This window comes from Gossypium arboreum, chromosome 13 (assembly GCF_025698485.1).
Source record: "Gossypium arboreum isolate Shixiya-1 chromosome 13, ASM2569848v2, whole genome shotgun sequence".
Classification (NCBI taxonomy): Eukaryota; Viridiplantae; Streptophyta; class Magnoliopsida; order Malvales; family Malvaceae; genus Gossypium; species Gossypium arboreum.
Genome location: NC_069082.1, coordinates 92,161,009 through 92,233,097, shown reverse-complemented (window position 1 = coordinate 92,233,097; position 72,089 = coordinate 92,161,009). Strand labels below are relative to the sequence as shown.

At 32.5% G+C, this 72,089-nt stretch overlaps 3 protein-coding genes and 1 long non-coding RNA gene across 6 annotated transcripts; 1 reads left to right on the top strand and 3 right to left on the bottom strand.

The window, feature by feature from the left end:
- Positions 1-3,431: 3,431 nt before the first annotated feature.
- On the bottom strand, positions 3,432-3,809 carry LOC108462572 (uncharacterized). The gene has a single exon (XM_017762504.1). The coding sequence runs from the start codon at positions 3,807-3,809 to the stop codon at positions 3,432-3,434; it is 378 nt and encodes a 125-aa protein (XP_017617993.1).
- A 19,389-nt stretch (positions 3,810-23,198) lies between these two features.
- Positions 23,199-29,874, bottom strand: LOC128286555 (uncharacterized). The gene is made up of 4 exons (XR_008277162.1): positions 29,528-29,874; positions 29,313-29,428; positions 24,257-24,343; positions 23,199-23,450 (listed from the first exon to the last, which is right to left on the bottom strand). It is a non-coding gene; the product is annotated as an uncharacterized LOC128286555 (long non-coding RNA).
- Positions 29,875-31,857: 1,983 nt separating this feature from the next.
- LOC108462573 (zinc finger protein KNUCKLES-like) lies at positions 31,858-32,605 on the bottom strand. Its single transcript, XM_017762505.2, has one exon. It carries the CDS (start codon positions 32,602-32,604, stop codon positions 31,858-31,860), a length of 747 nt encoding a protein of 248 aa, XP_017617994.2. The 5' UTR covers position 32,605.
- Positions 32,606-56,971: 24,366 nt separating this feature from the next.
- LOC108474492 (bidirectional sugar transporter SWEET16-like) lies at positions 56,972-59,453 on the top strand. Of its 3 annotated transcripts, none has more exons than XM_053023803.1 (6): positions 56,972-57,194; positions 57,303-57,339; positions 57,425-57,653; positions 58,018-58,179; positions 58,475-58,594; positions 58,979-59,453. In XM_053023803.1, the coding sequence occupies exons 1-6, from the start codon at positions 57,161-57,163 to the stop codon at positions 59,162-59,164; spliced, it is 768 nt and encodes a 255-aa protein (XP_052879763.1). In that variant the 5' UTR covers positions 56,972-57,160; the 3' UTR covers positions 59,165-59,453. The 3 variants fall into 3 exon arrangements, with proteins under 3 accessions (XP_052879763.1, XP_052879764.1, XP_017631925.1); XM_017776436.2 differs by having other exon boundaries at positions 56,973-57,194; positions 57,443-57,653; XM_053023804.1 differs by lacking the exon at positions 58,475-58,594.
- The last annotated feature ends 12,636 nt before the right edge of the window (positions 59,454-72,089 follow it).

Sequence of the window (72,089 nt, the reverse complement as noted above, 5' to 3'; positions counted from 1 at the left end):
AATTTTCAGAAGCACTACGTTTTCGATAATTTAATCCGCTTTGTTTCCCTTAGAATTAAAAATGAGTTTTTACAAAAACTAAGTGACATTGTTTTTGTGTAACGATGTAACCTTCACAATCCAAACGTAATGTCTAGGCCGGGTTTGGGTTGTTAAATGAAAAAAAAAACAAATTAGACTGATGAAAGAAAGACACATTTGGTGCAAGGAACTGAAGAATGCCATGGAGGAAAACAAGAAAAAATCGAACTATATGGTGTTATAGTTATACCCAAGTACAAATACAATATATCATATGATGATTTTTAGTTGCATGTGTTTTTTATGGTTTGTGATATTGTGGTGTATACAAATGATGCTTTGAACTTGATTTTTTGGTATTACAAGTTATCATTTTGATATGGTATTGTTGAAGGTTAAATTAGGTGAGTTTTTAGGTGATCTTTAGATCCTAACATAGTTGTATAGTACATGGATCAGCTTGTATTGCATCAAATAAGTTAGGGAGCAAAAATGTATAGTAATAGGGATTTGTTTTGGTACAAGTGGGATTTGCACCCATGTGATGCGATCATTAAGACCACCAAAAATATCCCATCCCTATAAAATAATAAAAATAGTAGTATAAGGGAAGTAGGGTCAAATCCTCAGGGACCGGATTTGCACAATTGCTTGTTCCTCGGGATCCTGGTCAGAATCGTGCCCAAGAAAACCTGCGTACCTGGAAAAGAAATAAAAAAAACAAAATTAAAAGTTTTGATCTGGAAAAATAAAATAAAAAAAGAATTAAAAGTTTTGATTGGTATTTCAAAAATTAAAAATAATAAAAATAAATAAAGTTGAGGAAAATGTGTTCTTATAGAGAGATCCCAGCCTCCAGTTGTCTCGATCCGCCTTGGGTTCAATCCTCGACTTTTAGGTGATCCTTCTCAAACAAAATAAGCTAGTTATAGTGGAAGAGGACTCCTCCGACCACCAGGTCCAAGAATTTAAACTTAAAATTTTAGCGGAATCTGACTCTAGCCAACAATCGCTTCTATGAGATTATCTTATGCTAGATCATCAATTCTCAATGGCGAATCCCACGCTATTTTGTCTCTTGGGCTCCCCAACCTCTGATGCAGTAAGCTAATGAACCGACTGTGCAACCTTCCCAAAACATGCAAAGCGGTCACCTTTGCACACTTTGAAAAGATCACCTTTTAAGGGACATGGACGAAAGCATCATCCCCATAATATAGAGTAGCGATGAATATTTGTCAAAAAGGCTAAGTACGGATTCTAAGCCTCATGAACCCTTTTTTGGGGAATTTTGAAAACCTTCGGCTAGATAGATTTAGTGGCTCATGATTTTTGAGGAAAACAAATAAATATAATGGGAATGAAATTTTTATTGAAAGAAAATATAGAAAGAACAAAAAGGCTAAACTTTATGGGGAGAGAGTGTTTATAGAAAAAAATGATGTGAAATTTGTGTTACTCCATCCCCTATTTATAGTACTAGGAAAGATAGTCTAGTCCTACTTAAATTCCAAGTCTAGTCCTACTTAAATTCCAAAAAAATAAATACAAATAATTAAAGATAAATAAAGATAAATAAAAATAAATCCTAAAAATAAATCTAAATAATAATCCTAAATAATTATCCTAATATAATGGGAATTAAAATAGAGTCTTGTGATATAAAATCTCTTCTTTTGCACTTTAGCCCTTATGTTGTCCATACTTGCATTTTTGGCACCACCTTTTTCCCTATGTTGCATGTTGGCCCATTTTATCTTCAAATTCGCGATTTTTCCCTTAAATTTCCTTTTGCCTCCAATTTAGTCCCTGAAAGATAAAAGACTATAAATAGCTCAAATTAGTAAGATCATACTCAAAATAAACATATAATTAATACATAAAAATATGTCATTTTATAGTACTATCAAATTCCCCCTACTTATCCCATGCTTGCCCTCAAGTATGGTTCTTATCCACTGTGAAATTTAGAAATTGCCATGAAAGAAGTACCACTCCAAAGTTTTATAAAAATTAGTCAAAATGCATATGAAAAATAAAGAGAACCCTTAGCTCTCTTTAAGTAATATTGAAAAATTATTCCAATTATCACACAAAAATTAAGATCGACTTGGATTATTTCATCAAAATTAGGTAATTTACCAAACCTATCAAGACACCCTATTTGTTTCCACTTTTAGTCCCCAAATTCAGTTTTATTATTAATACTTTTTTTTCCTTTTTTTTTTTTTAGTTTTGCTTAAGAATATATTGAACCTTTTGACGCGAAGAGAGATAATAGTCAAGCACTCCACCTCGATTACTTAGCCCAACATACTCTTAATTTTTATTTTTCTTAAGAACATATTGAACCTTTTGACGCGAAGAGAGATGATAGCCAAACACCCCACCTCAGTTACTCAGTCCAACACACTCCTAATTTTTATTTTTCTTAAGAACATATCGAACCTTTTGACGTGAAGAGAGATGATAGCCAAGCACCTCACCCTGGTTACTCAGCCCAACACATTCTTAAAAATTAATTTCGGTTAGTGGAGTTTTACCTAACACATCATACAGCCTTTTGACATGAAATAGGATGACAAACCAATCACCTTACCCCGGTTACTCAGCTAGTCACTTCTTAAGCTGCACTCACAACCACAGAAACATTATTATTATTAAATGAAATTTTAATTTTGGAGGACTTAGGAGCAACAATCAAGTGTCAAAAATAAGTTTCAGCGACCACCTTAATAGTCATGAACATATTTTAAGCATGCAAATGTATTAAGTGTCCTCTTTTCATTTAGACTTAATCAATTATACTATAAGCAAGATAGGGTTGACTTTATCGATCATAATTATTCAGCCTAAAAGAAATAAAGCAATGGAGATGAAATCAAACAGACAAAATCATAACTAACTTAGTAGACAAGAAGCATGCATGTGGGTCAAATAGTAGGCAAGTCGAGGTCAAATTCTTGGGCATGAAAAGAGGCAGAATATTCTTTAAAAAAAAATTATATGGGTAGCAACGACCAAAGCAACAGCAGCAACAAAAACAACATCTAAAACGACAGAAATAATGAGGAATGCCTCCCCCTACTTAAAACACATAGTCTTCGATTTGGAATAAAGAAATAAATAGGCGGAAGAAAAGTTTAGAAGAACTCCCCGTGTAATTACTATCGTTCACGCATAAGGGAAACCTCTAACAAGCACTATTGTTGCTTCGGTTTACCTAGACAGAAGAAGAGAATTTTATCAACATTGAAAAATAAAATAGTAAATAATAAAATAAAGTAAAATAAAAATAAAAAGAAAAATAATAAATTAAAAGAAATTAAAGTTAAGAAAAATAAATAAAAATTGGGTTGCCTCCTAAAAGGTGCTTGTTTAACGTCGTTAGCTCGACGTCGTAAATGGTTCTATGGTGGTTCCAGATGAATCTTTTCAACCGCGTGGGCTTGAAAATTCTCGTTAAATGACTTCAACCATTGGCCATTAACCATGAACCGCTTTCTTGATTCTTCACTTTCTATTTCAAACTCATCATGTGTAAATACTTTGGTCACAATAAAAGGTCCTTGCCATCGAGATCGAAGCTTACCTGGGAATAGCTTTAGTACGGAGTTAGAAAGCAAAACTTTTTGTCCTATCGAAAAATGCTTCTGAGCTATTTTCTTATCATGAAACAACTTTGTCTTGTCTTTATAAATGCGAGCATTCTCATAGGCATCATTACGGATTTCCTCCAACTCTTGGATGTCTAATTTCCTTGCCTTCTCTGCGGGTTCTAACTCCATGTTACATTGTTGAATAGCCCAATAAGCTTTATATTCCAAATATACTGGAAGATGGCAAGCTTTTCCAAAAACAAGCCGATATGGGTCATGCCAATTGGTCCTTTATACACCGTTTAATAGGCCTAAAGTGCGTCATTAAGCCGAAGACTCCAATCCTTTCGGTTGGGCTGAACTATTTTTTCCAAAATAGACTTAATCTCCTTGTTTGAAACCTCTACTAGGCCATTCATTTAGGGATAGTAGGCTGTCACTATACAATGAGGAACTTTGTATTTTGATAATAACGCCTCCATGACTTTGTTGCAAAAATGGGTGCCATGATCACTGATCAGAGCTCGAGGTGTGCCAAACCTAGAAAAAATAGTTCATTTTAGAAATTTCACAGTAGTTTTAGCATTATCATTACGAGTAGGCTTTGCTTCTATCTACTTAGAAACATAGTCTACTGCAAGAATTATATATACATTTCTAAATGAGGAAATAAATGGGCCCATGAAATTAGTGCCCCATACATCAAAAATCTCACATACATGAATCAAGGATATGGGCATTTGATTTCGTTTAATGATGTTACCTGTATGTTGGCATTTATCGCACGACTTACAAAAATTATATACATCTCGAAAAATTGTGGGTTAATATAGCCCACACTCCAATACCTTGTGAGCAGTCCGTTTAGGGTCAAAGTGACCTCCACAAGCTTCTGTATGAAAAAAAGTGAGGATAGAGGTTACCTCAATTTCTAGAACACATCATCTTATTATCTGATCTGAACAGTGTTTCCACAAGTATGAGCCGTCCTAAATGGAATATTGAGCTTCCTGTCTAAGCTTTTCCTTCACGAAACGTGCTAACACAGTGGGCAACGAACTTGTGGTTAAGAGATTTACTATATTCGCATACCATAGGTAATGAGCCTTGGTTGAAAATAAGCTCTCGTCAAGGAACTTATCCTTTATAGGGGTGTCATCATCAGGTATTGTTAACCTACTCAAATGGTCAGCTACCAAGTTTTGAAAATCCCTTTTTGTCACGAATCTCTATGTCAAATTCTTGGAGTAGCAAAATCCATCTAATGAGCCTTGGTTTTACTTCCTTCTTCGTGATCAAGTGCCTGAGAGCTGCATAATTAGAAAAAATAATCACCTTAGATCCCAATAAATATGACCAAAATTTATCCAAAGCAAATACAACAACTAAGAGTTCTTTTTTTGTGGTGGTGTAGTTACTTTGTGCAGCATTTAGGGTTTTTGAGGCATAACAAATAACATGAGGCTCTTTGCCTATCTTTTTCCCTAACACAGCCCCCACACTGTGTTCTCTTGAATCGCACATAATTTCAAAGGGGTAGTTCCAATCTGGTGCTTGTACTATAGGAGCGGACACCATCTTCTATTTGAGTGTATCAAAAGCCTCTTTGCATTTTGGGTCGGACTCGAATTTCTTATCTTTAGGCAATAACTCACACAATAGTTCAGCTACTTTAGGAAAGTTCTTTATAAAACGCCTATAAAATCCTGCATGGCCAAGGAAAGAACGTATCTCCCTTACAGTAGAGGGATATGGAAAAGAATTTATAATGTCAGTTTTGGCCTTATCGACCTCAATTCCCTTACTTGAAACTATATGACCTAGAATCAAACCTTTGTCTACCATAAAATGACACTTTTCATAATTCAAGACAAGATTAAATTTTATCCATCTGTTATCGTAAGGTTTTTAAGGCATTCGTCAAAATAATTTCCATACACAGTAAAATCATCCATAAAAACTTTGATAATTTTTTCCATATATTCAGAAAATATACTCATTATGCATCTCTAGAAGGTGGCCGGTGCATTGCAAAGTCCAAATGGCATCATTCTATACACAAATGTGCCAAATGAGCACGTAAAAGTGGTCTTTTCCTGGTCCTCTGGTGCAACTGGGATTTGAAAGAAACCTGAGTATCCATCAAGACACCAAAAGTGAGTTGTACTAGCTAATCGCTCAAGCATTTGATCTATAAAAGGAATAGGGAAATGATCTTTTCTAGTGTAAGAATTCAACTTCCTGTAATCAATGTAGACATGCCACCCATTCTACACTCGAGTTGGTACTAAGTCACCTTTAGCATTTTTCTTTACTGTCACACCCATTTTCTTGGGCACGACTTGCATTGGACTTACCCATCTGCTGTCAGAAATGGGGTAGATTATGTCAGCATCTAGCAGCTTGATTATCTCCTTTTTTACCACCTCCATCATATTCGGGTTTAACCGTCTTTGTGCCTCTCACATTGGTTTTGTGTTTTCCTTCAAATAGATTCTGTGTGTGCATGTCAAAGGGCTTATCCCTTTTAAATCAACAATGGTCTAGCCAATTGCCTCCTTATGATTTTGTAATACTAAGATCAAACTTTCTTCTTCGAGCTTAGGGAGTTTATTTGAAACTATAATCGGTAGGGTATTACCTTTCCCCAAAAATGCATACTTAAGATGTTTAGGAAGCGGCTTTAATTCCAAAGCTGGAGCCTGCACAACAGAAGGTAAAAGTTTAGTGTTTGATGGAGACAATAATTCATTAACAGATTCATATTCATCAACTATAAATTCAGATTTATCTTCATAAATGGACTCAAAAGTCTCCTCTACTAAAGAGTCAATTATGTCAACACGGTTTACGCTCAATATCCCGCTTGGGTGACTAATAGCATTGTAAACGTTGAACTTCACAATCTCCCCATCAAATTCCATCGTAAGAGTTCCGCTTTGAACGTCAGTTTTGGTGCTAGCGGTACTAAGAAAAGGTCGACCCAAGAAGAGGTCTAAAGATCCAAGAGTACTATCCTCCTTCATTTTTATCACATAAAAACTTGCAAGGAAAATAAGTTTGTTAAATTTTACTAATACGTCCTCGAGGACTCATTCGGGATGCACAATAGACCTGTTTGCCAGCTGAATGATAACACCTATTTTCGTTAAATAACCTGCGTTAAGTGATTCATATATAGAATAAGGTACATTTATTGAGGCCTTTAAATCACACATAGCCTTCTTAATTCCCAGATGGCCTATCTTTCATGGTATTGCAAACATGCCCCTATCTTTACACTTTGCTGGCATTTTCCGCTGTAACACTGCAAATACATTCTCACCAACACTTACCTTTTCATTACCTGTTAATTTTCGTTTGTTGGTGCAGAGTTCTTTAAGGAACTTGGCATACCGTAAAATTTGTCTGATGGCATCCAACAGTGGTATGTTGATCTCGACATTTCTGAATGTTTCGAGGATCTCCTTGTCTTCTTTGCCCTTTCGACATTGATTTAATCATCCTGGAAATGGAGGTTGAATTTTCGGCAATTGGGGTTTCGCTCAGACCTGTTCGTCATTTTCAGAATTTTTCTGGGCGATTTCTTGGCCAAAATTCCTTCCAAGAATTGTTTCCAGTACCTTTCCACTTCGCAGCATCACTGCATTCGCGTTTTGTCGCGGGTTCAGTTCTGTTTGTGACGGTAGCTTCCCTTGAGAACTTATTTTCTCAATTGATGTGGTCAATTATCTTATAGACGCCTCGATTTTCTGTTGAAATTCAAGCATATTAGCTGCTAATTTATTGACCAAAGTTTCCAGAGAATTACTTGAATCTCGTGGCTGTTGTGGAACCCAATTTTGGTATGGCTAGTTATATCGTGGATTGGCCCCATAACTTAAGTTAGGGTGGTCCCTCCATCCTGAGTTATAGGTGTTAGCGTAAGAGCCGTATCGCCTTTGTGGTGGTCCAAAGAAATTTCCCATAGCATTTAAATGAGCTATAGTATCATCATACAAACTGGGAAATGCATTAGTTATATGTTCAGGTGTAGTACATATTCCGCATACTCGGGCTGGTTTGGCTTTTTCTGTAATAAGAGAGCTCACAATGTTAGTAAGTCTATCAACTTTATCTTCTAAGGTTGAGTTACTTAGCTGATGAACCCTTCTAGGGGGTTTAGGATTGGCTCAAAATTGCTGAGTATTTGCAGCCATCGTGGAGATCAAGTCTCTTACTTGTTGGGGAGTCATGTTAGCGCTCCTTCACTAGCGGCGTCTACCATATTCATCTCCATGGGTTTTAGGCTTTCATAAAAATATTGGAGAAGAGATTGTTCTGTTATACCGTGTTGTGGACAGCTTGCACATAACTTCTTAAATCACTACCAATTTCGTAGAGAGACTCTGCTTCTTTCTACCTTATTCCACGATCTTTCTTCTTAACTCAGCTGCACGTGATGCTGGAAAAAACCTGTTAAGAAACAATCGAAAAAGATTAGCACAAGTTGTAATAGATCTAAGAGGTAAATAAAATAGCTATTCCTTAGCTAAATCTATTAGGGAAAAAAGGGAAAGCACACGGTTTAATTTGATCCTCAGTTACCCTCGGAGGTTTCATACTAAGACAAACCATATGAAACTCTTTCAAATGTTTGTGGGGATTTTCGTTTTGCAACTCACAAAAAGTTGGCAGTCGCTAGATTAAACCTGACTTTAGTTCAAAATCAATATCCATAGTAAGATATACGATGCACAATGGTGGTTGTTCTGCTAGAGCCTCGGCCAGTTGCCAAATCATTTGAGCCATTGGTTGATGTGTTAGATTTGGGTTTTCGTTAACCCTAGTGTTAAGCACTTCGTCTGGGGAATCGACTTCTACTTTTCGCTTTCAATTGTTTAGGTAGAGTTTTCGTTAACCCTAGACTCTACTTCATTGTCGATTCCAACTTCTGGTGGTGGTTTACGCTGAGTCCCGACCACTCCTGACTACTTTTTGTGTAACTTTGTTTCCTTGGGATTGACTCTCGTAGTCTTTTCTATCTCTGAATCAAACGCAAAAGTACCTGGAGCAAGTCTAGTCATAAGAAACAAAGAACAAGATTAGAACAGCACCAAAATTTGATACGGTCGTTGAGAGCACCAAAAATATCCCATCCCTATAAAATAATAAAAATAATAGTATAAGGGAAGTAGGGTCAAATCCTTAGGGACCGGACTTGCACAATTGCTTGTTCCTCGGAATCCTGGTTAGAATCGTGCCCAAGAAAACCTGCGTACTTGGAAAAGAAATTATAAAAAACAGAATTAAATGTTTTGATCTGGAAAAATAAAATAAAAAAAGAATTAAAAATTTTGATTGGGATTTCGAAAATTAAAAATAATAGAAATAAATAAAGTTGAGGAAAATGTGTTCTTATAGAGAGACTCTAGCCTTCGGTTGTCTCGATCCGCCTTAGGTTCAATCCTCGGCTTTTAGGTGATCCTTCTCAAACAAAATAAGCCAGTTATAGTGGAAGAGGACGCCAACGACCACCAGCTCCAAGAATTTAGACTTACAATTTTAACGGAATTTGACTCTAACCAACAATCGCTTCTGTGAGATTATCTTATGCTAGAACATCACTTCTCAATGGCGAATCCCACGCCATTTTATCTCTTGGGCTCGCCAACCTCTGACGCAGTAAGCTAACGAACTGACTGTGCAACCTTCCCAAAATATACAAAGCGACCACCTTTGCACACATTGAAAAGATCACCTTTTAAGGGACATGGACGAAAGCGTCATCCCCGTAATGCAAAGTAGCGATGAATATTCGTCAAGAAGGCTAAGTACGGATTCTAAGCCTCATGAACCCTTTTTTGGGGAATTTTGAAAACCTTCGGCTAGATAGATTTAGTGGCTCATGATTTTTGGGGAAAAACAAGTAAATATAATGGAAATGAATTTTTATTGAAAGAAAATATGGAAAGAACAAAAAGGCCAAACTTTATGGGGAAAGAGTGTTTACAGAAAAAAATGATGAGAAACTTGTGTTACTCCATCCCCTATTTATAGCACTAGGAAAGATAGTCTAGTCCTACTTAAATTCCAAAAGATAAATACAAATAATTAAATATAAATAAAAATAAATCCTAAAATTAAATCTAAATAATAATCCTAATATAATTGGAATTAAAATAGAGTTTTATGATATAAAATCTCTTCTTTTGCACTTTAGCCCTTATGTCGTCCATGCTTGCATTTTTGGCACCACATTTTTTCCTATGTTGCATGTTGGCCCATTTTATCTTCAAATTCGAGATTTTTTCCCTTAAATTTCCTTTTGCCTCCAATTTAGTCCCTGAAAGATAAAAGACCATAAATAACTCAAATTAGTATGATCATACTAAAAATAAACATATAATTAATACATAAAAATATGTCATTTTAGAGTATTATCACCATGGAACTATGGTAGATAGGGTCCTGTCCCCTATTTTGAGTTGTTTTGACCATCAAAGACTCAAACTTGGTCCTGGCACCTAGGAATCGCTTTAAAATATTTCTATATTGATTTAAAAGTATTAAGAATAGTTTTATTATGAATTTTTAAAGTGTAAAAGGTTTTTAATTTGATTACTTAGTCATTTCCTTGAATGATCATAGTTGAATTGCTTCGAAAACAAATATAATGTCTTACATTCAAACCCGCCATCCGGGTCAGGTCTAGGTTGCCACATTGTCATAAATTTAGTGTCAAAAGTATAACTTGAAAAGTTTTATACAAATAAAATATTTTATTTTCAAACTTGAAAGTTAAAATCTCAATGCAAAGAAATCCTTTGATTCTTTTTTTCAAAAAAATTATTTGATCCCAAGGTCATTGGGACTTTATCTTAAATAGATGTGATTCGCTTCAAGGGTCTTCGAGATTTGATCTTGAAAGATGAGATTGGTCTTCTTTGTGTCATAGGAACAAAAAGGAAGAGACTTTTGATCCACCAGTTTTCAAGTGTCATTGCTCTTAGAAGGCATGGTTGATCTTGGTGTCATAGGAACAAAAAAGAAAAGACTTTTGATCCACCAGTTTTCAAGTGTCATTGCTCTTGGAAGGCATGGTTGATTCGTTTTGTATCGGTTGAATAAGATTAGAGAATAACTTTTAAGAATTTTAAAGAATTATCATATAATTCTTCAAAATTTCTTTGAAAAGTATCTTAGAGTTCTTTTATTGAAGCTCACACCTAAATCTTATCTTTAAACTCCAATTCTTGAACTTTTAAACTTATATTGAATGGCTTAGAGGTGACTCCTTTTATAGTATAAATAAAAATGTTCTTGTAAAATATGATTTCTTCAAATGAGAGTTCTAGAAGAATTTATCTATTTCATTTATTACTTATTTCTAAATTACTTTAATTTAATTCAAGATAAAATAATCTTTAATTAAGATATGATTTTAACAAAAGAAATGAAATTTATTTTATATATTTAGTGTTGGACAAAACACGTTAGCGAACAACAATTTAAATATAATAAAAATATTTATATATAAAATAAAATATAAATAGAACGATTTATATTTAAATTGTCAAATTCGTAAACCAATAAAAACAATAACAAAAAAGTTGAAATCAAGAAGAAGAATAGAGATTTACTAAATGTTGAGGCCTGCTTAACACAGTTTCCTTAAGACAAATTCGAACACTCCTACGGTAGCTGGAGAAATGTTGGTCGAATGTCTCCCAGGATAACAACATAATGGTCAAAGCAAAAACACCTTTGTAGTGATCAACGAACAAACGTTGCCTTTTTCTATTACCAGAACGTTGAAAAATATAGAAAGGAAAGAATAATTTTGAGAGCAAAATAAATTCGGTGTGAGAGAGTATGAGTGTAGAAAAATTCTTCAGAATTCATAGCCTTTTATAGACATTTAGTATGGTGAAATTTTGGAAATTTTCAAAAAATTTGCCTTTAAAGGAGCTAATAAATCAATTCAATTAAAATTAAATCAAATTGATTGAAATCAAATAAAATAAGATAAATGTCCTTTTATAAATAGATTCAGTATGTCTGCTGAGGAAAAATAATTTTGTGTTGGGCTAAATGTAACAGCCAAATTTTCAGTGGTGTCGGAAACAGTGATTCGAGATCACTAAATCCGACGAGTAAGTTTAGAAATTTTAATAAATAATAATTATGGGCCAAGCGCGAACTTAAAATAATTTTTTTTAATTAGTGAATTTTGCGATTTTAAAAGAATTAATCAGGTAAATTGGGTTGAAAACAAGGTATCGAGACCTCGGATTCATAAACCGAGCCATAAATATTTTTATAAATATTTATGGAGTGTTATTAAGTTAGTATTAAAGTTTTGTTAGAAAATTTTAACGTTTGGTTAGTCAATTAAATAAAAAGGACTAAATTGAAAATAGTTTAAGTGATTAAAAAGGAGGGATTTAAAAGGCAATTGGACCCAAATTGTATGGGCTGGACGGTTGGGCAAGAAAATCAGCAAAAAGACAAGGAGAAACAAGGGCAAAATGGGAAATTTTACAAATTAAACATATAAAACAAGACAAAATTAAAAAATCTAGAGATATCATCATTTTTCTTTAGCAAAAATGGCATGGGAGGTCTGAAAGTTGCTGGTTTTTCATACTTTGACATATGTGAGTTCAATTCTTTCCCTTTTCTTTGATATTTTTATGTTTTTGTGACTTTTACAATTACGTCCAAGTGTTTAATTCATTAGTTTTCGATTTTATGGACAAAATTGAAAGCTACCATTGATAAGTGTTGGCTTTTTATGATGAAATAAAATGAATTTGAAGCTTTGATTTTGTTTTTTGATGATTTTATCAAGTAATTTCAATAGAAATTGATTTTAGGACCTAATTGTGAAAAAGTTGTGAATTAAGGTTTAGTGTTAAAATTCTGATTTTCAAAGGTTGTGTAATAGTTTAGAATGATGGAATCAAATGTTAATTGAGAAAAATTAGCTTAATAGATGGGCTAATTAAGCAAGGATTGAATTGTATGACCTGTGAAATTTAGAGGAAAAATGGTAATGAACATCTTGAACTAAAACAGTTTTGGACAGCAGCAATAGGTTAACTTTGAAAAATCACCATAAATTTTAAAAATCTAATTAGAGGATGAAAAAAATATTGAATTAAAGCTTATTGAGTCTAGTTTCTCATAGAAGAAACGGTGTAAGCAATTGAATTGTAAATTATGAGATATAATGAATTTTGTGAGACAAGGTCAAAATGAATTCGGGTTCCCCTGTTTTTACTTTGGAGAATCACCAAAAATTGGAGAAAATTTATTTGAGGCTAAAATTTATATGATTAGAATCCTTAATGAGCCTATTTTTAATAAAAATCAACGGGAACATTATCTGAGTTCTGTAATGTGATATAATTTATTTTTGGTGAAGAGAGGTCAGAACTATCGGATAGTGAAACAGGGGAAACTTAAATGAATAAACTGTACTAATTGGACAAATCAAAAATTCTGAAAATTTTATGGTGGAATGATATGTGAGTCTAGTTTCAAGAAAAATTTACGGATCTTAATTTGGAGCTCCGTAGCTTTAATTATAAATAATTGAGTGACTATGACCATGTGAACAGCTTGATGTAAGCATTAATAAGTAAATTGTGAAATAGTACTTACAAGAATGTTATATACATTAAGGATGTGGAATGGAGAGGAGGAGGAAGAAAATAAATGGTATATGTTTATAAGAAAACAGTATGAGAATGATACATATCATGATATGTATATATATAACTAGTTTTGAATATGATGCTTGTTGGGTATGAAGTTGGATTGAAATGTCTCAGGCAAGTATTTTATTCTGCGCATCTGAAATGTGGTATTTTATGAAGATATGATCTAGCTTTAAATATGAATGCTTGATGATTAAGCTGAAAATATTTGGTAAGATGATAATCATGGTATAAAAGTATAAGTGGTACCATAATAGACAAGGTAAAATGAGTATGGGAGATACATGTATGATGACATACAAATACTATGTTTGTAGTTTAATTGAGAATGTTTAATCATTAAATGAATATCATGTTATATGCTTTTGATTTTGTATGAGTGCGTAAGAGATTAAGGTTGACCAAGGCTTGGAAAATAGCTTAGGTATTGACCACACAGGCAGAGACACGGCCGTGTGTCTCAGCTGTGTATGGAACACGACTTTAGGACACGGGCGTGCGATGTGACCATGTGCCCCTAAATTGATGATGATGTCATAAACAGAAACCTCCAAGGACAAGGGACACGGGCGTGTCCCAAGCCACACGGGTGTATGGAATCCACACGGCCTAATCAAACGGGCATGTGGGTACTGTTCACAAGTAAAATTTTTTAAAAAAATTAAGCGAAAAATTTTATGAGAAATCGGTTAAGTTCCAACTTGATTTTAATGTTCATGTTGGGCTTCGAGGGCCCAAATGAAGGTCGTTATATATATATGATCTCAGAAAGTGAATAGTAATGTTTCAATTAATCTGTAAATGTTCTGTATGTACTGGTAACACTCTATAACCCTATTTCGGCGATGGATACAGGTTAGGGGTGTTACACTAAAATTATTCATAAGGCCATTTTGGGCCCAACCAGTCTAGACATTTCGTGTCGCCCACGTTATGTGCGTCCAACCTTGATGGGTTTAGACCTGCACCTCTTACGCGGAGGTAAGGTTCCAAGCTTAGTCATTCAATTACCTTTCAAGAGGGTTCCCATATATATACACATCTCACACTTGGTATTTAACCAATGTGAGATTTTAGCTTTTATTTTTCCTCAATAAATATTTCTAAGTAGCTTACTTTGAGTATTCTCATTCATCACTTAACCATTTTAAGCATATGATATACCGTTGTAAAGGTCTCATGGAGTAGAATCTGAAACCAAAATTTTATATTTTAAATATCCACCTTTACCTATTGAGAATATGCCTCAAAGTTCTCATAAATTACAATTTTTTTCAACATTTAATTGATTTAAATTTAAATAAATTAATAAAATTTACATAGAAAAAGTTTAATTAATCTTAAATTTAAATAATTTGATAACAACTATATATTTAAAAATTATTTAAATTTTAGATTAGATTAATATATTATGATCTCTATTAGTAAACATTTACTAATTTAAGTTTAAATAAAATAGTAAATTTAAATATTTAATAGGATAACTTTGTTAATTTAAAATTTTGAAATGTTATTTGCATTATTAACTTTTAATAGTTTTTATGTTTAAACATATAGGTAAAGATAATTATTTGATTTACGGTTTATGGATAATTATTTGATTTATAGTTTATGAATTTTTTAGACTCCATAAATAAATTAAGACATAATAAATAAATTATTAATATAAAAGTAATTACTAATTGCAATATTCTTGATCAAAATAATAAAGTTATCGAATTTATTCAAAATCTTGGAAGCACGATCAATACAATTATATTGATAAATTCAACCTTTGAATAATTAAATTATTAATTAATATTTAAAAAAGGTTTAAATACTCATTTAGCCATTGAATTTCACTTTCTCCTAAGTTGATATTTATGATTTTTTATCTCAAGTTGGTACTTGAATTTTTTATCGGTCCAAGTTCTTAGTTCTTTTTTATAACAGCGTTAAATTTGAGATACGTGTTATTTTTAGACGGTGACACATGACAATGACAACATAATAATGATTTCATAATTCAATTTTTTTAATAAAATATTTAAAAATCTAAAAAATATAAATTAAAAAAAAATTTCAAGATTTTCTCAATTAGAAGCAGGATTTAAGATAAGCCATCTCCATCAAATTTGCTCCATTTCCCTCTGCTTGCTTTGCCTTTCTACTCTCATTCCATTTATTATTTGTATTCTATTTGAGTTGGATTTATTGAAACAACTTGAGTTTTTATCGATCTTATTTCCACACTTTTCCTTTTTTGTGTTTCAAATTTCAATCTTAAGTAGCAGAAGAAAGAAGAAGATTAAAGCAAATCTAAGATCTTCCCAAAGAAAGAATGTCCCCAACAGAGTTAAGGAAAAAATTATCAAATCGGGTTGAGGATTGTCCACGGGTTGGTGTTCCTCTCCTCTCGTGCCTACGTCAACCTTCTTCACCCTATTTTCCTCTTCACTTCATTTTTTCATTGTTCTGTCTTCTTTTTTTCCTTGAGGATTGGAAATTGAAATTTGGGTTATTTTTATTTTTTACATATATTTTAAATGTTGAAAAGCTGAAAGATGGTGTTGTGGATGCAAATAGAGGGAATAAAATAGAAACAGAGAAGAAGATAGTAGATTGAGAATTGAGAATTTTTCAAGGATTTTCGATAGATTTTCCTTTACAAACCAGTCTTATTTATATGTTAAGTCTATCAAAAACAGACAAAATCTGTTAAGGCCTTAGATGCCTTCCTCTCTCTCATGCTCCTGTGTAATTCATGGGTAGTCTTGCTAACCGTTCCTGGGTTGTTACTCCCCTCTCCAGGTGTATCATCAACGTCCCTTGCCACTGCTTCAGTCCCTTCTGTAACAGGTCCCCCACCTGCAAGAATGGCCTTGTCCTCAGGGTTGACAGATTCAGAAACTGGTAAGACATCCGTACACAACAATGGCAGTGGAGTGATTTGTTGCATCTGTTGACCTTTGCAGGACCTGAGTTGAGACACATGAAAAACAACATGTATACGAGTCGAATTCGATAAATCCAGTTTGTATGCCACTGACCCAATGTGTTTTAAAATGCGGTAGGGACCAAAGAATCTTGGGCCAACTTTGTCATGTGTCCTTAGGCGCAAAGACAGTTGCTAATAAGGTTGGAGCCGCACATAGACCCATGCACCTTCTTCGAATTCTAACTCACGACGATGTTTATCAGCTTGATTCTTCATGCGGCCTTGTGCTTGAACCAAATTGTGCTTCAACACACGGAGTAATTCATCTCTATCCTTCAAAGCTTGATCGACTTGAGTATTCGAAGCGCTACCTTCCAAATACGATAGAAGCGTGGGGGGATCTCATCCATAAAGTGCACAAAATGAAGTCATTCCCGCAGATGTGTGATAAGCAGTGTTGTACCAATACTCTACTCAGGCCAAATATGAGTCGCACCTAGTCGGATTGTCACCAGCCATACAACGGAGATACATTTCTAGGCAACAGCTCAGCGCTCAGTTTGACCATCTGTTTGTGGGTGGTAAGCAGAGCTTAAACATAATTCCGTTCCCTGAAGCTTGGCCATTTCAGTCCATATATCACTGAGAAAAATTCGATCGCGATTGCTGACTATCGTACATGGGAAACCATGCAGCTTCACAACCCCCTGAACTAAAATTTGTGCCACATATTTGCTGTCATAGTGCTGAGGAAGAGCAAAGAAATGATCGTATTTGGTCAGGCGATCAACCACAACCAAAATAGTTTCTTTCCTATTCGAATTCGGCAGTCCCACAATAAAGTCTAAAGAAATGTCTTCGAATACCTGTTCGGGAATAGAAAGAGGCTGCAAAAGCCTTGCTGGTACCAAGCTATCGTTATTCATGCGTTGACAAGTTTAGCATTCGGTAACAAACCGTCGAATTGCCTTGCGCATACCCGACCAGTAGAAATTAGCAGCCAAACGTTGAAAAGTCCAAGTGATTTCGGAATGTCCCCCAACCATAGAACTATGAAACTCACGCAGGAGCAAGGATCGAAGGGCAACTTCGTTGGGCACAAGGATTTTACCTTGAATAACAAAATCCATCATGTTCCGTGTAATCAGTATAAGCTGAATGTCCCTAGCAGATAGCTGTTCGAATAGTTACCAAGGAAGGATCGTGGGTGGTGGCTGTGCGAATATCATCTAAGACTCCAAATATTGGGCGAGAAAAAGCCATGTGAAAAACTTCATGTTCACGGGAAAGAGTATCTGCCACATTATTAAGCTTGCTGGGTCGATAACGAATTTTAAAGTCGTATCCTATTAACTTCGATAACCAGCGTTGTTGCTCCGGAGTTTGAATAGTCTGCTGATTTAATTACCGTAAAGATCGCTTATCCTTAAGAATAATGAATTGACAACCCACTAGATATTGACGCCATTTACCAACAGCCTGAGTGATAGCAAACATTTCTCTACTGTATGTCGACGAACTCTGCATTCTTGGGCTAAGTTTTTGGCTGAAATAGGCGAGAGGCTTACCATCTTGTGTCAAGACAGCCCCTATTCCCGAGCCAGAAGCATCCGTTTCAATTTGAAATTCTTTATTAAACTGTAGAAGTCTAAGAATTGAGTGAGAACAAAGATGATGTTTGAGCTGCTCCATCGCTTGCTAAGGTGTTGGAGTCCATTTAAAAGTTTGTCGTTGCGCAACAAATCTAAAATTGGTGACGCCAAGGAAGCAAAGCCCTTGATAAATCTGTGGTAATAACCCACAATGCCCAAAAATCCTTGAACATCCTTGAGGTTAGTGGGAACTGGCCAATTATGGATAGCGTTGACCTTGGTAGGATCCACGGTGAGACTTTTTGGAGAAACAATATGACCCAAGTATTCAACTGATTACTAGCCAAAGGTGCATTTACTACATTTAGCGACAAACCCATTTTCTCACAACCTCTGCAAAACCAACCGAACATGAACAAAATGTTCATGCCAATGCTTATTGTAAAAAAGAATATCATCCAGAAAAATGAAAACAAATTTGCGAAGAAAAGGCCGAAAAAGATCATTCATTGTTGCCTGAAATGTGGAGGGTGCGTTGGTTAAACAAAACGGCATGACAAGGAATTCTTAATGTCCTTCGTGAGTCTAAAATGCAGTTTTGTAAACATCATCGGCTTTAACCCAAATCTGATGGTACCCGGCCAACAAGTCCAACTTAGAGAAATATTGGGATGTGCCTAATTCATCAACAACTCATTCCCCGTGGGAATCAGAAATTTATCTTTGATTGTAACTGCGTTCAAGGCCTTGTAATTGACACAAAAGCTTTATGTGACGTTTTTCTTTTTGAAAAAGAGTACCGGAGAAGAAAATGGACTGGTGCTCTTGCGAATCAGATTATTGTCTAACATTTGTTGAATCTGGCATTCCACTTCTGCCTTTTGAAAATAAGGATACTGATAAGACCGAACGTTGACTGGTGTACTAATGGGCTCCAGATGTATAGCATGGTCAGTGTCTCGCGGGGGTGGGAGTCCTTGCGGAGGCACAAATACTGTTGCAAACTCAGTCAGTAAGTCTTTCATCCCGACAGAATCGAGTACCTGTGCTTCCACTGGTGGTGCCTCTAGATGTAAGCAGTAACAAGTGGCCAAGGCATTAGTTTCGGACATTTGACAGAATGACTGAAAGTTAACTTGGGAAGGAGTGAGACCCAATTCCCCCTGCCAATGATGATCTGTAGTTCCCAATCGAAACTGAAATTGAAGTTTCATAAAATCCATTGTTACAGGTACGAGAGTGGCCATCCATGCAACTCCTAAAACCATTTTGGTGCCTTCTAAAGGAAGCACATAAATATCAGTTACCTGCTGTGTTCCTTGCACCGTTAAATGAAGGTTATGGATGCATCCTTCATTCTTCAATCTGTCCCCATTGCCTACTAGTACTCGATTAATCCTAAATATTTGGCCACTCGTGATTGAACAAAATTGTGGGTACTACCACCATCAATCAAGATTCGCATTGCCTTCCCCTAAATTTCACCGGTGACTCGAAGCGTATTTGGGGTGAAGCACCCGGCGAGGGCATTAAAAGAAACCAAAGACTGTTCTCGCGCCGCTTCATCAGAACCTTCAGTTTTGTTTGGAACCATTGTCAGAATTTAGGATTCTTCTTCACTTTCATCGTCGAGAAGAAAGAGTTGTGGATCTTTACACTTGTGGTCAGGAAAAAAATTTACGTCGCAATAGTAGCAAAGTCCCTTTTCACGGCATGTTTGAGCCTCAGCTGTTGAGATACGACGAGGTTGTAAAGCAGGAGGAGAGTGAGAATGGGTTTCTAAAGGAGGTGGTCTACCTGGTTGTGTACGTGGCCCAAATGTATTAGTCGTAGGAGATGGTAATAGTGGAGGTAACTTGGGTCCAAAAAAATGGCCCAATGATTTTTTTACCTCACCAAGATGAGCCTCATGAAAGTGGGCTAGGGACAAAATCTCATTCATTGAAGTTGAGCAGTGACTCAATACTTCGTTTTTTATATCGGTACGTAATCCGAAGACAAAGCACTGAGTGAGAAATTCATTAGATAGATTGGATGTTCGTAAGGCCAAGTCCTCGAAAAGGGTTTGATAGTCTTCGAACGTTGTGGTTTGAACCAATTTTGATATTTGTCCTTCAGGTGATTCCAGTTCTAGCACAGCGAAACATTGTCTGATAGCTCCAACCAAGTGATTCCAGCTGGCTAACTGTCGTTGGCGTTGCATCCAACGAAACCATTTTTTTGCAATTCCTTCCATTCGAAAGGAAGCCATAGTGACTCGATGATGGTCTTCAGTTCCGTAAAATTCAAAGAAATCATTTGTAGATTCTAGCCATTCTTCTGGGTCAGTTCCGTTAAATACTGGTAACTCAACTTGCACCGGTCTCGGGGCAAACGGAAAAATATCATCAGAATCAAAACGTACCTTTGCCTTTCCCCGAGTGATCACACTATCGGCCGTGAGTTCGCCGCCGGCAGATGTCATTGCTGAAATGCCCAACTGGTTTGAAATAGCTTGTAACTGACGAGTCATTTCTTGGAGAGTGGATTGAGTGTTGGTATTCTACTATTCTTGGTTCGAAACATGGGCTTGGAGTGAGGTGAGGTTTTGTTCATGGCGGACGGTTGTATCCTGAAGGGATTTGATGGCTTCTGTGTTATTTACCATATTTGTAAGCTCAACGAAAGCACCAAATGTTGTGGATGCAAATAGAGCGAATAAAATAGAAATAGATAAGAAGATAGTAGATTGAGAATTGAGAATTTTTCAAGGATTTTCGATAGATTTTTCTTTACAAACTAGTCTTATTTATATGCTAAGTCTATCAGAAACGGACAAAATCTGTTAAGGGCTTAGGTGCCTTCCTCTCTCTCATGCTCTTGCGTAATTCATGGGTAGTCTTGCTAACTGTTCCTGGGTTGTTACTCCCTCTCCGGTGTATCATCAACGCCCTTACCCATCGCTTGGTCCCTTACGTAATGAGATGGATGATTGTTAGATTTCATTTATTAAGAGCCAATTTTGAAAAATAACTGAATACTGATGAATGATGATCCGTATGAACATAATCAACAGGGCTCATTTGGATTTAGATTTTTTTTGAATGATTTTTTATATTTTATTTTAAATATCCTTTTAATTTTTTCAAACCTCTTTTTTATAGGTATAGAATTTAATAATTTTAAGATAATTTGTTGTGATCATTTGATTTGTTAATAGCTATAAAGAGAATATCTAATAGAAAGTAATGTCTTCACTTATGGATAAACGGACCAATCCTTGATAGTAGGACTGAGTAAAACTCGATTCAATTTGAAAAAATTGATTTTTTTTTTAATTTTGAGTTAGTTAAATCGAGTTATTCGAGTAAACTTGAATAAGTAATACGAGTTTCAAGTTCAAATCGAGTTGAATTTTACAATTCAAATAACTCGAACAATTCAAATAATTTGAATAATAGATTGGTATAAATATCCTTTTGGTCCTTGTCAATTTTGAAAATGAGCGAATTGGTCTCTCTCAACAAAAATTACAAAAAAAATCAAAATAATTTTAAAATTAAAAAATATATTTTTAAAAAATTATAACAATTTAAAAAATTATAAATAATATATAAAAATGTTAAAATTTAAAATTTTGAAAATAAAAATTTTGAGGACCTAAATAAGTGAATTAATGATTCAAGTTTATCATACTAATTATTATTATTATTATTATTATTATTATTATTATTATTATTATTATTATTTTCTTTGAAAATTTTTCAAATATATATGCTCTAACATATAATTAGTTATCAGAATGTGAAATTTTAATTTGACATGTTTAATTTTTAATTTAACTCAAATAATTTCACTTGACTCAATTCAAAAAACTTTCAAATTGAGTTAGGATGATAAAATAAGACTGCCAACTCGAAATTTTTTCACTTGATTCAACTCGATCAAATCGAACGCTCACCCTTACTTGATAGAAGAGAAAGTTCCATTGGAACTATTATTTATTCCAGGATATTTTATCTAAAGAAAAATGAGAGAGAGGAACTACAAAGAGAAATGAAAAGAAAAAGATACGGTAACATAAAATTGGAAGAGATGCATCATTACCATGTGTTTTTATTTCAGAGCGCCACGTGTTTGAATTTAACGCCGTTAAAAGAGGATCAAAAGCATGGAGAGAGTTTGCTCTCTGTAGCACGGTTATAGCCTGCTCTCTATAGCATGTTGTTTTTTTTTCCCTTTTATTCAAGTTGTTCTATTCTACTGGTTTCAATTGAATAGTGTTCTATTAGAGCCTTGTCGAAATGGAAAAAGAACTAGCAAATCTCAATATAAAGGATGGGATCTCAATATAAAGAACTAGAAGTTTTGATTTTGCCTACTGATGGGATCTCATGGAAATCGATCATGATTGTTTTTTGGTTGGATATTTTTTTAACAGCGTGTGTGATGCACTTTCCGGCAATTAAGAACACGATGACAAATCTTTAGCATCCGTTAGGAGGAGTTTAAATCTCAGATCTGGGTGGGAAGCGATATTTGTTCAAAGTTTTCCATGAGTTGGACATCAAACGTGTGATTATGGGTGCTTCTTGGACTTTCAATAATCATCTATTGTTTTTTCACTGATTAAAAAAGGAAGAAAATCCAATAGAAGTTCCTATTGTTTCTTCTTCGTTTTGGATCCAAGTTCATGATCTGTAACACCCCGTACCCGAGACCGTCGCTGGAGTCGAACACGAGGTGTTAACAGACTTAATTCATTACTTAAACAGCTCAAACAATTTATTTTTAAAATTTCTAGTCAAGCTAGCAATCTGCATCACAGTCGCTTAAAAATTCATATCTCGATTTCTGAAACTCGAAATCAAATTTCGTAAATTTTTCCTAAAACTAGACTCATATATATATTTACTAATTTTTTTCTAGAATTTTTGGTCAAGCCAATTAGTACATTTTATTAGTTAAATTCTCCCCTGTTTCAGGGTTCAACTGCTCTGACCTCTGTATATTACGAATCAGATATCTCTCTGTACAGAATTTCAATGACTATGAAGTTTGTTTCTCTTAAAACTAGACTCAATAAGGAATATGTACATACAAATAATTACTTCTAATTATTTTTTTTACAATTTATGATGAATTTTTAAAGTCAGAATAGGAGATCCAGAAATCACTCTGGCCCTATTTCACAAAAATTCAAATATCTTATAAAATATAATTTATATACCTATTTTGTTCAATCCATATGAAAATATACTAATTAAGCTTCAATTTCATAACTTACTCATCATTTAATTCCATTTCTACTATTTTTAGTGATTTTTCAAATTTACATCACTGCTGCTGTCAGATTCTGTTTTATGGCAAATTTCTTTACTAAGGATTTTCATGGACTAAATAGCATTTTAAATATACATAACATCAAATATGACTTAGATTGGCCATTCTAATGGTTAATCATTTACAAACCCTTTTCTTACCAAACCATAGCCATATCATAAGATCAATTACACAAAGTGAGTGTTTTGCCATACATGCCACATTCAAAATACACAAGCCATTTTACCAATTTAAGCCTTCGGATAGTGTGAACGAGTCTTCAACCTATCCCGATTCTCAAGCCGGCTTGTCAAAACTACAATGAAAGAAAATGAGGGAGTAAGCACAAATGCTTAGTAAGTTCACATGCAAATAGCAAGTAACATAATCACATAATCTCACATAAAACATCATTTGCATAAACAACACCAAGACATTCATGTTTCATTTACATTTAATATCTTTCTACGATTTCATCATACCAAGTTTTCAACCCGAGGGTTTAAGCACATACCTGTCAAATTTTCTTATTTACCACACTTACCAATATGTCACCTTCGTTTTAGGCCTTCTTCTTATTCACTTAAGATTCACCCGTTAAACACATCGGAATATAATTCGAATACGCGGATCTCATGAACATAAGAGCCATACCCGCAGCTAGACAAACTCAATAGCCTGCGAAACTTATGTAGCCAAGCTACCATGTAACCCGCCCATAAGTGAACTCGGACTCAACTCAACGAGCTCGGGCGTTCGCATCCATAGGTGAACTCGGACTCAACTCAACGAGCTCGGATGCCTAGTTACATCTCACGAACTTGGACTCAACTCAACGAGTTTGGAACTCAAATATCCTAGTGACATGTCACTTGTATTCTAATCTATTCCCAAGGTTCAAACGGGATTTTTCCTCGATCACACATCTTTACCGTCTTCCACGGAATATTGAAACCGATACTCGGTAGTAATTCATATTTAACAAATAATAAACATAATTTGCATATTACTCAACAATAACCACAAAGCATAATATTTCATAATAATAATCATCATATCATATAAATATCATTAAGTTACTTAAAATGACAATTATGTTACTACATTTACACATGAACTTACCTGGGTACAAAATTAATAGCAATCGAGCCTATTCTTCGTAAACTTTGTTTTTCCCTCGATCGCGACTTGAATCTCGTTTCTCTTGATCTATAATGCCAAATTAATCTTATTTAATACATACATTTATCAAAACAGCATTTAATACGAACTTGGGAAAAATTACTTTTTTGCCCCTAAACTTTTGCATAATTACACTTTTGCCCCTAGGCTCGGGAATTAAACTTCATCCATTATTCTTATATTTTATGACATGCTGATCATTTTTTCCTGCTATGGCAACAACAAATTCACACTCTAACATGTACTTATGACTATTAGGTATTTTTACTAATTAAGCCCTTTTACTCGTTTTCGCTTAAAACCGAGTAGTACAAGTTGTCTAACATAATTTAAAACCTCATATTCTATCATAAAACACCAAAATACACAAATTTAACCTATGGGTATTTTTCCAAATATGAACCCTAGGTTGAATTATTGCTAGCATAAGCTTAATCGAGCTATCAGGATTCCAAAAACGTAAAGAACATTAAAAACGAGGCTTGGAATCACTTACTATGGAGCTTGGAAGCTTGAAACAAACCCTAACTATGGAGAACCCTTGAAATTTCGGCCTAATAAAGAAGATGGACAAAAATTGACTTTTAATTTTGTTTTTAATTCATTTTAATAACTAAATGACCAAAATGCCCTTACTAATTAACTTTCCAAAAATTCTATCCATATCCAATTTTTGTCCATAGACTTAGAAATTGGTCAAATTTCTATTTAAGACCTCCTCATTAATATTCCAAAACAATTTCATACTAAAAACTCCTAGAATGCAAGTTTTGCAAATTATTCGATTTAGTCCCTAATTTCAATTTAAGCACAATCATGAAATCATATCATAAACATCAAAATAATTATAAAATAATTATTTCTATCTCAGATTTATGGTCACGAAACCACTATTCCGATTAGGCCCTAATTCGGGATATTACATGATCTCCCTTCGGGATTTTTCTCGGAATCCATGGCTAAATTATTTGGTGGCTTTATTGGAGAATTTATTAATTATGACATGAAATAGTTGAATCGTAGAATGAAAATTTTTTCTTTGTATTCGGGCTTAGATAGACATTTGTAAACCGCTGAAATGACGAAAAAAATTATGATCTCTCAGTTAAAATTCACTTATGTGAATTTTCGATATGAAAAATTAACTTTCTTTTGTTTTTTATGTGCCATGGTGATAATATTTGCCCAAAAGACTTAATCAGGGATTGAAGGAGATGGAAATCGGATGGGACTTAACATTGAGGCCGAATACTAGAAGGGCATCAACAATGAACAATGTTTGGCTTCGTAAGGAAGATGAATTTAATTAGGGAAATAATGGTGGGGGTGAAATTCAAGGGATTTGATGAGAAGGGAATTGGGAATGGCAATCAATCCCATTTTGGGATTTAACTTGAAAGGGTACAAGATTCAAGTTGATAATGTTAATGGGAGTCCCTATAATGAAATGGATCATGCTATCATGGAAGATAGCCAAATAAGAAACGGTGATGGGAAGAAAAGGCTCAGGTTTGACAAAATGGACTTAGGTGTTTCTAATTTATTAGATTCGATAAGGCCCAGTTTGGAGCAAATCAATGCTCAAATTCAATAAAGATCGACGACTACCAATAGGCTAGCTAACCGAGAGCAATGAAACTTTTAAGCTGGAATGTCCGCGGGCTAAGGAATTTGCAGGCTATTAGAAGACTTCAACATATGTTTAAGAAATTTTGTCCCCAAATTTTCTTCTTTATGGAGATGAAGTTAAACTATTATAGGATGGAAAGATGTTATTATAGATGTGGTTTTCAAAATGGTAGATGATGAGATTTTATGGAGCTCCTGATATTCGTGAAAAGGAGAAGACATGAAATTTATTGAGGCGATTAGGAAAGGATCAAAATCATCCATGGATTGTTTGTGAGGACTTCAATGAAATATTGTATGCAAATGAAAAAAAAGATGGGGTACCGAGGGAGGAAAAAAGGATGGATGACTTATGCAAGACTCTAGAGGACTTCTCTCTAGTGGATAAGGGATATTCGAGAGCATGATTTACGTAGGAAAGGGGAAATCTCCTAGATACAAACATTAGAGAAAGACTCGATAGAAATGTGGCCAATACTGATTGGATGAATTTGTTTTTGAATTTTTTGATAAGACATTTACCCCATTCTTTCTCTGATCATTGTCTTTTTTTATCCAAACAAACAATAATGAATGCTAAAGCTTGACGAAAAGCTTTTGATTTGAAGCTTGGTGGACTTTAGAAGAATCGTGTGAGGGAGAAATTCGAAGGCTTTGGGAGACTAGTTCTGAAAATATATGGAAAAGATTGATCTTGTTGCAAAAAGGTTTGAAAACTTGGGAGAGAAAGATCCACATGAAATGATGAGGGCTTTTGGAAGATCTTATAAAGAAGATGGAGTCTCTAAATAATTAGGAGAGAGATGAGGAAAATCTTGTGAATTTAATGGAGGTTAAGTTATATTTTAACATGGAGATCAAGAAAAAAGAAGTCTTTTGGGAGCAGAGAGCGCGCACAGATTGGTTAAAACATGGAGAAAAAAATACTACATTCTTTCACAAATTTGCATCCCAGCGAAGAAGGATGAACAATATTCACTATCTAAACGATGAAAATGAAAGGGAAACTAGAGAGATGGAAACGATGAAACAGATTGCTCGAGGTTACTTCCAATATTTGTTTACCACAAACGGTGTTGAAAATTTGAATCATATTTCGGGAGGCGTGGGGAGATGTATCTTGGAAGATAAGAACAAATTTTTAATCGAGGAATACAGGGAAGAGGAATTGTATTTGGCGCTAAAAAGTATGGGCCCAACAAAGGCGTTGGGATTAGATGGATATCATGCATTATTTTTTTTTAGAGATTTTGGCATGTTTTGGGACGAGACGTTAGTGCTTACTTCTTAGGAATCATTAGTCAAGGTATATCGTTAGAACCTATTAATGTTACAAATATTGTTTTGATTCTAAAGACATCTCATTCGACAAATTTGAGAAGTTTCCGTCTTATAAGCCTATGCACTGTTATGTATAAAATAATTTCTAAGGATTTTGCAAAAAAACTTAAAAAAATGTTAGATATTTGTATTAATGAGGCACAAAGTGCGTTTGTTCCTGGTCGATGGATAATTAACAATGTTCTACTTGCCTATTAGATTTTTCACACTTCTAAAAATAAGAGGACGAATCTTAAGGGTTATTTAGCTCTCAAGCTGGATATGAGTAAAACATATGACCATGGAGTGGGGTTTTTTTATGAGCATAATGTTAAAGATGAGTTTTAATGCTAGATTGATTGATCTTATCATTCAGTGTATTCTCATAACATTATACAAGGTCATTATGAATGGTGAAGAAGAAGAGGTTTTTCGTCCTTCTAGGGAGTTGGCGAAGGTTTGTCAGCTCTTATGAGATTAGCTCAGGAAGAAGGTCTATTAAAAGGGGTTAAAGTTTGCCGCAGAAGCCCTTAAATTACGCATATCATGTTTGTAAACGACTGCATTTTGTTTGGCGAGACAAGTGTTAATGGGGCAAATGTGCTTGAAAATATTAAGAGGGAGTACGAAAGATGCACGGGTCAATGTGTTAATTTTGAAAAGTCAACAAGTTTCTATAGCTTAAATGTTAATGATCGAGAAAGGCAACTAGTGGAAAACATTTTGGGAGTCCGGAGTTCAGATAATCTTGAAAATATTTGGGGCTTCCAAACATGGTGGAAAGAGAAAAACAATGGGCTTTTCAAAATCTTAAAGATCACATCAACTAAAAAATTGACAGTTGGGGTACAAGATTTCTTTCGCATGGAGGAAAAGAAGTCTTTATAAATCTATTTTGTAAGCAATTCCAACGTATTCAATGTCCTATTTTCTTCTCCCAAAATCTCTTTGTGTGGGAATGGAAAACCTTATAGGTAAGTTTTGGTGGTAGAAAAGTCATGGAAAGTGTGGGTTACATTGGTGTGATTGGGGAACAATGTGAAAATTGAAAGATAATGGTGGTCTCGGCTTTCAAAGTTTAACCAAGTTTAATTTAGGGTTATTAGCAAAGCAATGATGACGTTTAATTTTTTATTTGAATTCCTTGTTAGTAAGAATGTTAAAATCCAAATATTACCCGTTAACAAATTTCATTAATGCATGTTTAGGTAATTTACCTTCCTATACCTAGCAAAGTGTGTGGGTTGCGAAAGGGCCCCTTCAAGCAAGACTATGTTGAAGAATGGGTACAGGGAGAGTGGGTAATTTCAAAATTCCTTTGCCATGATGCCCAAGCGATGATCACATTGCATAAAAAGGTGAAGCGTCTGAAGAATATTTTGTTTGTAGTGGTTACAAGCTCCTAATACAAGGCCTTACAAACCCTATTTCTAGACAAGAACAAGATACATAAGGTAATCTTTACAAAAAATTATGGCTGTTAAATGTGCCACCAAAAATCAAGATTACAGTGGGACCTGTAACTTGCAATTTTATTCCTACTTTCAACAACATACATTACAAGATATTGATGAGCACGACATGTTCCCTTAGATGCGATGAAGAAGCAGAAACAGTCATACATGCTTTGCGCGACTATAGATTTACAAAAGAGCTCTGGGAAAATTTTAGCTTTAAATGGCCCCAAAAATTGGAAAATACAAGCCAAAAAGACTGGTGCCTACATTTTTTACCACTATTCACAAAGTCAATGTCGACTATTTGTGTGTGCATTATGGGCAATTTGGATGAATAGAAATAAATGGGTGCATGAAAGGGGCAGTCAAGATGGGCTATCTATTGTGAATTTTATAAAGAATTACATCAGAGAATTGGATGACTTGGGAAGAATTTTACCTAAGAAATGTAGAGCAATAGAACGATGGAAAAGGCTGAGAAACACGTGTAAAAATCAATTTTGATGCTGCTTATAGGAAAAATGAAGAGAGTTCATGTTCTGGTATTTTGTTAAATATTCAAGAGGAAGGGCAATAACTTCAAAAATTACCTTTCACGAGGATATTCTGTCGCCGTTTACTGCTAAAGCAGTGGCTTGTGCTATGGCCTTGAAGATGTGCTTAGATCTGAATATCAGAAGTTTGGAAGTTGAAGGGGACTCTCTTACTATGATAAAGAAGCAAGCAAAAATGAGATTGATAGACCTAAAATCTCGGTATATATTGAAGATGTGAAAATTTTGAGCAAGGAATTCCAGTTTTGTACCTTCATGCATGTGTAGAGATTGGCCAATGCAGCGGCACATCAATTAGCGAATGAAGGGATTAAGTAAAGGACAAATATTTTCCTGATGAACGCTGTGTCGGAGTTTGTAGAGGTAATGGTAGAAGTTGATATCCGATGGATAGAGGCCCTAGATTGAAAAATCATAGTTGTAGATGAAAGGGGAAGCAGAATTCTGATGATATGTTTCGTGCTTCTTTAGGAAATGAAAGGTTTTTCCCCTGAAATTTGTTTATCAAGATACATTTGGCTTTTAGATTTTTCTAGAATTCATTTTTTCTATGCTTGCTGAAGTAGTCTAGAATATTGGGCTGGATTTAATTTTTGTTTATGATTGTTGTTTTCGGAGTGTTTAAGGAAATTTAAAGGTCCTGTCTTGGGTTTTGTTTTATTAAACCAATAGCTTTTTTTTTTAAAACAAAAAAGCATGAAAGGAATAAAAGTTGGAGTATAAATTTGGAACAAAAAAACTCAAAAGTATCAACTTGGAAGAAAATGACAAAGTCAGGAGCTAAATGAGTATTTAAGCCTAAAAAAATTATTATTTTTTGATATAACTAAGGTATTATTTATGTCCATTTTATGGTTTATAAACATTAACTCTTTTAGAATCTATTGTGCCGTTTCTAACAATATCGTGTCTAAAATTTGAACTTGCATTCTCTCGTGAGAATGTAATATGTCTTATAATTATACTAATATTTTTAGTAATATAAAAAAGAATATGAATGTGTTTAAAATTAGTAGATATATATTTGCTATGGTGTAATAAAAATTGAGCTGTTCTCTGCTTAGCAAATCAGTAGATAGAGATATTGTAAGATCTGAGTTCAGATAATAATTAACTAAAAATAAATCTAAATTAATTAAGTCAATAAAAAATAAATCAGGTTAAAATGGTATTTTTTCAAAGTGTTTTTATTAGATAGGAGGAGCCAAATTTAATAAATATTAGGATTTGTATGCTATTTCGTAGATTTGTAAGTTTCACATTCAAATATGGCAAGTTTTATCAAATTTAATGAGAAACCATGTAAAAGCGAGCTGTATAATAAATCCTAAAGTGATCATGAATCATAACAATTCAATACTTTTAATTTTAAATATTTGCAAAATAAGAAATAAATCCTCACTGATTTTTTTTCATTTTAAACTTGCAAACAATAAAAATTACTTCAAAATATAACGGTTTAATAAATATAATAATTAAACATATTTACGTCTGAAAAACATATAATAATTAGAATTAAGTAGTTTTTTTTTTATTTAAAGAAAACCAATTTTAAGACAAGTTAATTACAAAGAGGAACTTTGAGCAAGACTAATACTTGCTTGGATCATAGGCAAAATTGTTAACACTACTCTTGAGATCTCTTCAAACACTGTCAAGTTTTGACCTGTATCTAATGCCAATTTAGCCATACAATCTGTAATTTCGTTCAACTTCCTGGGAATATGTTGTATGACCCAATGTCTAAACTTCGCTAAGAGCCAATATATTCTTCTAATGAGGCTCAAATTTGAAATTGTCAAAGAGAAATCTTGAATGGTCTTGACCACCTCCAAATTATCTGCTTAAATCATTACGCCCTTAAATAACTTATCTTGGATAAGGGTTAGCCCATCGAGAATGCCCCACAATTCAATATAAAAAACTGAACAGTTACCAAAAGATCTGTTGTAATCCATAATCCAATCCTCATTTCCAAACCTTAGAACTCCTCCAGATATAGCAGTTCTAGTCATAGCTTTCACCATTCCATCAATGCATAAATTAATCCAGTTCCATCAGTGCTATCTAGGTAGATCTTTTCTATTGAAAGAAGCAAATTATTCTGCCCAAGTGAATGAGTTCTTAACAATGTCACTTGTACTCTACGAAGACCTTGAAAAATGCAAAGATTTCAATTTTTTCATATTCTCCAAGCTATCAAATCAAATAAGCTCGTTTAGTTTTATTTTGGGATACTAGTTGAAGTATTATTTTAAAAACTTGTACCAATTATTTGCAAAAGTGGATTAGGAAGTATCCCATGCCTTACTTTCAAATATAATTTCTTTATGAAATATAACAATTAATTAGTTGGCTATGATCTTGTGAATTAAAAAGCTAATAATTATTTAATCAAACCAAAAAAAAACTAAACACAAACAGAAGAGAGTTTATTTCCAATTACAAACCAAATTTGAAAAAAAAAAAAGTTCTTTTTTTTTTACTGAAACACAAATTTTCATAGTGAAATGAAAGTTAATTAATCTGAAATTCTATAACATAATGAAAGATTAAATTTCTGGAAACAAGAAATAAAAGGCTAAAGCTTAAGAGACAAATCAAGCCCTGAATCATCGTCATCAGCAGCATCGTTACGATGATAACCCTCACTTCCAGATACAGGAAAATCAATACTGCTTGTTGGGTTCTTTGGTGCTATAGTTGAAGCAGATGTAGGCAAAACGCTACTCTTCTGAGACTGTAAACCATCCATCACGATTCCGCCATGGCCGAAACGATAGCCGAGGGAGTTCCAAGGGTAACCCGAAATTGGAGGCTTTTGAATCATGGCATCCATTTTTATCCCAAGAGACCTATTAAAAGATCCATACAAAGGGCCTTGAGACAGGGTTGAATATGAATAGAAAGGATACTGTCGAGAAGCTAACGCCCCTACATCCATCTCTTTACGTCGTTTGGCGATTGCACGCTCTTGTTTATGCGCATTTTGATGCCCTCCCAGTGCTTGTGAAGTTGAGAACTGTTTGCTGCAAAAACCACACGTAAAAGCCCTACTTTTTGATGATTGCTGCTGAGGCTGTGGTGATGATCTCATACTGGAAAGTCTGAGTTCAACCGATTCATCACCGAGCGAAAGATGAAACCCTGATGGTTTTGGGTGCTCATGAACATCATCAACACTTGCTTTCTCTTTCAGTTTAGTGGCATTCATCATGTTTTGAGTTTCACCATTTGAGGGTGGTGAGATGCTGCAAGTATCTGAAGAACATGGTAATTTGACACATAAGGTTTCCATGACTTGGATCTGATGTTTTGTGTAGCTCATCCAAATCAAAGATGTTGTTTCTTATTTATTGATGGCTTCTGGTTTCAAAAGTGTATCTTGGAAATTATGGTGGGATATCTCATAGAAGCAAATGCATTAAAGGGATGAGACTAAGGTTGTTAATCTTTTTTGAATCAGAAAGAGTTGTTTACTACCATAACAATTATTCCCAAAATTAAGTCCAAAATAAAAAGATATGATAACAGTAATTAAGTAATCAATTTCTTAAATTACCATATGGGAATTCAGTGCAGTGTATAACTTTAACTCCTGAATCCTCACACATAACCCACTATAATTCAGCCTAAATAAATATCAAATGTCAATATAATATGAAAGGAAGGGTCAAACATATTTTATGCAAAAGTCATAGAAATTATAAGTTAAGTTTCTGTCTTGTAAGATATTACACTTAATAGCATTATTATGTCCTTCATTTTAATTTCCTCTTAAACCTCAAAAATGCTTTAATTATATTATTAAGCTATTGATGTTATATCAATTATCGAGTCTTTTCATTATAGAAATCGTATAGTTAAATGACACGTCTAATCTTACGTGACAAATTTAAATGAATATTGTATGAATGGATTTGTAAAAATCTTGGCTGTAATGTTTTGAAACTTTTATAGATATTATCATTTACTCTCTCTTTTTCCGGTTTTATTTTATGTTTAGTTTTTAATTATAAAATTTATGTAGGAATATTTTACTTTTCTTTAAAAATTTACTTTAAATTATATTACATAAGATTTGACATCTTATTTAGTGGTTAAATTAATAATTTTAATAATAGAAACATTTTATTAATACAAAATCAATAATTTAAAAGTATAATTAAAATTTAAAGACTAAGTTAAAAAAGAGAGGATAATTTAAGGACGTTTGATGTAGTTAACTCATATGACAGTTGATGTAATAAAGTTGAGTAAGTTTGGTAAACAAAAAGTTTGTATAATAATGTTCACAAAGTTCATATCAATATATTAACAATGGAAGAAACAACTATGAGGATGTCTTTATCCATGAAAAGGCAAAAAAAAAAAAAAAATCCATTTGCCAACTAACAGAATTCCGTATCTACAAATATTTTATGGGAAAGAATGGAATTATAAATTTTTAAGATAAAAATTATAATTCTATTATTTTTAGACAACTTAATAAATTATTTTTATTATGTAATTTTACCATATATATACATATAATTTTATTTTTTATAAAAGATATATTTATCACTCTGCTTTACTATACATTCAATTTTGCCATTACAGTTTTGTTTAATTGAATTATAAAATTTTTGAGTCAAGTTTACTATTCAAATTTCAATTAAAATAAATTAAATTTAATAAAAATGTTTTATTTATGTAATTAAAATTAATAAAATTGTTATTTAGAAAAGATAAAATATCATTTTTATATTATTTAAAAATTTCTAGATCTTCCTTCCATTAAAATAAAATATTTGAAGCAATAGTTTTTCCATAAATTTTGTTTTCAAATTATTAAAATCAATATCTAATTATAAAATTTTATTTAAAAAAATTAAAATTTATGGAAAAATTATTAAAATTTAAAAGTTAAGTGGTAACTTTATTCATATTCTTAAAATATAATGATTAACATCAATCAAAATAAAACATAATATTAGGTTTTACTGTCCACTTATAGTATAGTCACAAATTTATACTATAACCCTTTATATCATCAATCCAAAGCTTTTGTTTAAAACATGCAAAATCGATTTTAACTATAGTGTCTAGATAATTATAAAATACAAGTTTAAAAATTGTAATTACTCGTAATTGAATTGAACTTTATTTTTTAATTAATTTATAGTTAACTTTATTTTTCATGATACAAAATTAATATATTTCATTTTCAAAAAATGAAAAATAGTTTAAAAAACAATATAAAAGTTATTGGTTATTTTTATTTACTTGGAAAAGTATTGTTTTTAGAAATATTTATGAAAATCACTTTGAAACTTTGTCAAATAATATTCAAAACTCATAAAACAAAACTCATTTAGTGAAAATAAGTCTAAAAAAAATCCAAAACAGAAAAAAAAATAATATGAAAAATTGAAAATAGAACTGAATCAAATTATAATACGGTTCAAAAAATTCAAAAAAATCTAACAGAACTGAACTGGTATCTCCCTTAGATCTATTAAACCAATTTATAGAATTGTTTAATTTGCTTGAGTCGACGCCTTGACTTCCCAACTTTTCAAGCTTTTCTTTCAAGTTTGTGGAATACATGCATGCTCATGTGTAACACCCTTTGTCCATCCTAATAATCAATATGGATAAATAATGTCATATTAACAAAATGATCACTGTCACTCTATCAAAAATTAATATTTATCTATATAATAAATTTTCATAAAATGAATTTCAACATTTTAGAGATTTAAATACATTTTAAAATCACTTAACATTATTTTCGAAAAATTAATGTAGCTAAAATTATAACATTAAAAAAATATTAAATCTAAATTTAAAATTGACGTTCAATTTTCATATATCATTACAACTTTTTAAGGTCTTAAAAGCTATTTTAGAAGAAGCTACCCAAGTGAGAACATTCAAGCATCATTCAAAGTCCTTTTGTTAAAAAGACATATTTTGAGATACAAGACAATATGTCTCAAGACATATATAGACATGACATGAAAATTATAGCAAATTAATTATTGACTTGCATGTCTTGAAACATAAAATTTCTGTTTAGAGACCTTACATAGTTGAAACAAAATTTAATTTAAAAACTTTTAAATTAACTTCAAACATTAATATATTATACCAATAAATTTTAAATTATTCAAATATTTAAATATTTAAATGTGTTATAGACCGTATAAATTATTTATTCTAAATGGAACAACATTTTCCAATTGAGACAGGTGTTAAAATATTTTATTTGGCGTAAAACATAAAGCAAGGTCTAATGTCTAATTTAAGATTAAACTTTATTTCTTCTTATTCTTATAATATCACTGTTCAATTTGTGCAAGGCTTCTTTTTATGTGACTTGGTCATTTCATCACCTTCAATGGATTCCACGAGCTGAAATATATAGCTTAAATTGTCTAAAGGGGTCACAAATAGGTGGGTTGATATGGTTGAAATTAAAGTGTCAATGGATTTAAATTTTTTTTAGGTTTGGATAATTTTAAATTCAATTTTTTCGGGCTTAAAGTTTTTGAAATTTGAATTAATTGGGCATATTCAAATAACTTTGATATCTTATAAGTTATGAGTATTTTTCTTTCCAATATAATAATTAATTTTTTTATATAATTATAATACGATACAAATGTATTGTTATAATTTGCATTATTATATTATATAATACTATATTAACTATATTATAATCTATCACATACTATAACTATATTATAATTTAGGCTTAACGTACTAAGGGCGAGACTAGAAAATTTTATGATAGCAAAATGCAGTTTCACTATTTTAATGGCTTAGATCTTTATAATTTTAAAAGATTAAATTAAATTTTATCATTTTTTGGGGCAATGTGCAATTTTATCATTATTAATTTAAATTTTATAAATTATAAAAGGATGTAAATAGAAAATTTTCCATTTTAGAGGGGCTAGAGCCTTTGCCAGTCCCCTGGATTCGCTATTGAATGGTATAAAAAGCTATAGAAGCATTCACAAAAAATCAATTAAGTCTCTATGAACTTTTTATACTCAATTGAACACTTGAATTGAAAATTTTAATCAATTAAGTACTTTGATTGTTAGACATAATAGTTGACTGTTAAATTTAATAATATTGTTGATGTGACCATTAACGATTGTTGAGTTAGTTATTCCATGTTAATAATAGTTGCTAACCTAACAATATCAAGTGTGCAATAATAAAAGAAATATTAAAAATTCAAATCTATAATAAACTTATAAAAGTAAATATCCAAATTTATTTGATATATTAACATTATTGCCTAAATTCAATCGAAAACGTAGATCAATGGTAAAATATTATGGAGCCATATAACATAGCTATTTTTGGTGTTGAGAAAATAGGAAAAGGTCTGTTCTTGCTTACTATGCAAATATATTTTGTGTTAGGTGATTTGATTTGGTGATTGTTATTCACCATGAGTTGTAACTTTTTCCTCTTATTAATGCAAATCTTAATTTAATTGAGGAAACAAAAGTTGGCACTTTTAAATAGTTTGAGTATACATATTTCAACCATAAAAATTTGTTAAATATTTTACCCTTATTTTTATTGGTAAGTATTAGAATTCATAATAATATTTTATCCCTTATTTTTATTGGTAATTATTAGAATTTATTTGGAGCGTTTGGTTCTCTAGATATAATTTATAGTTCATAATATTTAATTTTGGAATAAGATTATGATATTTGGATTTTAACATTTCGACCATCTCGTAATCTCACATTACAACCTTCCTGTAATATAGGGTGTAATCTATTATAGCCTCTTTCTTAGGTAATCTGAGATTACAGGTGAAATCTGAATTTTAAAATAAAATTACCCTCTATTTTTGTTATATTTATCAATATAATCTTTTTTATTATATTTTAAGACAAACCAAAATATCTCTTCTTCTTCTTTTTCTTCTCTTTTTCTCTTGTAAGTTTGAAAACCATATTCGCAACCTTCTCCTCCCAATTTTAATTCCACATTTAGGTCAGTTTTTTTAATATTTTCAATTTCTAGTTGTGTCTTCATATTGCTTTATGGTTTATTACAATGAGAGATTTTCTTAATTTTTTTTTCATTTTTTTCAATACCTATTGTAGGCTTCATGTTTGTTGATTGTTATAGATTTTTTTTTTAAACTTATGTTGTAGGCTTCATGTTTGTTGAGTTCATATGTTGTTGATTGTTATGAGTTTTCTCCTTTTTTTAAGAAGGGTTCTCTTGATTGCTCTGAATTATTGTTTAATTAATTATAGAAAGTATACAAAGAGATAGGTAGAAAGAGGAGACCATGTACAATGGCCACCATCACCATCTCTTCCTCTTTGTTGTATTGTTTGTATGTTCGATTAACTTTCAATTTTTAAATCCTAAATTTCTTTTGTTATGAGTTTAAATTGTTTTATCAAGAACAATTGCTAACACTTATTCGATTAATTTAATATTACTATTATAGATTGAAGTTTGAAACTGATTTACTTTGTTGTTTGTGATTTAAATTATCCTTTCTATAGAAAATTTCAGTGAGGCTATAGCTTTCAATCAAATTCTTTTTTTTTCTCTCTCTTTAAAGGATTTTAGGTTTTTTTCTAGCTATTAGGATTATATAAATTTGGTAAGCTAACTTGCACTTTAGCATCCTCTTGTAGCTGACTTAATTTTTTGGCTAATGGCTCTAAATTCAAGGACAATTATTTGCGATATTCGAATGATGTGCAAGTATACACATTCGTAAACAAGTAATAAAGTAGTAACTATAGAGTTATCATAGGGATTGTATATGCAAGTCAACAATTGCAAAGTTAATTATTAACAATTTGGTAAGTAATAGAGATTTGGATGTGAGGATTTAATTAAGGACTCAAACTAAATTACACTGAGTATGTAAGCAAATTAAATAACAACACAAAAGAGATAGCAGTGGAAAAGTTTATCACTAACAAAAAATGACATGAAAGGCTAGAATAATTATTTCTCCATAACAGGCAATCATTAAAAACAATGATAGAAAATGTTACGATGACTTCGTGGCAATATGACGATTTATTAATCCAATTTCTTCAAGCTATAGGGTTCTCTCGAAGTCCTACATCAACCTTTTAGTTACTTAACATACATATGTGCCAAATTAACATCATGATCACCTTCTTAGGCATCATTCATAAGGACTATGCATATAACAATTATCTCTCAATATCGTCTCAACATGCACCATTCAAGTTGTGTGTCTATCAATTATTACCTCTTCTTAGATTAAATAATTAATTCAATTACTTACCAATGTTGGCCATGCATTTGTAAGTTGGACATGTAAAATACTTGAATGAATAAACAATCATATGCACAAACATTAATAGCAAAGAACCAACAATAGTATATCAAAGATCCATAATCGTTCTAACAAAACAACATTAAGCAATGATAATTAAATTGAAAGCAAGAAGGCAATTTGGAATCATGTTTATCAAAACAACAACAAAACAAAAATTAAGATAAAGGAAATATGAAAGATTAATAGCCAATGGTGGTTTTTCGAGGCTATAAATGTTTAAGAAGAGATGATAGTTGAATCTGGTGGTTCTCCATGGCTAAATTCTGCTTAATCTCTCACGGTGGCTCTCATCCTCTCCTAGGTGTTGTTCTCACCTTAATTCTCTCAAAGTTAATGATTTTTCTTTTTTGCTCCCAACTTCTGAGTCAAATGCTCTTATTTGTGGTGTGTTCAACATTTAACATCTTGCCCCTATTTATACTAGTGAGCCCCCTTCTTTCTTTTCTCTTTTTAAGTGTAGTAGTTCATTGATTTTCTCTTTTGGTTGAAGTGGTTCTTTAATTTTCGCTTTTCACATTTTGATTGTAGACTAAGTCTTTCTTATGCATGTTGGAGTTGGCTAACTATGCAACATCTTGCACATATGGCGAGCTGACATTGCAAGCTGTGGACTGCGCACTTCATTCCCGCTAGTAGTGAATGCGCCACAGCTCACATATTTGGCAATCTGCCAAGGTGTGAGCTAATGAAATGCGAACAGGAGAGCTGTGAGTTGCAAAGCATGCGGGCTATGACCTGCGAGTAATGCATGTGAGTTCCATGTAAGTGAACTATGCATGTGACCTTAGGATTGTAGATTGCTAATGTGTCGTGAACTAACTAAAAGTTTGACTAAGGTAAGTACACCTATCAATTAATAGTCTAGCTACGGTGAACAAAGATATCATTCTCACGAAAACTCAAAGTACTAGTAATTACTGTCTTTTTGTTATTTAACAGAATAAATCGAGTGATTGATTAAAAACTAAAATTAACTAACAAACACAACAAAGAATAAATCACGAAATAACTTATTAACAACTAAGAAGCAAAACAACACCCAGGAAAGAATTCACCTAGATGAAATCTGTCACTATAAATTTAAATGACGCACTTTCTTTACTTAGTAACTTGATCCGTAGAAATCCCTAAATTATGCTAATATCTCTTTCGAGAGTAAGCAACTGACTTTAGGTTGATTAATTAGAATTTCTTTCTAATTAAAATCCTTATTATCGTATTAACTTGTGCTATGGATTCTCCTATTAGATTTGACTCTAATCCAGTAGATTTATGTTGTCCTATTTCTAGGATTTCATGAAACTCCATTCAATTACGCAAGTCCTATTTCTAGGATTACAGGTAACTCCATTCAATTATGCAAGATCTACTCTTAAATAGGGTCTATTCCTCCTTTGATTTGAGCACATCAAACATGGATCAATAATCTAGAAATATCAAACCAAGAATTAAGCACACATAATTTAGAATAAGATTTAATTATTTATTGCGTAAAATAAAAATCAAATAATAAGATCAATCATAGGGTTCATCTCCCATAGGTATTTAGAAAATTAGTTCATACTTGAAAATAAAAACATCCTAGAGATAGTATAACAGAAAGAAATAAAGAAACTCATGATAATCTCCTAATGTTCAATCTTGACGGAAATCTATTTTAGAATCGGCTTCAATGGTGTTTTCGAGTTCTTTTCTTAAGTATTCTATGACGACTCACTCATTTCTTCTTATTTTTTGTCATATATATGTCTTAGAATGCCTGAAAAACCTAAAAATTACGATTTTTTGCAGTCCAGAGTGCAAATTCGCAAAATTGACACGGATTACCACATGGTCGTGTGGTAGCTTCTGAGAGTCATACGACCGTGTGGCGTCAACTCGTGTGGCTCCTGTATGTTGCTCTGATTTTTCAATTTTCGCTCTTTTTGCTCCCTTATGTTGTATTAAGCAGAAAAACATGAATTTAAAGTATTAGGAGCATAAAATTCACAATTAACATCGAATAATCATCCAAAAATGCATTAAAAATGAGATTAAAACATGTTACTTTTAACACTTACCAAATATCCCCACACATAATCGTTTGCTTGTCCTTAAGTAAAATCCTCAACCCACATTCAAGTTAAATTCTCTCAATTTATTATTTCATCGATAATGTCTTAGGATAATTTACAGATAATCATGTATTGGAAATTCAAATTAAAATAACACTAAAGAACACAAGCAATCTAATTAGAAAATTTTAAAGCATAAAAACATATGCGTCTCCCCTATCTCAATAATTACCTTAAATTCAAACTCAATAAAAATTGATATATTCACTAAAGATCACTCAAAGCACTCAAAGTGTCTAAGGTTCAAGTAATGTGCACTCAATAGTTGAACAAGAAATTTTATTACCATAGGCTTGCTTGAAAATCAAATGTCCACCACTATAGAATTAAATGATACATTAATCAATAGGTCTTTACAAGGTTGTAACGGGGCTTAGGTTAAGGGTATGACAAAGGTCAAAAAAGTTAGTTACAATCGAGAATTGAGTTGATAAGTTACCAAACTAGAAAAAAATTACTTGCTGAATTAAAAGAATTTACATCAACAAGAAATAAAGAATGAAAACGAGCATTTCAACGAAATATGTGTAACATCCCGTTTTCTGTGGTGCCAGAAATAGTAATTTTTGGACCATAATTTCAATGAGTGAATTATTATTTTATTATTTATTTAATGTCCACAGGACTATATTAAGGTTGTATTAAAATTTCATTAAGAAATTTTGATGTTTGCATAGTTAATTAAGTAAAAAGGACTAAATTGTAAAAGTGAAAAAAGTTGAGTTCTATTTGTTAAAGGGGTCAAATGGCTATGAAACCTTAAACTAAAGGACTTGAATGGTAATAATACCAATTCATGAGATAGTTGATGTTTATGGACATGGTTTTAATGAAATTTTGATAGTTTCTAAAGGTTAAAATGATAAATAAAAAATTAAAAGAAAAAAATGATAAATAAACAATTAAAAGAAAATTAAGTAAAGAAAGATGACACAAAGTTATCATCTTCTTTTTTTCATCTATTTCAACCGAAAATCACTATTGAAGTGAGCTAGGGTATTCGGTCAAGCTTCCAATCTTGCATGGTATGTGATTTCGGTCCCGTTTTTAGTGATTTTTATGTTTTTGAGTCTGTTTTAGCTTAATCTAGCTAGTTTGGGGGTTAATTTGCAAAATTTTTAAAGGTTTAGCAGCTTACCATGAATGATTTTGAATGATTTTTTATATTAATTGATAGATTATGAATTTTTGTTGAAAAATAAGCAAGTTTTGTTAAGTGATTTTTATGAATTTTGGAATTAGGGACTAAATTGTTAAAGGTGTAAATCTATAGGTTTTATTGTGAAATGATGGTAAATATGGGTTGTATCAAGGTCCCTTTCATCTATGGTTAACATGGATTTAGGTTAAAATGGTTAGATTTTAAGTTATGAGCATAAGGACTAAATTGTGAAAAATTAAAATGTTAAGGGCAAATTGGTAATTTTGCATAAATCTGAACTATGGATTAAATTGAATTCTATAAGTACTTAATTGATTGAAATTATCTATTTAGATCAAGTTAAACTATGTTCGGACTTAGATCGAGGAAAACTTAGAGCTTTGGACTAACTCGACTTTACTTCTACGCATTAATTATTGAGGTAAGTTCGTATCAACTATGATCATTTTTATGTTAGTTAAATTGAATGCTCATTATGTTAATTTGATATAAATTAACTTATATATATATATCAATGCTATGACGAATTGGCAGATATTGAGTCCCAATTAAACCTTAAGAATTCTTAGGATACAAATGGCTTGTCATTAGGGATTTCATGTTTTAGATGCTGGTCTTGAATGTCCTACCGGTGGCTGAGGTCCTACATTTGTTGCGAATTCTCCACAGCTCGTGTGAGCGGCATTGTGTAGCTTACATTCCAACCCATAGCTCATGTGAGTAGGCCCATTTCACAGCTCGTGTGAGCATTCATGTAAAGGAAAGGTTACGATTATATGTAAAAGCACACTATGTGTGAGCTTTCCCGAGTATCTGATGTAATTCTAGATGGTTCAATGGGTAGAAAAGGGAATGAAATGGTAAGTATGCAAATGGATTGAATCATGACTTTATGAAAGGATTTGTGAACTAAATGATGATAGTATATATGGAAATTTACAAATCTTATGGTTAATTTCATTTATATCATGGATAAGCATACTAACATATGAGTTGGTGATGTTGTTTATGCTTTTACCATGCTTATGGAATTGATAATGAATTATGTTTAATATTTGAATTTACAAAATCTTTCCTTTATTTTATAGATTATCGGAAGCTCATCGGAGATCTATGACACTATCCAGCAGTCAATTTGGTAGTTTTTGAGTAATTTGGCCAATGTTTATAATGGCATATATAGCTCATTTTGTAATGATAGTTAATGAACGTGAAAATGGTAATTTGAAATATTTGTCCTTTTTGTTTATGTATTGTTGGACTTGTAATACTTGTTAAGTTAAGTCCCTTTTGATCACTTATAAGTGTTTGTATATAAGGCTCCTTTTTGGTATGTTTATAATGGCTTGAAAATGGTCAATTGAGACATGATTTGCTAGATGTTTAAACTAGGTTCTTATGCTTGAAATAAGGCTATATTGACATGTTTAGGTAAATGATGTTTGGATGCAATTGTGGTGCCTTTGAATGGCATATTGGTTAGGTGAATTAGGTTGTTTGAATTGGCATGATTATGTGTATTTGAATGATGCATTAGTACCTTGAAAGTGTGCACAAATGGATTAGGTAGTTATGCATGAATTGGTTAGGAAATTTTTTGATTAGGTAAAATTTTAGGTCCAAACGACCTGAGATACAAGCTGTCACACGGCCGTGTGAGACATACAACTTGGCAACACAGTTGTGTGAGACACACAGCCTGGCAACACGGCCGTGTGTCATTTGTGAGTCTCTGTGACATCCTGAAATAAGGTCTAGTCAGAATAGTGGTTTCGAGACTGCGAACCCGAGATAGAAATAATTATTTTATGACTATTATGAGGTCCATGATGTGTATGCATGCTTATGTGAAAGTTTCATGAAGAAATCTATGCATAAAATGTCTGATTGCACTTTAGGGACCAAATTGAATAAGATGCAAAACTTGTGTTCTAGAAGCTTTTAGCATGAAATTGCTTTAGATTATAAATTTGAAGGTCCTAATTAGCAATTTGACTAATTTCTAAAATTTTTGAAAAAATGGGCATGCATAAATTTGAAAGAAAGACCCTAAGGGCATTTTGGTCATTTGGTAATTAAAAGAATAAAAAGGGAAAATCAAGCAAAAATGTGCTCATCTTCTCCATGTTTGGCCGAAATTCTCAATACACCATAGCTAGGGTTTTGTTCAAATTCCAAGCTTGATTGTAAGTGCTCCCAAGCCCCGTTTTTAATGTTCTTTACATTTTTGAAGTCATCGTAGCTTGATTGACCTATTTCCACCCTTATTTTGAAGTAGGGTTTATCTTTGAAAATTTACCCATGTATGGCATGCATGAATTTTGATGGTTTATGGAGGAACATGAAAGTTTGGTGTGTGATAAACATCTTTCACAAGATGATTTTTCATAAAAACCACTAAAAAGGACTAAATTGAAAAATGAGTAAAATAAGTGATAAAAATCTAATTTTTATGAAAAATATGGGTTGTTTTGAGTACAAGGGAAGTTCGGCTAGGCTTGGGTAGTAAAGAAAATGCATGCATTTCATTTTACGAGCCTAGGGACTAAATTGTAAATAAGTGAAAAGATGGGGGTAAAAAGGTAATTTTAACAAAGCATGAATTATGGATTGATTTGAAAAATGTGATTAATAAAGAAGTTAAATTTATCATTATAGATCAAGAAAAACGCGATACTCGTCTTCATCGAGGGAAAAATAAAGTTTTTGACAAATAGGCTCGTTTCTTGTCATTTTGTACCGAGGTAAGTACATGTGTAAATAATGTGATGATGTAGTATGTTTTGATGTGTTGACATTATGTGATAAATATTTTATCATTGTTATGTATGCTACGCCTAATGGAAATTTTGTAAGTATGAATGATATTATGGTCGTTGTTCATGACATTACGAGCAAGTACGATGGAGATGTTATGTGCATATGAGAAAGAATCCTGTTTGAACCTTAGGAATAGTTTAGGATACAAGTGACATGTCACTAGGAACTAAGAAATCCGGACTCATTGAGTTGGTCTGGGTTCGTGATATATAAGTGGCATCCGAACTCATTGAGTTGGTCAGAGTTCATGATGGATGCGATACATATAATTGGGTTCCAGGCGCTGGTCTTATGTGTCCTACCGGTGGCTAGGTAGTCCTGAGTGCATCGGATACCTAACAGCTTATGTTAGCAGCCCGAGTAGTTACATCTTGACCAATAGCTTATGCTAGCAGGCCCGTGAGTAGCTCTATTGCGAGCGTTACATGTTATGAGGTAGCTTTGGCTATGTATATATATGTGGCACTTATGTGCAAGTTTCCGCATATCCAATAGTATTCCGAGTGTTCAATGGGTAGGGAAATGGATGATGTGATGAAAGCCCCAAAGAAGGCATGTTAAAGAAGGTATGATTATATGATATACTACAAGTAAGTACAAGTATGTACGCTAAACTCATGAGTAATGCTTTGATAAAGGATGATTGTGATGAGAAAGTATATATATGAACACTTGATAAATAAGCCAAAATGCTTGAATGATGGATAATCTTTTGGTTATGTTATTATGCCTTTGTGTGATAATTGCTTACTATCATTGCATATTATTTGCATGTGGACTTACTAAGCTTTAATGCTTACCCCCTTCCTTTCATCCTTTGTAGTTCCGCCAAGCTAGCTCGGGGATCGGAAGCTGTCGGAGTATTCGATCACACTATCAATGGAATATTGGGTATAGTTAATTTGATAACTTGAGTATAGCATGTATAGGGGACTTGGTTGTTTTGTGATATGAGTCATGCAAAGTTGGCCGAGTTGTAAAGGCCCTATTATTGATGATTCATTTTGTAATGGCCATGTGATATGGCTTATATTTGATTGTTGGGCTGTAAACTTAATTGTCCATGCATGTATGAGCTATTGTCTTGATGATGTGAAAGATAATTGCCTGATGAATGTATGGTGAAGTATGGATTAGATGCTAGAAGATAAGAAATGACTTAATGACTTAAGATAATCATGGTCAAGGATATGTATTATGGAATTTGGATAACAAATTTGGTTATGCATGAAATTGGCGTGGAATGCCTCTAAATGGTGTGGCTAATTGCATGTGCTTCAGGATGATATTTTGAAGGCATGAAATGTCATGACATAGAATATTGAGTGTTTAAATATGCTATGTTGCATGTCATGAAACAAGGTTGAGTGTAGGGATGATTGAGGGTGACTATTGGCTTGGAAAATAGCCTTTAAATGGTCCACACGGGCATGTGTCTAGGCCGTATGTGACACATGGTCTGCCCCACGGGCGTGTTGAATGGCCGTGTGTCCCCTGCACCCTAATTTTTCAAGTCAGTATGCTCAGTCGTAAACACACAGACTAAGACACGGGTGTGTGTCTTGATCGTGTGAGAGACAAGGCCTACCCATATGGGCGTGTACTCTGGCAGTGTAAAGTATGCACCATTTTATAAAAAATCATTAGATTTTTAATTGACCACACGATCTGGCCACACGGGCGTGTGATACGGCTGTGTGACCCTAAATTGGTGCTAACGTCATAGTCAAAGAGTTACACGGCTAGAAGACACGGGCGTGTCAAGAGCACACGGGCGTATGGCTCTGTATTAAAAAAAGTTCCCCAAAATTTTCTAAAGTTCTCGATTTAGTCCCGAACCTTTTTCCGATGAATGTTTTGGGCCTCGTAGTGTAACATCCCGAAATAGGGCCTAAACGGAACAGTGGTTGCGAAACCACAAATCCGAGGTAGAATGTAACGGCCTAATTTTCAGTGGTGTCAAAAATGGTGACTTGAGATCACTAAATCGGACAAATAAGATTGAACAAGATAGTAACTTAATATTTATGAGTCAAGTAAGAATTTAGAAGAATTTGTGAAATGGTGAAATTAGTGAATTAAAATAATTTATTAGGTCAGACGGGTCAAAAACGAGGTATCGAGACCTCAAATTTAAAATCGAGCTATAAATATTTTTATAAATATTTATGAAGTGTCATTGAGTTAGTATTAAAGTTTAGTTAGAAAATTTTGATGTTTGGATAGCTAATTAATTAAAAGGACTAAGCGAAAATAGCTCAAAATTTGTTAAATTGTGAGTAAATAGCTTAAGTATTTAAAAGATGGATTTAAAGAGCAATTAGACCCAAAGGTTAATGGCTGGACGGTTTGGGTATGAAATAAGCAAGAAAACAATGTGAACAAGGGACAAAATTGGAATTAGCATAAAAGTTAATAGTTAAAAAATGATGTAATTGAAAATCTAGACATTTCTTCATCTTTCTCAGCCGAAACGCCGTAGCATGTCTCCTATGCTGGTTTTCATATTTTTGCACCATGTAAGTTCAATTTTACTATTTCTTAGTAATTTTATGTTTTTGTGACTTTTACAATTAGGTCCAATCATCTAATTCATTAGTTTTTGATTTGGTGGGTGAAATTGGAAGTTACCCTGGCTGAGTAAGGGTAGTTTATGATGAATTATTATGAAATTGAAGTTCTAATTTCATATTAAGGTTGTTTTATTAAGTCATTTTGATAGAAAATGGTATTTAGGACCTAATTGTGAGCAAAATTGTGAATTAGATGTTGGTGTTGAAATTCAGAATATCAAAGGCTGTGAAATAGTTTATAATGATAAAATAAAAGTGTTAATTTAGAAAAAATTAGTTCAATTGATGGGTGAATTGAGCGAGGACTAAATTGTAAAAGCTGTAAATTTTGGGGTAAAAGTGCAATTTCGAATTTTGAACAGCATAAATTGTGAAGTGAAATAGAAATCAAATAAATGCTAATGAGTAGAAATATTTTATATTATAGATCAAGAATCCAAAGAAGAACGAGGAAAAGAAAAGTAAAGGACTAAATTGTAAGGTTTAGTCACATTTTGTATCAAGGTAAGTTTACAGTAAATAAATGCAATATTCTTTTATTTTACATTATTATTGTCAATTTCAGCATTTATATATTATGTTATGAAAATATTTAAAGTCGAATTTAAGGTGAAGTGACAGAGGAAAAGTGTTAGAAAGCCGGTTGAACCCTAGGAATGTTAGGATATTAAGGTTGACAGATGTAGCGAGAAATGAGCCATGTAAGTCCATATTAGAAATATGGCTTTGGAGACAGATTGAGCCATATAAGTCCATATTATATATGGCATTGGAGCAGGAATAATTCATGTAAGTCCATGTCAAAGACATGGCATTGGCGGGATATTGATGAGCGAGAGCGACCCTAGTATCCTTAGTATTCCGAGTGGTTCAACGGGTCAGGATCTGAGTTAAATTACAGTGAATTAACAGCAAAGGAAAAGTAGATTATACTTATGAAAAGGAAAGGTCGGGTAAGAAAGAAGGTAAGGGAATAAAGAAGAAGATAGAAATTGAGAAGTAAAGAAATTTATGATGCTAGATGATATTATGCATAATTATCCATTATGTTGAATGTTGTGATTTATTTGCTTGTAAGCTTACTAAGCCTAGTGCTTAATCTCTTTATTTTCTTCTTCTTATAGTACTTATCTAGTCACTCGGGGATCGAAGGAAATGTCGGAGGCCGATCACACTATCAAAGAAATAACTCGGTATAACTAGGCGTTTTGTTTTGGGTATGGCATGTATAGAAACTTAGCTACTTTTGGTATAATATGAATAATGAATGATGTGTAAATACTTGCTAGTGATTAGCTAAGAAAATAGCTGATGATATACATGTTTATTAATATGTATGATTGAATGATGATTATCACATGAAAATTATGAAAAATGTGAAAGTAACCTAAAACAGATTCAAGTAACAGAAATGATGTAACTTTGAAAAATCACTAAAATTGTAGAAACATAGTTTGAAGATGAATAATATATGAAATTAAAGCTTATTATGTATATTTTCTTATGGAATAAGAAAAATAGGTAAAAGTATTATATTTTATGATATATCTGAGTTTTAGTGAAACAGGGTCAGAGCGATTTCTGGATCCCCTGTTTCAACTTTGGAAATTTACCATAAATTGTACAAAACTAATTAGAAGGTATAATTTATATGTTTAGAATTCTTGTTGAATCTAGTTTTGAGAGAAACAAACGACTTAGTCATATGAATTTTTTACAGGAATAAAAATGGTTCGTAGTAAGAAGAGGTCAGTGCAGTCAAGTTTTGAAACAGGGGAAACTTTAACTAATAAACTGTACTAATTGGCTAAGTCAAAAATTCTAGAAAAAAATTATTAGATATATATATGAGTCTAGTTTCATGAAAAATTTACGGATCTTAATTTCGAGTTTTGAAACTCGAGAAATGAATTTTTAAGTAACCATGACGCAGAAAAATAGTTTATTCCGAAAATTAAAATAAGTGATTTAGAGTTGTTTAAAAGGTAAGATAAGTTTAGTAACACCTCAAGCTTGACTCCGGTGATGGTTTCGGGCGTGGGGGCGTTACACGTAGGGCCATATAAGGGTCAAATTGCGTATGTATGAATGAAATGTTTTTTAAGAAAAATTTTATGGCTCGGTTTTGCATGAATGTATGTGTACAAGTCCGGTAATGCCTTGTACCCTGTTCTGGCGTCAGACACGGGTAAAGGGTGTTATAGTCTCTTACTGTTCAAGTTAGTGAGTTACACGGCCTGGCACACGGCCGTGTGGGGCTACTCAGTGAGTTACACGGGGACATGACCGTCTGTCCCTTGTTCAAAAGTTACATGCCCTGCAGTGATTCCAAACGGCCTAACCACACGGTTGTGTGACCCCTGTTTCTAATTTTTGCAAATTTTTCCTAAAATTTCCATTTTGTTTCAAATTAGTTCCAATTTGCTTCTAAGCTATTTTTAAGGCATCGAGGGCTCAATTTAGGGACGAAATGTATTTGATTAAATGGTTTATGATATGTTTTAATTTTTTTAAATTTTATGATGTTAAAAGTTTATGATTGTACTGTAATGATCCGTAACCCTAATCTGGCAATAGAGACGGGTTAGGGGTGTTATAATATGAAGCTAACGTTTCAAGCTCAATCAATTATATATATTTTTTATTTCTTTTTTTTCTTTGAGAGTAAAGTAAAATTCAACAATGTAAATAATGAAACATAGTCAGACAATTAACCAAATCAAATCTCGACAAAAAGTGAGTCAATAAGAAAAATGATTTACAATATTAATGTAGTTTACGGGTTAGAAAAAAAATATGTTAGGATCAACGGGGTTTATTAAAGGTTAATACAACAAGTAAGCTGTTTAACGGTTAGGCGGGTTAAATCCTAAGTGCCTTTATCATCTCAATATATCAAATCAATAATGTGATTTCGACATGTATAACTGAAGCAAGTTATAGAATAGCAAATCACAACAAAAAATAGAACGAGCACAAAAAAAAATGCTCTATAGGCTCAAAAGTTCACAAAAAATTATAGTTTGATGTCAAACTTGCAAATTTAAAGATAATTCTTCAATTTAGGGAGAAAGCCTAGAATATTAATTTTTGAAAAACAGCTTATCATGCTTAGGTCTCTTATGTCTTAAAGTATAAATCAATCAATGCACAAAAATCCAAAAATTATTCCAAAACAAAATCACTAAAAACTCCGAATTAAAGAAAATTAACTTTAATGATAAGTATGAGAAAATGCCTCAAACACAAACAACAATTCAAAAACTATATTGCATAAACATATAATGTAATAACCCGATAGTTAGGGGTGTCGAAAATTATATTTTCGGGACTCCATTTTCGTAAACTGGACCCTTAAATATTTTAATTAAATATTTCCGAGGCTAACTTAGTAGCTAATTAATTTTTGGATTAGTAAATTTCATGAAATTAGGAATTATTAAGGTAGAGGGACTAAATCCCGTACGGGTTAAAAGTTGAATTATATATTGAAAAAAGTGAAGGGACTAAAGTAGCAAATTTACCATTTATTAAAATGGTTAGAGGTGGTCGGTTATGGTTTAATAATTTGCATGTCTATATATTATATATTAAAGTAACTTTAATAATGATGATAATAATAACAAAGATAATAAAATGAAAACATAATAAAGAAATAGAAAGAAAGTGGAAAGAAAGATGAAACAATTGCATGCAAATTAAAGAAAAGAAAGAAAGAAACAAAGTAGCTGACAGCACCAAGGCTTCAAACTTTCAAATTTCAATTGGTTAGTCAATTTAGTCCCATTTTCTTGTGATTTTTACATTTTTGGAATCTTGGTACTTAGGGCTACCCGACCCATATTGTAATTTTTAGTATTGTTTAAGATTTTAGATGTTGACATTGTTGAATAGTTTAAGTATTAGGGATTAAATAAATAGATTTTTAAGTTAGAAATAGAAAAGGACTAAATTGCAGAATTAATTGTTGATTTTGATCAATAGGGACTAAATGGTGAAAAAATTAAAATTAAGGGGTCAAATTGGAAAAGAGGAAGCTAAATGTGGTCTAGAGTGAAATATACATATGCAAACGTACCTGAATCGAATCCAATTTCATAAAATCATTGACTTTCTCAAAATTTCCGTTTGAACCGTTTGGAAACATAAGGATACGCGGATAGCTCGAAAAGCATATACAATGTCAACGTCCCAGACATGGTCTTACATGTAATCAAACATCGATGCCACTGTCCCAGACAGGGTCTTATACGAAATCAGATACGATACCGATGTCCCAGACATGGTCTTACATGTAAAACAAAAGTCGATGCCAACGTCCCAAACGTGGTCTTACACGATATCACATATCGGAAATCCTATGTCATGACATATGTATCCTAAGTATTCCTAAGGTTCATACGGGGCTTTTCAGACGTCAGAACTTTGTCGATACTTTTTCGGATGTCTCATTTTATTCAACTCATATATTCATTCATCATAGTTCAATGGCAAATAAGCATAAATAAACCATTTCAAATACATTTATTTGTATATAGACTTGCATCTCATATACTATCAAAGCAATAACATTAAAATGCACATTGCATTATTAAAAATCATATGAACTTACCTTGCATACGAAAATAGCCATTTTTACCATTTAAGTCCACTACTAGGTATTTTCTCAATTTTAGCCCGAATCTCGATTTCTTTGATCTAACATTACAAATATAGCTCATTTATTACTCACATTATTCAAATGAGTCCATAAATCATATTTTTATAAATTTGCATTTTGACCCCTAAACTTTTGCATATTTGTACTTTTTCCCCAAGGTTCGGAAATTAAACTTCATCCTATTTTCTTATTTTTATGACATGTTGATCATTTTTCCCTTCTATGGCAACATCAAATTCTCACTCTAACATGTACTTATGAACATTAGATATTTTTACCGATTATGTCGTTTTACTCGTTTTCACGTAAAATCGCTTAGCAAAAGTTGTTTATCTAACACCCAACACTCATTTTCTACCATTAGAAATCAAAATGCATGCATGTTACATATGGGTCAATTTTTAAACATGAACCCTAGCTCAAATTAATGGTAGAAATGGGTAAACTGAGTTACGAGGATTTCAAAAATGCAAAGAACATTAAAAATGGGGCAAAGATGGACTTACAATCAAGCTTGAAAGTTTTACAAACCCTAGCCATGTCTTCCATCTCCATATACGGTTGTGGCATGAGAAAAATGAAGAAGATGACATCTTTTTTCTTAGTTATTTTGGCTTTATTTGCCAAATTATTAAAATACCCTTAATGAAAAATATATAAAAACATACCATGCCATGTCCATTTTTGTCCACTAATTACAAAATGGGCTATTTACCATTTAAGGATATCCAATTTAAAAACCCATTACTCACAAGTACTTCGTACCTTTGTGAACTAGAACACACATTTTGCAACCTTTTACAATTTAGTCCTTTTTGACCAAATTAAGTGCCCAAAAGTCAAAATTTTCGAACGAAATTTTCACGAAATTATTCCGTGAAATCGTAGACCACAAAAATATAATAAAAATAAAATTTTTTTTGTCGGATTTGTGGTCCCGAAACCACTGTTCCGACTAGGCCCAAAATCAGGATGTTACACGATTCATCTGGTTCGACCCGAAGAACATTCCCTCTTCACATTTCAACTCGATAACTTTTCTTCCACAATCCACTACGGCACCATGAGAAGTCAACCAATCCATACCGAGGATTAAGTCAAATTCATCAAACGGTAACAGCATTAGGTTAGCTGGAAAATAATGACCTCTAACCATCAAAGGACAGTTTCTACATATTTTGTCAACTAACACATGCTTGCCAAATGAGTTTGACACCTTTACTACAAATTTTGGAGGGAAAATATTTTTAAAAAAAAATTGTGGGGGAGATGGGTTTGGGGTAGATGGGGTGGGATGGGAGGAAGTAAAAGTTTTAAGGGGAAAATGGGAGGGAGTAAAAATTTTGGGGGAAAATAAAAAGTTTTGAGGGATTTTTGGAGTAAAATTTTGGAGGGAAAATATTTAAAAAATTTGGTGGGAAATGGATTTAGGGTAGATAGGGGGTTGGGATGGGATCGGAGGGGAGTAAAAGTTTTGGGAGAAAAATAAAAATATTTGAGGTAAAAATGTAAAATATTATAGTTTAATATTTGGTTTATTGGAATTATTCGAGTTATTCGAATTCAAAAACTCAACTTGATTCGAACTCGAAATTTGAAAAAAATTCGAGTTTACTCGAATAACTCGATTAATTTAACTCGAAATTTAATTTTTTTCGATTTTTTCAAGTTGAATTGAGTTTTGCTCACCCCTAATTAAGCATACCATAAACATTAATAGAAAATGGTGATGCAAGCATGAGCGCTTAAAAACAATAAAAATTGTCAATGTTGCATGCAACAAGGGAAAATGACAAGGAGAAGGAAGGAGGAGATCACGGTGATGTAAGGGAGGTCGATTCACTTAAAGAAGTAGAGAATCATAATAGGAATAAGAGGACAGACTGATCAAGAAAACTATTGTTCAAAATAACTTTAGGGTGCTAAAAGATTAATCCTTTTTTCGTCATTTATTTGAGTATTTATAGGAGGGATTATTTCTTTATTAATATGACGTGGCAGGATATTCATTCAACCCTAACTAAATTTATAAAAAATAATCATATCTTTATATTATCGGACTTTATCAATAGGTGTTAATTATGTCTAAATGAATTCTTTATGTGTTCACAGGTAATATTTACACTTAAAAATACGGGTAACTTAAGGCATAGTGTGATAATGATTGTCTTAGGTCACATCTGTTATGAAAATTATATTGGGAACGAAATTTGAGAACCGGTATATTTTATATCCTCTTATCATTGACGCAAAAGATTAAATATTAAATATAAAGTGCATATATAATAAAATCTTGTAATTATATTATACAGTATCTAAAATTATGAGACCTACACGAAAGTTAAAGTAACATATAAAACCATTTAGGTTGTCAGATTCATATCCTTAGAAATTTATGAATTTGAGAAATTATCATGATTTCCAAATTTTAGGAAAAATAAACAAAGGTTCCTTCTTAAATGCAGTTAGGCATGCATTTGTGTGGAGAAAGAATTATTGAAGAAATAACTTCTTAGGAATTATAGATAGATAGAGGAAGTAAGGTATTGGAATAATCCATAATTTAACTAATTTAAAAAAAGATAAAGCAGGTGAAATGGTTTTACGAGTATAGTATAGAAACAAAAACAAAAACAAATTTGGATTGATGAATGATTGGAATTTTGTGTGAATCCTCCAACACCTAATCAAAAGTTGGAAACCCTCACTCTCATATTCAACTAACAGTTAGGAGGAGCAGGGCATGTAGTTCGGCCACCGCAGTTTGCTTTGGGCCACCTAGCGTAAATAAAACTGATTCATATCCAACTCTTTTGTATTTATGCCACCTATTCTTTTATCAATCTCTAATACCAAATAATATCTACTGTCAGTAACAGTGATTAATCTTTTAACATTTCACGAATAGTCTTTTTATTTTTAACTCAAATCCAAAACCTCATTAAACTGAAATTGAATCTTAAAAAATTTATTAACTAATAAAATTTTACCAAACCAAAACGAGGAGGCCTTTATTTGCGCTTAATGTTACTTTTGTACTATAGTTACCCTTATTATTATTATTGAAGTATACTCTATATTTAAAATGTCAAATATTTATATAAATTTTAAAATTTATACAATAAAAGAGTTAATCAAGATGAAATCATGATTATAATTTATTTGAAAGCTTAAATTAATACCATAATAACAAAATAAAGGGAGGAATATTTAAGTGTTTTAATTTTAATAAATCAAAAGATTTTAAATTGATTTCTTTTAAATATCAATAATAAGTATTCTCTACTTTTTTCTCCTTACTTTTTTTGGTAATTTTCTTTAGTTTATCAATAATTATTAACTAAAATTTTATTTTTACCTACAAAATAAATGTGCAATAGGACTAGTATTTGTATTTGTATTTTTATGTTTTATATAAATGTACGTAGCAAATAATATGAGGGAAGTCTCAATTTGTCGTCTTTGAAAATGAACTTAGGTTGTATTTGTTTCATTGAAAATAACTTCCTAAAATTGATTTATGGAAAATAAATTGATTTTATGAGAAAGTTGATTTTTTTTGGTGTTTTGATGATTATGCATAAAAGAGTCTTCTTTGTTTGGAAAATTTTCTTGAAATCATTTTTAAAAGTTGTTCTTAGTGAAATAAACACAACATAAATATATTAATTACAAAATATTATAGTAGCAACAATCGAAATTTATTATATAATAAGATAAAAATTTATAATAATAAATATCATATATAAACTTAATAATAATAATAAATACTTAATTAAAACTTAATTTAAATTACATATATTACGTATATAAGAGTGAATAGTGATACATGAGAGTTAGAAGTGAAGCTAAGCATGATTTAATCAAATACCCATTTTATATAATTAAAATATTCATATTTTATATTATAAAAACATTTCTTGTTGAGTATTTGTAAATTGTAATATATATTTATTATCAAATATTAATGTAATTTTTTCAATAACATATTAAGAATATTATTTAAAATTTAAAATTATTATTGTTAAAATAAAACTGCAGTAGTAAATAATTTATTAAAGTAATGGGCAAATTGCATCCAAGGTCATTAAACTAATAGTAAGTTTACGTTTTGGTCACTCAACTTCAACAAGTGACAAAATGGTCACTGAACTATTTAAAAGTTTCCATTTAAGTCACTAAGCTGTTAAAATCGTTGTTGTATGGCTTTCTTTGTTCGCACCGTCTGCACCAATTGAAAGCTTTTCTTACTCTTCTCCTCTACAATTCTGTTCTTTTTCATGAACCATATTTGAATGTTATAAATATGCGAACCAAAATCCAAACAACTTTCTTGTCTAATCTCTAACATTAATCGTTAAATCGAATTGGATCTAAGATATGTTTTTCTACTTGTCGATGGGTACTAATATACCATACCATTCGTCGATTCATCGCTTGAAGCTCACTAACTGAACTTTTATTTTTAAAAAAAGCTTAACAACCCAACAAATTGAATAAAAACTTTTAAATAGTTTAGCGACTTCAATAAAAACTTTCAAATAGTTTAGTGACATTGGGTGCGGTTTACCTAAAATAATAAATTTATATTAATTTTATTAATAATTTTTCATATTATTAAATATAAATAATTAAATATGTATGTTTAATAATATTAGATATTATAATATTTTATAGTAATATTTTAAAAATAAAAATATTTAATAATATAATAATAATAAACTTGATTTAAGTTAATTTTTATATAAAAATATTTATCTAGAAAATAAGTTATATTTTTAAGAGAGTAAATCAATTTATAGGAAAATCATATTCAACGATAAAAAAAATTTTGATGGTGTAGATGATCACACAGCATTTGAAATAATATATTATTAAAATGAAAGATAGTAATTTTTTAAAACATTTAATTCAACCCTATTACTATGTCAAATATTAAACCTAAAAATAATTCTCAACACACAGTCATGGTAGCTAAAAGATGGTACACATTTTTGTCTTATCAACAAATACATATAAAGACAATAATTTGGGAACAAAACGTGTTGAATAAATATGAGCTAATGTTGAATCATGTGTTGCAAAAAAGTTATTGAACTATCACCTTGATTTACACATCACACCAACACAAATATCCCTACACTCTCAACTGATCCCTATTGTTTCATTTCTTCAACTATTGTTACGTACCTCTGCTTCAATGGCTAACTTGAGCTTCATCCTTGGCGTCATTGGTTAGCTCTCTTTCTCATGATTTAATTTTGTAAGCATATATTATCAGCAATTCAATCTTTAACCAAAATGCAAGATATTTTGAGTTCTCTTTCTTGCTCTTTTTGCAGGTAATGTAATTTCAATATTGCTTTTTGCTTCTCCCATGTGAGTAAACATCATCTAAGACAATAAACTAGAGCATAAATATTAGATACTGTCAAACTGGTCAGGCTTATCAGACAGATCAAAGTTTTTCCTTTGTTTCCAGAAAAACCTTTTGGGGGGTGATAAAGAAGAAATCAACGGGGGATTATAAAGGAGAGCCCTACATAACAACCCTTTTGAGCACCAGCTTGTGGACTTTATATGGAATCATCAATCCAGATGGGTTACTTGTAATGACAGTGAATGGAGCTGGTGCCATCCTTCAGCTCATCTATGTCATCCTCTTTCTCGTATATGCTCCTAAAGATGCGAAGGTGGTATTACTTTATAAGTTTGAAAGGCATCATATTTGTGCGGGTTGAAAAGTGTTTTGTTTAGAGATTTTTTATTTATTTTAGATTCAAGTGTTTGGAAAGTTGAAATATTGTTTTAGACAAAAGAATTAATAAATTTAAATGAAATGTAAATAATTTAATATATATATATATATATATATATATTAAATATAATGATAAATAATATTTAAATAATTTAATATATCATATAAAACTCTAAAAACATTCAACCCAAAAGCAAGGGAGAATGAAACCTAAATTGCATGCGAGTGTGAGTGGTTTCGTGTTTCCCTTGCAACGTAATAGCTATTAAGGTAATCGACTGCAAATTCTGTTTTTTCAGGTTAAGGCAGCAAAGTTGGTGTGTGTAGTAAATGTTGGTGTCCTTGGAACGGTTACCGCTGTAACTCTTTTTGCAGTTCATAAAAACACAAGGCTCACTTTTGTTGGAATTTTATGTACTGCTTTAACCATTGGCATGTACGCATCGCCATTGTCAGCCATGGTAAGTTTCTCCACCTGCATTTCTAAATCTACAAGATATATGTTTAATCCAAACAAGACTCAGCCTAAAGATCGATGCACCGTTTTTGTTCATTTACTCACATGCAAAACAAATATTGATTATAGTTGAACTCCCACCAGCAAAGGATAATTCATCTTAATTCATCACTTACAAAACAATTATCTTTTACTCTATATCTTTGATTTAATTAATTTATTATATCAACCCCATATCCGACACTCCATAATCCAACTACATTTCAAGGAGTGATGTATCAATTTTTAATGTTTAACAGAGCACGGTTGTAAAGACCAAGAGTGTGGAGTATATGCCATTTTTACTCTCATTGTTTCTGTTCCTCAATGCTGGTGTTTGGTCTGCTTATGCAGTGCTTGTGAAGGATATCTATATTGGTGTAAGTTCACATTTTTCATTTGACTTCTATCATCTTCTATTACCTAAATCGTTTGCATTTAAAGTAGTAAAGAAAAAAGCAATGAAAGGTAAATAGTTACGTATTATCTTGTTTTGCATAATTAAAATAAGTAAATGAAATTGATAAATAAAAAATTGAGTGTCCAAGAAAAAGTAAGAGATCCTTTGCCCAAATTAAAAATTTTATCCAAACAAAGTAAATGAAGATTTTTCTCTCACGCCAATCTAAACATAGGCTTTGCTACTTGGCTTTGTGAGTGTATCCCAATGGATAATATCATACATCCATATTTGAATATGTATTACACACCAAGTTAGAGATAATTAATTTATAAAGATTCAAGCTCACCCAAAAATATTTCAGGTGCCAAATGCAGTTGGATTATTTCTAGGATCAGCTCAGTTGATTCTCTATGTTATATACAAGAACAAGCCTGTTTCAACAAACCCAAGTGAGGCAATTGAAGAAGAAGAAGAAGAAGAAGAAGGCGGCTCAGCTCACCCAGCGAGAAGAGGCATAGAGATGAATTCATCACTTGGAAACGTCTAAACAATGGCAAAAGCCTCCCGAGACCACATTTTAATCAACAATACAACAAAAAAGAGAGTCCCTTTGACTCCATTTGAGTTGCGACCAGGTTGGACTCGTGACAATGATGTAGAGGATCCAAACAATGATCACCCCATCATCTTAGGACGTTAATTAAGCACTGGGAGCTTCAAAGCTTTCAAACTTCTGCCCTTTTTATTTTTTTCCTTCTTTCATGTGTCTCGCTTTTCTATTGTAAACCTATAAATGAAAAATAAAGAAATGATTCTCAGGGAGGGTAATATATATACATGGACCGGTGTTCATGCCTGTGATTTCTTTTTTTTTTTATTTGAAATTTCCGTAGACGAACCACCTTACTTAAGCAGATAAACACAACATGATTGAAGACATGGTAAGGAAAATAATAAACAAGTGAAAAATAACCCAGATTTGGGATCAAATGATTAATCAGTTTTGCTGTAATTGTGTGCTTATCTCAGTCCATAGTATCTCAACTTTCTAAAGTTTTAAAAATAAAACCATGAGAAATAAAAGAATCTGTCCAATACTAAGCTACATGTGAAATTAACATAAGAAATTTATTCATCCTTTGAATAAAGTTTGCGTGAGATCCTAATTGTTAAATGATGATTAAGAAGAAACATCAAGAAAAGCAAAAAAGAACCCTGATTTATTATATGCTCTAGATATATATAATGTATGCAGAAAAAAAACTGATTCATCAATGCAAAATGTGATATGAGTTTCTTTTTTCTTTTTCAAATGTCAATGCACCCTATATATATTTCAGCTGCAACATTTTCTGCACTTATAGAATACACACCAATCTTGAAAACAAGAGTTTTTTTTTTTTTTTCTTCCTTTTTTACTAAGGCAGGTTTATAAAGGGACGAGATGTTCAACTCAGTTTGTTAATAATTTTAAAGTTGATTATATGAGTGGACTAGATTAAAATCTAGCTTGTATAAACTTTGTTAGTGTCTTCTTTTAAGTTGGTAAACATGTGGACTAAGAGGGATCTAGTAGACGGCTAGATCTACAAAATCAAAGTGGGTGAGTTAAGGGGCATTTGAGTTGGCAATCCGATCATTCTTTTATGGTTGGTCAGTGAAAGATATTTAAGAGGATGAAAATGATAAAGTGAGTGCCACAAGATAATACTTTTCAAGGGTCCTTTCATGCTTACCTCATTCTGTCACATGATCACCCAATGTGCCTTGGGATTGGTTCCTTCGTCTGCTTGCTCCACACAGTGGCTTGACTGTACCGGTTCTTTGTAGTGTCGGGGTCCTTTGTATTCCAATCGTCAGGCTTTTTTTTGTTTGCTAGCTATAAGTTGTTCCATCTAATATTCCATGATGGTCCTTTAGGGTTATTCAAGTCCTTTTTCTGTTGGCCTTACAAGCATGATATAATAGAAGTCCCCATTCAAATTTGAAACGGGCTATAAACTGAATTGATGAAGACTTTGATGGCAATCAACTTCAAAGGGAATTTCTTAAAGTTATACATATGTTTAGAGACATTTTATTGAACATTCGAGAGCAAAATTTTGTATTTAATATGGGCGTGCACACACATTATTGAGCTCATTATGGCCAAACATTTGCTAAAAGAAAATATAGGGCTAGACATTAGTCTAATAATTGATTTCCCTAAAGAAAATATAAGGCCAAATTTTGTAACATGGAAAGGTATTTTTTGTATTTTATTTTGGAAGTCGATTTCTTTTTAACACTTCCTTTTGAGCCAGAAAGCTTTTTGGAAAAAAGAAGAAGAAAGAGTTGATAATGAAATTGTTGTAGTGAGAGAAAAGGGCATAATGCATATTTAATGAGTAAATTGAGGTCTGGAAAAGGTATTTGTGATAGGAGTTTTAAGATTCAATTTCAAATTCATGATAAATATGTGGTTAATTTTCCTCAGACCTAATTACAAAATCTAAACCAAGCACAATATGTTAATTCAAGGCTTTATGACCAAAAGTTTTCGAGAAGAGTTAAACCTTTAAGAATGTAGAATTTGAGCTTCTTTGAACAAAAAGGATGAATTAGAAGACTGCAAGCTTATTTTTGGACTCAAGAGTGCTGTAACACCCCTATCCCGTGACCGTCGCCGGAATAGGTAAGGGGCATTACCGGACTTGTAACTCATGTCAGAACCGTAAAATTTTAAACTTTTTCTTGAAATAAAGATCATTCATTTAAATAAGTACTAAGCACAGCCAGGGATAAAATTTAAACTTCTCTAAGTAAACATTCAAAAGATGCCATTTTCGCATGGCTTATATACATTAACCAAAATATTCTTCCGCCACTAATCTATTCTATACATGCCATAAAACAATTCAAAACATAATAGTAACAAGCAGTGGATAGTGATAGTGTGACTAGTTCTTGACGATCCCCGAGCACTGTAGCTTCCAAATGAGATCTATAAACAGAGGAAACAAAGTAAGCGGATAAGCATTACAATGCTTAGTAAGTTTTAAGCAAGTGTCAACAGATAATAATCAAATTATAACATAGTTGTTCGTATTTTATTTCACTCTTCCTTCGGGCATACTATCCCTTTGCGAATATGCACATCTCATCATATACAATAGGCAGATAAACTTTCACATAAAAGTGAGCTCATGTGACATAGATATATTGTGTAATTTCACATAACCTCTCACACTGATCCGATGTCACATAATCATAAGAATAGTCTCATAGATTGCTCACGTATGCATCACATAACTGCCTTATGATTTAGTTTAAATCAAGCTCACATATAAACTTGGAGTACATACCTGTTTAACCTTTCGCATTGAATATATTTATAAGCAATTCTTATTGCGAAGTCTTATAGCTTTAAACTCTACTCGGATTATCGGCGAGACCTTTAGCTCAGATGAAATCTCCACACGAAGTCGTGGGTCTTAACCTGCACATAGTCACCACATATGGTCATCTGGTCTTTAATCCCGGGTTTACATCATAGAGTTTCATACATATTTATTCACATGTTACAACATTCACATCGACTATCATAATTGTAATTCATTTACCTCATCAAATATCTAATAAAACACACCTTCCGCCGTTTGTCATTTGGCCACAATATATATATATATACACATCTCATACATATCTCACATTAGCCATTTGGCTTTACCACATATCCATCTCATACACATTTCGCATTAGCCATTCGGCTTTACCACATATATACACTTCCACATTCATCACATTGGCCATTCGGCCTTATCACATATATGCATGTTCACATTTATCACATTGGCCATTCGGCCTTATCACATATGTGCATGTTCACATTCATCACATTGGCCATTCGGCCTTATCACACATATGCATGTTCACATTTATCACATTGGCCATTCGGCCTTATCACATATGTGCATGTTCACATTCATCACATTGGCCATTCGGCCTTATCACACATATGCATATTCACATTCATCACATTTGCCTTGGCTGAATCTACATCTATCATTTTCCAATGAATAATTCAATTTCAAGCCATACTATCATTTCATATTCGAATACTTATAAACTTACAATTTCACAAATTTTAATATCAAAGATCCATCTAACACTCATATATCATTTTATAATATCACAATTTATAATTCACGTATGGGTTTAATCAATAGCTTATGAGCAACTAAAACAAGTTTTATCCATGTTTACAACATAACCACAAATTCTCTACAAGCTGTTTTCCTGAGCAACAGTCATTAAATTATTTGTAACTGGGGTTACGAAATTCCAAATTATGTGCCGTTAATTTTCCATGAAAATAGACTCGTATACTCTCTATCCACAAAATTTTCAGAATTTTTGGTTTGGCCAATCAATACCAGATTTTTCTCAAAGTTTCCCCTATTTCACTGCTTGACTACTCTAACTACTCTTCACTAAGAATTTAATTTCTCATTGTACAGAATTCAAAATATGTTCTCGTTTATTTTGTTTGAAACTAGACTCATTAAGGAGTCTAAGCATAAAATTTTATCTTATAATCATTGTTGTACGATTTATAATGATTTTCCGAATACTGAACAGGGGGTTTCGGAGCCATTCTGACTCTGTCTCACACAACTTTGAAAATCTCATTATCGGCAACCCCTTTACTTACACGATTTCTTGTATACGAAACTAGATGCATCAAGCTTTAATTACATAATTTATTCAGCCTTTAACTCAACTCCCACAATTTATGGTAATTTTTCCAAAACACGCTACTGCTACTGTCCCTAGCTAATTTATACAATTTACTCTGTAAAGTTCTCATTCACATATTTAAAACATAATATCATATATGCCGTCATTTAGAAAAGTCATTGACCTTAACGTATATACTTAATTCATATTCATCCCATTTAAAAACTTAAAACTTACAAAGGAATCAAACTCAAATACTTAAGAACTTACCTCGGATGTTGTCGAACGATTTCAACGACTATTCGATCACTTTTTCCTTTCCCTTATCCAACTTTGATCCTCTAAGCTCTTGAGCTAAATCAAACAATTTACTTCCCAATCAAACACAATCATACGACATTCATATACATTTTAGAACCAATTCATTTGAATCAATTTACTACTTAAGTCTATCACCATTTCGCTTTCAAATTTGTGTTCTTGGTAAGTCACATTAAACTACTACGAATATAACTTTAATACATATTTATTTTCGAATGTCTCAATGACACAAGGTGCATACATAAGGCACTAACATACATATAAGTATATATATATATTGTAGTCGATTACTTAAGTTATGCACAACCACGTATTTATATACACTCTCACATTCATTATTATGAATATTGCCGAATACTTAACACAACTAAGCTAAGAATTTACCCAATATCATCTTAATTAATTTCTACTTATACATCAAAATTTCCAATACAAGGTATTTAGCACCTATGTACTTAAACCGGATTTGCAAACACCCATAGACCATGCCCGAATGCCATTTAAACACAAGTCAACAAAGCCTCATGATTTCAATTCAAACTCTTAACAAGAATGCACAATGCCGAACCCTTAGATGATTAACATCTAATTTAGACAATTTAGAACACCTAAACGGCACTTGTTCAAAACATTAAACAACTACATGTTCGGCTATTACCATAGGTGCATTAGAAATCTATACTATTAATAAGCTCAACTCCTTAGCTCCTAATCGGTACACTAAGACCATCTTAACTCACTTCTCATCTTGTTAACAAAACATAGTAAAGCAAATCTTTATACACAATTATTATCAATTCATCCATCCACTAGGGACATAGCCTAATGTTCAATAACAAACTCCTTTATCAATTACATATTCGGCAAGAACATGGTAACTTATACTCCATCAATTTTAAGCATATAAATTACTCAAACATAATCAAATTCACATTCGGTCTTGGTACATAATAAGGTAGCCGATTCTTTTCCCTTAGCACCCAATGCTCACATATGATTATTTGTATAGTTCAAACACTCATCTACCATTGTTCATCTAAGTTTAACATGAAACAACAATCATCACCCTTATTAATTACCATAGCCGAAAGCCCTAATCATTCCCACAATAAAAAATTCAACATGGGTTACTAAAATAACTTGATACCTCATTCAAGATTAACCAAAATTTCAAGAATTAACATAACTTATTACCTTGATGTTAACTTAAGATGACCGAATGCCTTTCTCCCATCTTCCTCTTTACATTCGGCCAAGAAGAGAAAAATTCAAGCTTTGTTTTCATCACCCTTCCTTTCCTTATTTCAATTGTTTTTTTTTTCTTTTTATTTATTTATGTTATAAAATATAAAGCTACTAACTAATAATTAATACATATTGTATGTATATAACCCATCATGGCCGGCCACTACTTATCATAAGTGGAAATTTGACATGCAAACACATTATTTTTATAACATGCACAAATTGATCCTTATAGATTAACCTATCACATTTCAAAAGTGTCACACATAAGTCCTATTAACTAAATTCACATGCTATCGACTACATCGAAGCTTAAAACTTTCACACATTCATATTCACATATTTTAGACAATAAATATCATATTCAAATACTTCGGTGACTCGGTTTAGTGGTCCTGAAACCACTTTCCGACTAGGGTCAATTTAGGGCTGTCACAAGTGCAACCACTGATGTTGGACCCATTTAAGATACGTTAATGAGTCTAGGCATTAATTTATTGCCTATAATTATGTGTAAAATTTATATGTTAATAAAAGATTGCTTTAAAAAAATTATATGGTGACTATAACTTACCCAATTTTTCAAATTTGATTATAATATAAAATTGTATTTAATGAAAAATTAATTATATTTCCAATAACATAACTACAATATGACTTTATTATTCTTTCTTGCCTCATCAGGCATAAATTTATTAAGTAAAATATTTTATACCAAATTAAATCAAATCAAATGTTCTTCTCGTACATATATTTTTAATAAAATCTATAATATCTTTATTTCTTAATTTTTTAATCTAAATAGTTATATTCCATAATATTTATGTAATTAATATATTTAAAATATTACAAATATATTATATTTTGTTACAAAAAAATTATTATTAAGTGATGTCAATCAATATTGTGGAGTGTGTCTCGCATTTCGAATAAAACAGAGTCGACGTCAAGACGTCGGTTGTGATAAGGAAGAGCCGACGTCCCGACGAGAAGACACACCACGTCTTGACGAGAAGAACCTGCCATCTCGATGACGCGATGCCTGGTGTCTCAACGAGCCGAATGCGACGTAACGACGTGGCAACATGTTCCCCACTTAACTCGGTTTCTTCTCCTAGTTAAACTCTATTATATTTTCCCAATCTAACTTTGGTTATTCCAAGGAAGTTTTAGTCATATTTGTACACAAAATTCAACTTATAAATATGCCTCTTAGCAACCTTAGATAATTTAGAATAACAACAATAAAATTAAGAGAGTTTGTGGGAATTTCGAAAAAACTTTGTATTTCGGGTCCAGGTTTATTTGTTTCTCCATCTTGTATCCCCTTTTCGGTTTTTTCAGTTTTAGTGAAGTTTTTTTTGCCCGTGGTTTTTTATCCTCTTTGGAGAGGTTTTTCCACGTAAATATTTGTGTCCAATTTTCTTAGTTTTCGTTCGTGTTCGTTGCATAATTCGTGTTTGTCCCAACAAACTAGTATCAAAACTTGGTTCAATTTATGTAAACAACCCATTTTGTAACACCCCTAACCCGTATTTATCGCCGGACTAGGGTTAAAGGCGTTACCGGACAAATCAGAACTTTTTACAAATAATTCATAAACATCATCCACAATCATAATCAAACATTATCATAGAGTCCCTTATATAGGTCATCGAGACCTTAAACATGCTTTAGAAAGGAGTCAGGACTAAATCGAACACATACAAAATTTTTCGAAACTTAAACAATTTTTCAAAGTTATACAGGTCACACGCCCATGTGAACAGGCCATGTGCCTCACATGGCATTAGACACGCCCATGTGTCTAGGACATGCCAAAACAGGGCATACATACTGACTTGTCCACACGGCCACTAGACATGCCCCTGTGCCTGACTGTGTGAAAATTAGGGAGGCTACTGACTTAGCCACACGGTTGACTACACGCCTGTGTGTTAAGCCCATGGTCGAAACTGACTTGGCCACACGGCCTGGAACACGCCCGTGTGTGTGTGACCGTATGGTCTACCCAGGCTCATTTCAAAATGGCCCTCGAGAAACATGGCTGAGACACACACTCGTGTCTCTGCCCATGTTGGAAAAAATAGGCCATTTACAAGGCCAATCTACCACCCATTTTGGGTCCTCCCTACGAGCATCAAATCCACATCAATTTATACCAAATTTTCAACCAATTCACAACCAAAACATTCAACATTCATGCCATTTCATTAACAACAATTTCATGTCATTCCTCAAGCCAAAAAGATACCAAAACATATTGTTTATAACCTTAATATACTCATTCAATCTCATACCACATTCTTACCAATTCCACAATTAGCACATACCAAAAACTTATCAAACTTACCAAATCTCTTGGCTATTCATAAACACATCATATTGATCATATTGCATCACATTTCGTATGTCAAAATCAAATCATAATCACAACCAAAACCAAGTCATATCACATGGCCAAATATATACATCACAAAACATAATCAAAGTACTTCTACCCTATACATGTCATACTTTAATATTCACATTTTCAAAAGGTACCAAAAAGAAGTTTGATAGTGTGGTGATGATCCTCAATGATCCCCGAGCTCCCGGTAGCTACGATATCTATAAAATAGTTGAAAGACACACAAAGTAAGCTTTTAAAAGCTTAGTAAGCCATATACAAATAAACTTATCATATAACACAATTATAAACCAAACCATTCATATAATTCATGGCCAAATACTATCACTTACTATATAGTTCATATACAATTCACATAATCCCAATTCATTTGCTCATATAGCATATTTTCTCATAGTTATATCATATATCATCACTTGCATATGTACTTACCTTTTATTCTCAAACCTAGTATACATTTCAAACATACCTGATTCGGTTACACATTTCATATATTTATTCTTTTTTCAGAATGCCCGTTGAACCGTTCGAAATCATAAGGATACGTAGATAACTCAGAAAACTCATACAATGCTAACGTCCCAGACGTGGTCTTACATGTAATCAAATATCGATGCCACTGTCTTAGATAGGGTCTTACACGAAATCAAATGCGATACCGATGTCCCACACATGGTCTTACACGTAAATCATAAGTCGATGCCAACATCCTAGATGTGGTCTTACACGAAAACACATATCGGATCCTATGTCATGACATATGTATCCTAACTATTCCTATGGTTTGTACAAGGCTTTTCGGACGTCGGAACTTTGTTGATATTTTCTCGGATATATCATATTCAATTTAATAAGTCATTCATCATTGTTCAATAGCATATAAGCATAAATAAACTATTACAAACACATTTATTTGTATATAGACTTACCTCGTACGGATTTGAACGAACAAAGTCGACTATTCAACGACTTTCGTCTTTCCCTGATCTAATTCCGTTTTCTTTTGTTCTTGATCTAAACAAATTCAAATTTAACTTATTCAAGCTCACATTCATTCAAATCAATACAAAAATACATATTTAGGGCATTTTAGAAATTAGCCCTCACATTTTCATATTTTGATACTTTAGTCCTTAATTCACAAAATCACAAAATACACAAAATTCCCATACACACTTGCTTAACTGAATATACATGGTGTTTATATAAGCCCATATATTTTATTTATTTCACATTTTAGTCCCTCAATTTACAAATTTTTCAATTTAGCCCATTTTACTTAAATTCATCAAAAATTCAAAGACAAATCATGTTAACCCAACATCAAGCTTCCATATACTATCATCAAATGTTAACCCAACATCAAGCTTCCATATACTATCATCAAACTTCATAAAACTCATAATTTCATCAATGGCATAACTTAAAATCATAAAAAAAAATCAGAAATTGAGACATGGGCTTGATAGAACTCTAAACAACAATCACAAAAACGTAAAAATTATCAAAAATGGATCAAAACACATACCTCAATCAAACAAAACCATAGTCGAAACCCTAAGCATGAATTTCTTTCTTTTTCTTTGATGAATTCAGTAATATAAGGTGTTAATAGCCTTAATTTATGCTTTCTTTTATATATTAACTTAAATTATTAAATACCAATTTTGCTCTTGATTAATAACATTATAAAATCACATATATTAAGGCCTTTAATGTCCATTAACACAACCAATGGTTTAATAACAACATAAGGACCTCTCATTTAAAAAGACATAACAAATAAGCCCACTTAACATATAGCAAACAACTTTTACATTTTATGCAATTAGGTTTTTTTTTAAAAATTAAGCACACAAATGGTAAAATTTTCACACAAAACTTTCACACACGTCAATTCACATATTATAAGCATGATAAATAATATTAAAATATTTTTCTAACTCAAATTTTTGGTCTCGAAACTACTATTTCGACTAGGGTCTAAATCGGGTTGTTACAACTCTCTTCCCTTAAGGATTTTCGTCCCCGAAAATCTTACCTTTGAATAGATTTGGATATTGCTGTCTCATAGCATCTTTGGGCTCCCACGTGGCCTCTTCAACACCATGTCGATGCCACAATACGTTTACTAACGGAATTTTCTTATTTCGAAGTTCTTTAATCTCATGAGCTAAGATACGGATCGGTTCTTCTTCATAGGTCATATCAGACTGAATTTCAATCTCAAACGGAGAAATTACATGTGAGGGATTGGATCTGTATCGTCAAAGCATTGATACATGAAACACATTATGAATCTTTTTTGACTTTGGTGGCAACAACAATCTATAAGCAACTGGTTCGATACGCTTGATAATCTCATACGGCCTGATGAACCTCGGACTCAATTTACCTTTTTTGACAAATTGAAGTACTTTCTTCCACGGAGATACTTTGAAAAACACTTTATCGCCAATCTCAAATTCAATGTCTTTTCTTTTCAAATCTGCATCTGATTTCTGACGATCAGAAGCTACTTTCAAACTATCTGGGATTACTTTTACTTTCTGTTCAGTCTCTTTAATCCAGTCAACCCCGTGTATCTTATTCTCACTGAGTTCAGACCAATACAATAAGGCTTCGTACGGTGCCATTTTAATTCTCGATTGAAAACTATTATTATAAGAAAATTCAATCAATGGCAGATACTGTTCCCACATACCTCCAAACTCAATTATACAACATGTTGACATATCCTTGAGAATCTGAATAATTCGCTCAGATTGACCATCTGTCTGCGGGTGAAAAGCAGTACTAAAGTGCAATTTCGTACCTAAAGCCTCTTGCAATTTCTTCCAAAATCGCGAAGTAAATCTCGGATCTCTGTCTGACATAATAAATAATGGCACACTGTGCAATCTCACAATATCAGAAATGTATAACTCAGCTAATTTATCAAGCGAGTAATCAGATCTTAACGGAATAAAATGAGCTAATTTCGTCAATCGGTCAACCACAACCCAAATAGCATCTTTCTTCAGCGGAGATAAGGGCAAACCCGAAACAAAATCCATCGTCACTCTAAACCCGAAACAAAATCCATCGTCACTCTATCCCATTTCCATTCTGGAATCATAATCGACTGTAACAAACCGGAGGGCACTTGATGTTCAACTTTAACCTGTTCACAGATTAAACATTTCAAAACAAAGTCGGAGATATCTCTTTTCATTCCAGACCACCAGTAATGTTGTTTCAAATCATTGTACATTTTCGAACTACTAGGATGTACAGATAAACGGCTATTATGAGCTTCGTCAAAATAATCTGAATCAACTTTGGATTTCTAGGAACACAAATCCAATCTCAAAATCTTAAAAAACCATCTTTATCAATTCAAAATTCTGAAACAGGGTTAAAATCACACTAAGTTCGTTTTGTTATAATCTCATTATCAACCTTCTGAGCATCAATAATCTACTGTAAGAACAAAGGTCTCGCTTCCAATTTAGCTAAAATCGAACCATCATCGGATATACACAACTGAGCATCCATTGCACGCAATACAAATAATGATTTCCGACTCAAAGCATCAGCAACAACATTGGCCTTTTCCGGATGATAATCGATAACAAGCTCGTAGTCTTTTAGCAGTTCTAGCCATCTTCTCTATTGCAGGTTCAAATCTTTCTGAGTAATCAGATATTTCAAACTCTTATGATCAGAATATACATGACATTTCTCACCAAACATATAGTGCCACCAAATCTTCAAAGCAAACACAATCGCAGCTAACTCAAGGTCGTGCGTCAGATAGTTCTTTTCGTGCGGTTTTAACTATCTAGAAGCATAAGCTATGATTTTGCCTTCCTGCATTAAAACACATCCCAGACCGCTTAACGAAGCATCACTATATATCACAAATTCTTTACCTGATTCTAGTTCTACTAATACCGGAGCTTCGGTTAATAGGGCTTTCAACTGATCAAAGCTTTTCTGACACTTTTTGGACCATTCAAATTTCACATCTTTCTGAAAAAACTTCGTCAACAGAGTCGCAATCATCGAAAAGCCTTTTACGAACCGTCGATAATAACCAGCCAGTCCCAGAAAACTGCAGACTTCAGAAACATTTCTCGGAGGCTTTTAATCTAAAATAGACAAAATTTTGCTCGGATCAATTCGGATACCTGATGCTGACACAATATGGCCTATAAAACTGACTTCTCGTACCCAGAATTCACATTTGCTAAACTTTGCATACAGTTGCTTATCTAACAAAGTCTGTAGCACTATTCTCTGATGTTCAGCAATTCATTTTCATCACGCGAATAAATCAAAATGTCGTCAATGAATACAACAACAAATTGATCCAATTACGGTCTGAGTATCCGATTCATCAAATCCATAAAGATAACAAGTGCACTAGTTAATTCGAAAGGCATAACTAAGAATTAATAGTGGCCAAACCTCGTTCGGAAAGCAGTTTTCGAAATGTCTGAGTCATTTACTCACAACTGATAGTATCCCGATCTCAAATCTATCTTTGAAAATACAGTTGCTCCTTCCAACTGATCAAAAAATCATTAATTCGAGGCAGAAGATATTTGTTCTTGATAGTCACTTTGTTCAACTAACGATAATCAATGCACATTTTCATCGTACTGTCTTTCTATTTCACAAATAGAACTGGTGCACCCCAAGGCGTGGAACTCAGTTTTGCAAATCCTCTATAGGTCAACTCTTGCAACTGAGACTTTAATTATTTTAACTGTTAGAGCCATTCTATACGGAG

What these genes read in the sequence shown, in the direction of transcription:
- LOC108474492 (XM_053023803.1), top strand. Translation starts at nt 57,161, where the DNA reads ATGGCTAACTTGAGCTTCATCCTTGGCGTCATTG. An exon ending in CTTCATCCTTGGCGTCATTG is followed by an intron (nt 57,195 to 57,302) that starts GTTAGCTCTCTT and finishes CTCTTTTTGCAG; the next exon opens with GTAATGTAATTTCAATATTG. An exon ending in ATGCTCCTAAAGATGCGAAG is followed by an intron (nt 57,654 to 58,017) that starts GTGGTATTACTT and finishes CTGTTTTTTCAG; the next exon opens with GTTAAGGCAGCAAAGTTGGT.
- LOC108462573 (XM_017762505.2), bottom strand. Translation starts at nt 32,604, where the DNA reads ATGAGCTACACAAAACATCAGATCCAAGTCATGGAAACCTTATGTGTC.
- LOC108462572 (XM_017762504.1), bottom strand. Translation starts at nt 3,809, where the DNA reads ATGGAGTTAGAACCCGCAGAGAAGGCAAGGAAATTAGACATCCAAGAG.